Raw genomic sequence first — 72089 nt, 5'->3', positions numbered from 1 at the left:
CATCACCTCCCTTACCTTCGTATGCATCCTGAAGCGTTCGGGCTAGTCGTCTCGCGTGGTCATAAATAACGTTCCTATCGCGATGGGTGGCCAACCATCACACCCATGCTCGTACATCGCGAAACCGCGGGATCCGGGGGATCCTCTGCTCCAGTTTTCCAATTCCGCTTGTTCTCCACCATTGTGGTGAATGATATTTTTTCCCTACTAGCCTTGCAAAATTCGATGCAAACGTGTGGGCACAACAAATACGCACAAAACTTTGCACACCAATATTATGCTGGGTCTTCGTTGGGCTACCGTGACCAGTGATGGTGATGTTACCAAAATATTGGTTACGCACGTGTAAAAATAAGTCAAACCCAAACCCAAACAGCCCGCGGACACCGCACTGCTGTTGCTCGTATCTCGATGAACTACAAACTCTTGTCAATCATTCGGTGGTGACCTGAAGTTTGGATTTTGCCAACGGGGCAGTGAACAGTTCTGCCCATGCTTTCCCGTCAAGGATGTTCAAGGACAGTATCGTGGAGAGAAAGGGAAGAGGGGGGCTTTTCACTAACCATTTTCCCGTTCCACACCGAAGTGGTCTTGTGTGTTTGCTTATTTTGACCATGAAAAATGATCGGTTTGCAAAAGTGACAATTCGACTGTCCGATTTCCATAACCTTCGGGCTACTGGACGGGGCTCGCGTGTATTAGTTATAAAGCCTTGTTATGAAGATTTGCTTCCACACACGGTCGCTGTAATTGAATGATAAGGTTGACGTTTGATTGATTGTGGAAAATTTAATTCGATTCAAAGCTGAAGTAAGCCAGAATGTATGGCCGTTATATATTTTAGTTACTGAAAGGTGCCTTAGATTGCTGTTCTTGACATACGCAAGAGTTTTTATCAAAGAAAACTAACTAGTAATAACGAGAACAAAGATACTTTTTGAAAAATAATTTAACTAAAGTAGAGTTAATCTTCAGATTCTTCGGTGACAAACGTTGATAAAGCATGACTTTTGCATGCGATATGAACTTATTATTGCTCTTATTATTTCCCTCGAACCTTATTGAAAACCTTTCCCCAATGAATGGCATAGCTAATAATTTTCTCGCTACAGCTACCATGTTTATGACTTATCCCACTTACACACACACACGAAAGCATGCATCAAAAGTATCCTCCGAAATCGACCGTTGCGACCGCTTTTCAGCATCAAAACGTCATGTCAATATTTTATGATCGTAATCAACGACAGGAAATTGATCAATTGAAATTATTGAATTCAACTTTAGTGCTTTGATTAAGTTCATCGCGTGTGGTGCGAGGCTGTCAAAGTTCAGCCAGAGCCACACGAACAGAGCCATCCCATCCCACACGCCACTTACGGTGGCACCCCATCCTACCCACGTTGACAGATTTCCCCGTCAGCGTGGAGCGTTTTCCACGATCCACTGCGGCCTGGCACCTAGAATCGAGTCGCGCTAAGGTAATTCAATTTATCGTCACTGCGCGCAGGCGGTTAATTAGTTTGGGAAATTCAATTAAACAGCAATCGCGTTTTTCATCCACTCGCTACTCGCGATGGAGCTGCTGATTTTAGGTGGGTAGCTCGCTGTTTCCGCACTGACGTCTAGCAAATCCAGTACGACCGTCGTCGTCGTCGATTGATTTTGTCACCTTCAACGACGCTGCTGCTGAATGGGAATCGAATCAATCTCGTGTCATCGTGTCATCTCGTCACGGTATCATGCGCAGCAATCGAGTACATTTATCACCTCGCCAAGATCTATCTACCTTTGCCAGGCTTTAAAAGATTGCAAGATAATAGAAACATCTCCGTACGGCAAGCGACTGTGCAGCGGAAGTTCAAGTCTCGGGGCACGGTTATACCGATTCACGAACATTTCATCTTTTTTATCACTCAGAAATGGATGCAGTTCACCCCACCATCAGCATTTAAGTTGCAGCTATTTATAGCCCAATAAGGAATGGACCATTTAGCACCTCGAGTGCTCTATTGCTTTTCAATTGACATCTGAAGCATTCGATGGATACAACATACTGGACCTCAGTGGGCATCAGTTCCACGAGAAGATCTCCGGAGATGAGGCACTTAAGGTGCTTTTCCTCACAGTCAGCATCCGTTGAGTGTTCCCAGCCCCATTGTCAACACAGTTCGAATCTCGTGCATTTATCGCCTTTACCATTCCTTCTGAGCAATTCCTTGAAGGGAATGGTGACAATTCAATGCACATAACAAAGATCTAATCCTCGCTCAACTGGACCGGAAGCTGATCATTCCCAATAAGCTTCCAGACTTACCGAGTCGCAGGAACAATTCTTCTCTATTTTTTGTTTGTTTCAGTGCCAAAACATGTGTCAAATATTTGGAATAGGACAAATGATTAGATCATTTCCAATTTCATCCAATTTTATGATCTTCTACGAGCGATAAGCACCGAAACTGACGTCATTTGTGTTGGGCTCAACGTGCGTGAGGATCAGACATGTCGGATCCCCTCATCTCAACGATGACTCACAACAACTATATCGGTGCGTATGGTAAGTGGAAAGAAAGTGATCCCATTTCTTTATGGTCTCCTTCCTGCTGTAGCCGAACGTTTTTCGGCTCGCTGGTTAATGGCCCAGTCGTTCGTTTGATGATCTCAGAAAGCCTTTTGATGGATGCGAACAGAGAACACACACACAGACACAAGACAAGAATGCTTCCTCATGGTTAGCAAATGTGTGATCTTTCAAAGTTGTTTGCACGATCGGGACAAGGACTTGCAGAAAAATAAATAAACAGCGACCAGTATCTAACACAGCATTCAGCTGTGAATGCAAGAGCGAATGAGTTGCACAGAAACATAGTTAATGGTTTGATAAATAATCAAACAATCTATTATGGTTTGTAAACAGGTATTACCTACCAGCACCACTCAGGAATGAAAAAGAATCTAAATCTAAAAAAGTAAACAATACAATACAATTTGATTTTCAATGTGGATCTTCCGGGCTCACGCTTTGCAGTTTTCGTCTGATTTCTTGTGTCTCATCCTCTCAGACGGCATGCAAATGCAATAAGCTGGCATTATTCTTCCCTAACTCAGCAGACAAACGATCAACGCCTGTACGATGAAAGATACCGGTGTCTTCTGCCTATCGCACGTGCCAGCTTTATCGTAACCACCGAACCAACCTCCAACGGCGGATGAATAAAGATCCAAAAAGAACGCTCCGAAATAAAATAAAACCACCAAAACGACGACGACCGTACGCATATATGGCTCTAAATCACACGCGATCTATTGTATGTGCCTTGGCAAGTCTGACAAGTCTGCCGCCTCTCGCCACAGTGCTGTGTTTTGATGGATTACGCCCGTCTCGACAGGGCAATCCGGTCGAGCCCGTTAACTACCACAACAGCAAAGGGGGGAAGAGCATGAGAGTTTAAACACAGCAAGAAAAATCTCCTCAAACACTGTTACACACACACACACCACGCTGCCGATTCTCGAAACCGAAAATACGCAACAGAATAACAGAAAGATTGTTGACTCGGAAGAAACATTTTGCAGCCACCACCACACGCGCACGCAACCACGAAGAGGATGCTCTTTGGACGGAAATATCCAAACGAGTAGTGTTTGGTTGAGGAGAAGAGGAAAAACAACAAAAAGAGTCTTATGTTTGGCGTTTGTGTTTCTTATCCATGTTGCAAACATGGAATCTGACAGCCAGTATGAATAAAACAGAGTAAATAGGGAAGAGGATATCGTCAACATGCTTTGGTTGTAACATTCGCATTTAATTGAGGATAGCAAAAAAAATTGGGAAGATAATCAAAAAAGTTTCAAATTTGATTAAAATTCAAAAGAGTTACAAATAAAAATAATAAATTAAAAGAATAATCTTGATGACTCTCTCGTCAAAATGGTACAACAATAATGAAAAACGTACGATAAAGACAGGGGAACGCCTAGGAAACAAACCTAAAAGAAACATAAAAGAAAATAATTACACGCACACATATATACGTGCATACAATGAAGAGAAGACCCACTTGTAGGAGGATTCCAATCCATCATTAATTCATTTATGTTTTATGCGTAACATCCGGTCTTGCATCGAGACGTGTACTGTTTTTGGGATGCGCACCACACTACACGCAGAAGAATATTTCCGATTCTGTTTGTTGTCTGCTTCGCCTAACATCCTATATCCATGCCCATCCCCTGCTTCCCGTGCTAGTCCGTTACTAACAAGCAGATTGATTATTATTGTTGGAAAAATGCCTCCAAAAGAAATAATTCATCGTCTCGTATTGTTCCGAGAAGCGCCAACTGACAGATCTGTTCCCGGGAAGCCTGCCATACGATTGGAAGATGAGATGCTCGACATGTTGCTGGTGGCGGAGGACCGGCTTCACATACGGTTACATTTAAAATACATCACAGCCTCCCCCCCTCCCGGGAGCACACTGTCTGCCCATCGTAGGTGTGTCACCGAAGCTGTCGATGTTTCGACTTCGACCGCTCATTTATCTTCGTTCTTTGCAACGAGTGCATCGAAAGGTGACATAACAACCCAACCGATAAAACCCCCAAAGATCCATTCTGGGGAATTGTCTCCCGGGCCTTCGGGTGCGTAGGTGGGTCATTGCTGTCTCGCTTTGTTTCGCTTTCCGCACCCATCGACCACATGACAAGGCGCCAACAAGAGATCAGAGATTATCAACGAACACCATCATCATCGCGCGCACGGGAAAGAAAATCGCGCGCGAGAAACGCGGTTGTTTGACAAGATCGCTGGCTAATTGCTGGCTATTCTGCGGCATCGTGCTGTTGACATGATAATTAAGATAGTGTAGCAGATGGTGTCGTCTAACGGCACGTAACTGATGGATGCAGGGCGTGCAGGAACCACTTTGGGGGTGTCTATTTTTACGAAGTGGCATTTTTTTATTGGATAATAGGGAAGGATTTTTGAGGGTACATAGGAGTAATTATGCTGATGCCTAAGCCTGTCCCTCAGCAAGATCTGTATGCGTGTTAAGTCTAGGAATAAGATATCAATAATTATCATCTTGAAATATTATAACACTGAACACCTGAGAGAGAACTGAGATATTTCGCGTGAAAACTCGAATCAAAAATATATTTAGTCCACAGGTTTGACTTGGGCGAATAAGTTACTTTAGCTATCTTTCTCGAGGAATTCTAAATATATAAAAGAAATGATGAAGAAAGGAATATTCCTTTCTAGTGACCCTAAATCTTCAAATCTTCAAAATTCTCTCTTCAAAGTTTCTAAATCCCATCCGATGTCGTCCCCGTAGACTAGTAAGCTAGATGAGTCTACAAAGCCAGATAAGTGGTATCAATAATTCCAGTAATGGGGAGCATGACCTGAGGGGTCGATCATGAGCCACGTTCGGGAGGGATTCGTGGAAATTTGATTAACCAAAATTAAAACAAAATTTACAAAAAAATTTGCAAGAAGAAATCATTTGCATTTACTTTTACTTCAAATATATTTTGAATCAAATGGCTTGCAGCCACATTTATCTCAGGACTAATTATGCTCAACAGACAGCATATGAACACCACCACCACCGTAAAAAGACTGCGCTGGTGGTCATTTATGCTGGACCACATCCGAAACATTTGTCACTTATTTATGAACACTCCGAACGCGTCTTCGCACTAACATATGAGACGAACACATTGTCTACTATTCACCACCATCAATATTCATTCTCACTGAAAACTCTTCAAAAGGACACGCTTACTCAGCAGTAGACATAAACGACGATAACACTGCTGGAACGATCCGTATGGGGGGCTGCAGTGTCCACAGCAGCATATGCAGCGGTGTGCAACGGGTTCCACAGATGTTTAATGCATGAACCACGCCACATCTCGAACAATATGCAACTAATTCAATACACACCCAGCCCTAACGTGCAGTGTGTTTCCCAAGCTCAGGGAAGATCGGCACAACTGTGCCGATGAATTATGGCGATTGTGCCATTACTTCAGCACCATCCACGATGAGAAAGCGCCCTCGTGTGTGAGAATGTCCAGCTTATGGAGTGTGGGGGGAAGGGGGGGCTCCTTCATCGGTCTACTAACACCTTCCACAAATCATTATGAGCACTTGGACAGCATCGAAGACACATAAATTATGTTGCCCCCGTCCTCCAGATCTCTCGCATCCGAACCACGCGACGCCAGTGGCGTACAATAAACCCAATTTCGAGAATCGCCAACTTTGACGCAAAGTCGCATGGCTTATGGGAAAAGAAAATCATCCCACAACGGAAACGCCCGGAACAACTCCGGACAAAAGTTTGATCCACGGATGATGGATGCCACACCACTACCATATCGAGAGCTAATGCTTTGCGAGCAAATAAATGAGCGAAGGAAATATGAGGCAAACAAAATCGTGCCGCCCATTAGACACCATCTGGAGATGGATCCAGAGACTTCAGACAGGTTTTCGCTGGACCTGGTGGACAAGGACAACAAAACTTTGACTGACGGATGGAAACGACCTTCACCGTTGCTTGGGATGCATTCGCATGCAATTGAGCAGCTGCGATAATTCTCTCCTCACAACAACAATTCAAGGAAACTTTTGCGATATTTGACACCGATTCGAAATAGCGGCAACAGGAATGAGCAAGCCACAAACAAACAAACCCAAACGGAAACCCTTCCGCTGTAACGAGACGTTTACACCCACCGGGAATGCTGGTTCCAGCAAAACTATCCTGAACCCAACATGTGTTCATATGCACAAACACACGTATACTTTTCGCTTTCATGTTTCGCACACAGAAACCGATCGTTTTTCTCGCCAAACCAAACAACGCTCCACGCGTCCGTTGATGAACAACAGCAAAAGAAAAACAATTGCGAGGAGAAATCCAATCTGCAGTTTACGTTTCACGTGTGTCTCGCGTCCTGCGTATATGTGGAGCTTTTATGTTTACGACCGACCATTACGGGAGGGGGCAAAGTGTTAATATGCGAGCCGCTCGTGGGAAGCGTACTGTAAAATGATATCATAAATTACCTACCAATACCTCCCACTATTCGTGCCCCTTTCTTTACAAACCGTCCCACCGGGCATTTGACATTTAGCTAACGATGTCATCTTCACACTATCCCGCGCAGCAGCAATCCATCCGTCCGGATGTGTTCCAGCCCCCCTTTGCCAACCTGCCAAGACATTCGGTTAGCGCTGATAGCGAGAAATCGCACTGGGAAATGGAAAATATCATAAATCTGCGACTCCACCATTCTATCCGTTCCAGCGGGCAAAATAGCAAAAACAAAAGCAAAAACCGGAGAAAATCCCAGTAAGACAGGATAAAAAGATATTGCTCAGTGTCAGTGTGTTATGTTAACAGAGGTTCCTTTCCGTGCACGGGACAATTCCCTTGCGAGAGACCTACCGCAACTCGTGCATGGGGAGCGGGGAGATAAAAATATTGCATTGGTTTTTTGAAGGATGAGCTTTTTCGCTGTGGATCTGATTTACCAAACAGCTCGTGTAACACACACTGATTGTGACAGTAAATTGGTCTTGCGAGATGTACTTCATTACAGTGGTAGAAGAGGAGACATTATTAAGAGCAAAACTTTTGCTGCACTCCTAATTCACTAATTTATTGCTAGTTTGGACACCTGAATTTGGTCTAGCACTAAACTGGAACTACTGAGCTACTGAATGATGGCGTTTACTGGGGTAGAAAATAGATAAATAATAGTTCTTTGTAGAGATGGACAAAATTATCGAAAAAGCGGAAATGTTTCTGGACGACTCCAAAAAACAAAAAAAAAAAACAATTAAGAGCTAGTTCCAGAAGAGAGGTGCAAACGAACCGTCCTTTCAACAAGACCATCAATAAATGACATCTTATTTATGACCTCAAAAGCTTGATAGTAAAAAGAAATGCATTTTTTTTAAATTGCAATATGTCTCAATTGACTTAATTTCCCCGCATTTCAACACGGTTCATACAAAATAAACTCAAAAATATTGTTTCAACACTTTCAACAGTCAAACGTTTCTCACGATAGCAATAAAATCGTCTCCTCCTGAATGAATCGCAAGCTAATCATTTGACTCTCTTCACACTCAAATCGATCTTCATCAAATAACAACCGGGCATTCAACCCAACCCCGCGCTTCACTATTAGCACTTGGACGATTAAATTGAACTTCCGGACGGCTACTGTCCCGCCTGCCATTCGGTCGCAATAAAATGTTAATGACTCTGACCAAACGTCCCAATGACTGGTCGGCAGCATCACCACCGGGCGCATAAACTAAACAACTATCCACACACAAAATGCTACCTAACATCGTGACTGGTTGCGTACGCAAACGAACCGGCCTATATACACCGTAACACGATACGCATGAGTAAGAAACCGTTGTTTTCCTTTTTTCAAATTTTGGTTTCGAAAAGAGACTAACAAACAAAACCGGTGTGACGTGTCTGCTGTATGTAGCGCCAATTCGAGAGAACCATTAAATTAGTATTGCATTCATCAAGTCAACCGTCCGAGCAAATATTGAGATAAATAATGGTTTATTTTCTTCAAACAACACGACCAATAATAGCTTCCTAGTGGCAGTTGGGTGTAACCGGCAGTGACTTAATTGACACAAAGGTAAATCGGTTCGCTTATTCATTGAAGCGCTAAATATACGCAAAGCTACAGTTTACAGACAAAAAAACCATACCTTACGCCAAAGATCTAATTAGAAATACCTTTGTCCCGACGTTTTCCATCACATTTCTTTCCCGGTCGAATGCTGCGGGTAAGCGTGCCCTCAGCTAAATGTCCTTCTACACTCGCTGACAGACAGAGCGCCGTGCTCTTAAACACACGCGGCCGTGTTTTGTCATCCGTGCGTTACCGGAACACATTGCGGTACTGACAGCGGGCGCGTGTACGTCCCCGGGCTGACCACCACCTTGGCGTTGTGACACGAACCATTTTCCCTGTCTATGTCGCGCGACCAGAATTAGCATGACAGGGTAATCCGTTTGGCAATGTTTTCCCTTCGTTCTCATTATACTCCCAGGAATGTGTTATTTCGTGGACTCTCATTTACCAATCTGTCACGTTTGTCACATTTGTCGAATGAATCAACGAAAACATATTTTCTATTTATTATTGACCATGCAATTGCAATGGTTCCAATCCAGTCTTTGAAAGTATTTCGAGTATTTTGGATTCCAATTAAGGTTTATTCAATTGCTTGGTTCAAATCCCATCCGGAGCGTTCCTCCGATGTGAGGACTGACTATCCAACTACATCATATCAAGAGATGAAGAAATAACTCTAAGTAGATATTTAAAATTATACTTCCTTTAATTAGTATATCCTGTCAACTAGTCAGCAACTCCTACTGTGCGAGAGAGATATTACTTTGTTTCTCTCTTTAGTGTCCTCTTTTCGAGGTGTAGGTCAACAGCAATGTTTAGATTGCTGTTTTGTGCAGAATGATATTCGCCTTCATCCTTTTATAGCAAATGGTGGTTTCCATCGGAAACAAAGACTATCCCAACCAAGAACTCACTGTTCACCTCCTCATAACTGCTCAGACACTCGTGACGAGGCGTGACACCGCTAATGATTGCATTGACGCGATGTGATGCAGCAAGATCAGTCACGACCGACGGACGGCACAATGACGACGGTGATGGGCAAAAGATGAAGGGCAGTTCGAAGGTGGCGTGCGAATTGGCCACCCCCAGGAGGCAGTTTCATGGTCAATAATCACCAGACGATTATCCGTGCGACTTGTTAGCATTAACATGCCGAGAAGAGAAGACGTACAGGCAAGCAAGAGATGGCCTAATAATAACCTTGCTCCTACCGAAGGGGTGTCGCTTTCCAACAGCACTGCAAGATAGAAGGTCAGTGTGTAGGTTAATGGATAGCTGCAATTCAGAGGTTTGTTGCTTTGTTCAGTGAAACGCTTCTGGTACAAAGGATCAATCTTTTTTGTTTGTCCCACACGCGTTGGGATTTACCTGTGACAAGACGGACGAGTCTGTCTCCCTGATGCAAACAAATGACGTGTTTGTCATAAATATTTGTGCAACTCGTTCCACATTCTGACTTTCGATTGTACAATGGTGCAACAATACACAAGAAGATGACAGCATGGCACGCAGTTTATTTGGGTGATAAAAGTATGACAAATCGTCTCAGCGAGGAAGTTCATCGATTGATTTATGATATTTGTATAGTGAGTAGGCCGAGCAGCACGCTTTACTGTCCGTAAGAAATTGCAGTAAATTTTTCTAAGAAGTATAATGAAACAATCCAATGATAAGTACCATTGATTCACTGGTGAAAAGTGTAATGACCTCGACCAAACCTCTTTAAGACCATCTATCAGACTGTCGAGAAAGCCGCACCATCCGGAAACGAAGCAAAACAGTATGATAAGGCCTATCAGCTTCTTGGGCGACAACATGCGACCAAATGCGTCTCTGTTGTGCAATCACGCCTCTCGTGAGGTTAAGTCGGTGCGCAGTATGCTCACGCATGGCTCTCGCGAGCATAATCGATTAGAGTGCGGCAGGGCCTGAACGAGCGCCACGCTGCACATGTGGTCCTGTGGCGCAATGGATAACGCGTCTGACTACGGATCAGAAGATTCCAGGTTCGACTCCTGGCAGGATCGTGAGTTACAAATCTTTTTTATTAGTATGCTATGCTAATACATTTTTCATACTATTTACTATTTACAAAATTTAATTTTAGAGCAAAACGTTGTTATTAATTTTTTTAAGTTAATAAGGAATTATTAATTGAAATTATCTTATTTGACTTGAAAACTAAGTACAACACAAATTAAACACAATCATAAGACGGAGAACCTATTTGGATAAGAATTATCATTTAAGGAAAGGAAAATTTTACAACGTTGCGCTATAAAATTAGTATGGTTAAGTTAAGTAATGTATAACACACACACAATCAAATGTTGTTCAAATCTCGATTAAACAGTTCGTTTCAATTACAAACAAGACAACGTATAATTCAAATGGATTAGAACACCTACTTTTTAGAATAAATACTAGAAGAGATAGCTCAAATTGATGTTATAGTAAGTTATAAAGAAAAATTACTCACACATTTTGGAAACAAGAACATAATTTTAAACACAATTTAACGGTGCAGGTTTTTTTGATACATGCAAAATTTCTTTATACAATAAAATCATACGAACGACTACGGAAAACATTTTTCTCCACTCTTGTAATTGCTTCAAAATCTTTAAAAAAACAACCACGTCAAGATAATTCCTATTTAGGTAAATTCATTTTTAAACTATTTTATTAAATGCCTTTTGAGCCGAACCATACACATTTCCCAGAAAAGATAAAGACGTTTACAGAAACTAGGACACCTTATGTAATAGCAAAATGTTTTATTAAAATCTAATGTTATAGCAATATATTTTGCAGAAAGTGGAAATTACAGAATGATAGAAAACTATACCCAAACTAAACCCACTGTTAAAACTGGCTAGATACTCCTCTACAAAATCGCAAACAACCAAAGCCTCTATAAATGAATGATAAGCTCTTCTACAAAGCAGCTAAAGAAGCAAAAGAAGGTGAAAAGTCAATTTCTTGCACTGCTTAAAAGTAGTAACAGCGATCAATGGAGAAAAAAAGCATTAGAATTAGAGCACTTTCTAATAAAATTGCAATAATTTATAACTATTTTATTTTAAACTATCTTGATTGATTTGACCATTCTTTTACGGGATACAAAATCTGAATATGTGTACACAATCAAAGTCCATGTCTAAGTTCAGCCCTAAATGAGGGTAAGAACATGAACAAGGTACGAAAGCAAAAATCTATAATCCGGAAACGTCACACAAAATCTATCTCAAACGATTCGAATCAACAATCCGCTTAGATGAATCTGCTGGCGCCCTCAGCATAAGCAAGTAGCAAAATGCACAATAAAACACAATGACAATGGTTACCGGCGGTTCGGGTGCCATTATGTCTGTATCTGTCTGTTGACCCATGAGTGCATTTTGATTCACTCAAAACTGTTTTATATGCATAAAAACTGCAACAAAAAAAAAACAAACCTCCCGAGCGGTGCACAAGAAAACCAAACACAATGAACGTATCGCGATTGCAGAATAGTTTGTTCCGTTGACCCGGTCCAGACGCCGGTTCCGTCCTTTTGAACTGTATAATTGTACACCTATGGTGCATGGATCGCAAATATATGTCTGCACAGTGGGCACAATCTACCCAAATAAGGCACACAATGGAAAGGCTTTCGGTGTTCTGAGCCCATATATTGACATCCATCTCTTTTTTTCTGTTTCTACGCCAGTTCAAATTCCCAACGGAAATGGCTACCAAACTTTGATGCATCAGTCTTTTCGTTGCCAATGTTGCTGCAATGTTTAGTGACGTCTCTTACCAAACGGCCATCTACGGATTAGGTTCGCTCGGAACGACTTTTTTGTTTTGCAGCTTTGGAGAGGGAATTGATCTGATTTCGTATCCTACCTACCGAAGGTCCGGCCATCAAAAGGAACATGTTGGCACTAGCGAACCACCATGCGAATGAGACACATTAACCGCAGGTGATGTAAAAACCGGATTTCTTCGTGTTGGGGTTTTATATCGCTCTAAAAAAACACACAGATCGGCCAGAAACCAGCTCGGACCAGCGCCGTTTGGTTGTCTGATAATGGAATGTGAACCGGAAAACGTAAACAAAACCGAACTTCACCAAGAAGCGCGTTGAAAAACCAGAAGAGGCGCCGTCATACTACCTATCCTTAGACATTCTACCGACTCTGATTCATTTTCGACCCTAAACCTTACCAAAATGCATTACTTAGGTGATTGATTTCGCTAAAATTTGTTCACGTTTATTTTCGGACCTCGGCTCCGAAAATCTAGACGATTTTGAAGATCGTAAGTCAGATGAATCACCACAAGGTCAGCCGAAGAAGATTGGACTTTGGAAGGCTTGGGACGGAGTGTTGCTCAAAGTTTATTCTTGAAACAAAAATTGCGTACACCACCGACTAACGGTTGGGCGGGGAGCAAGCAAGCGTAGTATGATTTATTATTTTTAACATTTATCTGCACGCTCGATGCAGGAAAAGCGCATCATTCTTGGAAAATCCTCTGACTTTACCCGGAACACGTCTGGCGCAACTGTCGAGCTATGGCTTTGTGTAACTCAATTAGCGTCATGTTTGTATTAGCTGACGAACACCGACGACAGATCCGTCATGCTGGAGAGGTTTTTCGGTAAACACAACACTAGACGCAGAATGATTTCTTTATTACCGTGTCCCTTGTCTGCAGATGGTCAGCAGACATGCACGACATGTTTCGATTGCAAGACCCTGACTTGGGTCCAAGTGCAAAACAAGACAATTCTTGCCCTTCCGTGCGATCGCCAACGTCCTACGTAAGGTCAAAAACCCGACCGACCTGGGATGAATTCTAGCAGAAGCGAGCGCATCCACAGCCCCCCAGCCAGTGTGGACGACAAACACCGAAAGGACATCGACGGGACGCTTCGAACCAGCTGAAAACCTGTTTGCTCAATGGTGGTACGCGTCGCCACCGGTCTCCCCGGGAGAAGCCGCAATTAATGCAAACAGAGGACGACCACGATCAAATAAGGAAACGAAAATGTGTAAACTGCATCCCACGCCAAGTGTGCGTTACGCACATTCTCGCTCTTTCTCTTTGCTCTTCGGCGTGCATGCAGCTGCAGTCAAGATGTTCCCCGGCCGTAACTAGAGTCTGCCCCATGTCAGTCGCTCTGCATTTAGCAGTCAGTTGTTTATACAAACTGAAAACCTGACTGAAAAAACTTCCACCAAAACATCAGTTGAACCTCAAATGTATGAATCGCCGCCCGAGGTAGCTGTGCGCGTGTTTTATTGGTCAGTTAAAATCTCCGTGCAATACACATGCAGTAACAAGAGCATCTCTCCAATGCCTCGGGAGGTGCATACTGATCCGAAGGGGAAGCAGAATTACACATATCCAAACGGTAAAAATCGTCTGCCACAGGAAGTCGATGAACGAGCGTTGAAAAATTCGTAATAAATTTAGGTCAGTAGAACCATTCGTTACTAGTGCCACCACCTTCCTTTCACTTTTTTTACTCTCGCAAACGAGGGAAGCAGTAGAAGGTGGGCCAAACGGTGGAGCAAATAAGTGGCAGACGAAAAATTTTAGACGACAGTGAAAACAGTGTCACAACCGCGCAACTGCGCACCTCAAAACATCGTATGCACCGGAAGGCCAGGTTTTTCCCAAAAATATCAACACTCACTATCCCCAGACGTCAGTTGCAGTACTACCGATAGTATGCACACAACATTTGTTGGCATACATTTCTCCGGACTTTGACCGTTGTAATGGGAGTTAATTCTCGGTAATAAAGTGCTTCAAATTACTCTCATGCAGATGCTTGTAGGCTGGAATGTCTGCAACTGCTCCGATAGACGTGTGTAAACAAAACTGTGGAATAGAATCAGAATGGTACCGACGGTCGACTGAACTAGAACAGCTTCATTGTACTCCCTGGGGAAATGCATATGCAGGGCTTGCACGATGATTTCACGGAACCTGGTGATGATTTTAATTACTTGTAATAACCATTATTTGTAAAAAAAAATCATCAGCATTTAACATGTTGTTGTATATGTAAATCGATTTTTTTAAGTAGCACATACAAAAAATTAAAAAATGTCGTGGAATTTTGAGTTTTTTTTTTATACTAACAGATGAACAATTTTCAAGTTCAACAACAATTTTCAACCCGACCAAAACGTGAATCGATGCCAAATAATTAAAAAAATAGAATGAGAAGATGTACTTGCTTCAAAAAGAAATTGTTCTTTATGATAAGTTTTTCTACATTTTTCCCCCTAGGTAACTGGCAAATTTTGCATTGAAACCCCCTGTATATACATGCAAAAATACATTTTTGAAAAACAAAAAAATTTAAATAAAAATAAAAATAGTAAAACAACATGAAAATTATGGAAATGATTAGATTTTTTATACAAAAATTACAAATTAAACATGACAATTAAAAAAAACTATTACTTGAATTGATACTTCAACATAAAACTGAAAACAAACAAACATGAAATAGGAAACTAAACTACACCAAGAACAAAGAAAACCTACTATAATATATGGTAAACACAATAGAAGCTAGATTTAGTAAAAAACATTTAGTAATCCAACCAGTAGAACCAATAAAAGATAGATCTATGGAAATCTTCTAATAGGAGCAGCAACGCAACACGTGGATTTTCACCACTTATTGTTCCAAAGCCCGGAAAATGAATATGTTTCGAGCTAAACGTCAAAATAAAAACATCACCCTTAGGAGTGATGAGAAGGGTACACACTTCGATCGACCGTAGGGGTGAGTGACCCTGGAGACGTGGAGGACCCTTTCCCATTGAAATGGAAAACCATTCGCCCCTTTTTCAGGATCGATAGAAAATACGCTCGAACAACATTGAAGCGGAAAGCAGATAGAACTATATCAGACTTTGGAAGACCGTTTGCTTTTAAACGTTAGCCTTCTGTGTACTCGCCTCCAAAAGGAAAGCGGTGGTGGTAGGCGAGTTTATTTTTGGAAAAGTGCATTTCTTTGCATGCGGGCCCAGATAGTGCAGTTTTTCCGACCTCCATCTAGCATCACCTCACACCACACCGGCACACATACACATGTTGTACGCACTACACCACCACCCATTTGTTGCCGCATGAAAACCCATTGCTTACACCATTTGGAGTGAAAACGATCCGTCGAGTGCAGGCGACGGCGGCGGCGTTGGCGTGGCATTGCCGTTAAAAACCGATGCTGCTCCTTTTACACCGAAGTTGCTCTTTGAACAACCGAACCCGTGCGCAACAGTCTGTATGCCTTGCACTAATTTTCTCACCATTGCCCTTTTTCCGACCGTGATTTATGGAGCTAACTGCAGTTCTAGGTTCTAGTTCCCCGTAAGCGTAACGCTTCCTCTTTCCATCCGTAACGCTGCTACGCAGTGTGGTGCGGAGGATTACGGAGTTCACTGGGTCGCGACAAAAGAAAAGTCACACCAGGGAGAGAGAGCTCAACCGCCAGTGATGGATAGCAGGTTTTCAAAACATTGATCACTTAACCACGATGCCCGGAAGAACGAGAAGGCCAATGGGAAGGAAGGAGTGATTCGGGATAGATGGATGGAAATGTATGCACTTTATCTCTAGTTTCTGTTAGTTGACGCGATTGATTGAAGGATAGATAGGACATCAATTAAAACTACCCTGCTAATAGTTGTGAAAAGATTCTTGAGCTAACTTAAGCACGTAGCTAATTGGAACTAATTGCTACAGAAATACTTGGTACGATTGACTTTAAATCATTATTATAACAAATAATAGTGGAAAACAACAAAATAAATTGCGAAAAATATCCAATAAACCCAATTATTATTTTAAATATAAACAAAATGCTATGAAACAATACTTTGAATTGACTCCCAACAAAAGTTATACGTCCTACTCAGATCTCCCTAGGACCAAAAGTCATATGAAGCCATTCGATACATTTCATCACCAAATCACAAACGACCAAGCTGACAAAACGACTAATACCACTCTTGAAACAACCATTGCAAATTGCTCTGCTTCATCATAGCGCATAACTCTTGCCACACGTCCCATGGATTAACACCATTAGTCCATGCTAATTTATCCCGGAAAAATATGAGCCGCCCCATGTCCCCGGGGCGTCGATCGAGAACGATTACAACCAGCCTTAATGCACACAGCATTCCTTTGACGCATCTGCATAACCTCTCTCCAATTGGTCGCACGATCAGAAGAAGCGACCAGCGGCGAAACATGCCATAAAATCGGTCGATCTACAACCGCTTTCGACAGCTGTGTTATTGCACTGCGCCGGTTTTGTTGATGCTGCGGAAGACATTTACGACCACCGCGAACCTGCTTTGGAGATAGGCGGCGCCTTCGAACATCGTACCAATATTGGAGGAATTCTACCTTCCAAACAAGTGCCTCATTTCCCTGCCATTCCCGTTTACATTGCTCACCGCTCAGAATGCCTGCGAGGAGTGGATACTGCACCTCGAAGGTGAAAGGAATGGGTAAACTGTCAAGCATACTTTCTACATTCCAAAATTGGCTAACACAGGGCCCCCTCTGAAATGGTCCGCAAGAAGTGTCTTAAATCATCGTTCTAATGTTTGGTACGCACGAGAGCAACGACACTTTCCCCATCAGCACACGCATATGGGGCCGACGTTCTTTTACCCCTTCTTATTATTTTCGAACCAATGAAAATTCAAATGAAAATAAAATAAAATGCACCATCAACAACAACGGTGGATAGATAGGGGCAAACGTTCTCAATCGAGGGCTGTGGTAAGATTTACGACGAGAAGGAACCGGCAGTGATGCTGGAAAGTGGAACATTTATATATATATAAGAGAAAAATAAATTTCTCTCTCACGCGCATCTTGATCTTGTACGGAAATTCACATGCGAAGAAGGCACACGCACGTTGTGGTACGTTGTGCCGGTGTTTTGGTGCATGTGTGTGTGTGTGTGAGAGAGTAAAAGGAAAGTTAATTTGAGGATGGCCCAAAAATAGAAAACCTATGGCTATTGAACCATGGTGCGCGCGTTCTAGGATTAATTTCGAACCGCGATAAAACATGCGATCGTAGGCAAAATTGCACGCTAGACCAGCGAGGGTGTGAGAAGGTGATGTGTGCAAAAAATCGTGCGAAATTCCAAAATACAAACGATAAACATCGGCAATCAACGCCAAGTGCTTCACAGCTGCGATTGCACGAGCGATTATAAACATAAAAATTAAAATTTGTTTTCAAACCTTTTTCACAAATAACAAACATTAAGGGCACTTTCGAACTGTGTTAACACATCTCATCACATTTCATGAAAATCCAGGTTCAGTTTTCCCGAAAACGAGCTATTGTTAATTTCCAAAAATGACATCACTCAATTAATGTTATCGTAACGTAAGTAACGTAATCAAACAACACGTCACACTGTTAACTTCCAATTAAAAACCAAGCATGACTTTCCAGCATGCAACAACCCAAAATATGATGGTTAAAAAAAGTGTGAAGAATGTGTACCAGCCAGCAGCTCCAGCAGCACAGCACAGCGCGCCGTTGTCATTAATTAATTGAACCGTCACGTGTGCACACCGCACGCGAACTGACCTACCACAAACATTTACTCTTCAATCGGGAAGGGCTCGTCTGCTGTGTAGGAAACACCACAGGAGGGAACGAGACGAGATAACTCAATAGTTCATGTGGAAAAGGTCTCTTACCACACGGGTGACGATGATCGTATCTCTGGTGAGCGATCATATCCTCAGGACCTTCCGGGGAAATTCGATTAGCTTAATGCACGGTATCAAGATCGGGATCGGGTGGTAAATTTTCCGATGCGGTGTACGTGCACGTGCATAAAGTTGAATGAGTTTTTCACTTTTGAAATGGATAAATTATTTACCAGAACGGTTAGGCACCGTCGACCGGTTAAACCGTTGACAGCACAGGGGTGTATCGATACCGCTGTCACACCCTGTAATGGATGACTTGCTGCTCAGAAGGTTTAAGCAGGGATACGAGGAATGAATTTACATTTTTTTAATTCGTTATAGACACAGACGTTTCTTGAAAGCAATAATTCTTTCTTGTGTGGAGAATATTTATCAAAGGTTCGTTCCTAAAACTTTTTTTGTTATGAAGGGTCAGTTTCATTTCAGACTTTAAGCATTTTTCCGTAAAGATAAATAATGTTTTCCAAATAGATAAATCCAATACCCAATAATCCTTATACTCATTTCATTGGGAAGAGAACACATTTTTATCTCCCTACAACTTATCTAATGAATCAATTAAACAGTTGTAAAAACATTAATGAAGCCCCCTCGAGAGCATACTATGTACTACTGCCCAGAACCTCATGGAGAGAGTCCAAGATATTAAACAAACTATCATGATCATGAAGCAGAACCGAGTACGAGGAAAATTAGTTTCATTTAGTGTAGCCCCCATCAAAAAACCATGTCTACCTCGTACCGTCGTCTAAATGAAGACAACTTTATCCACCACCAACATTTGGGACCACGGTCCCCAGATCGTCCTCGCAAGCATTTTCCTTCCTAATAAGGTTTCCGTTGGTCAGCAACAAAAAACAAAATACAATCCCCAAACCGAACCGCTCGCTCGGTTGGGTGCCTTCCGAAAAAGCCATGACCGCCCGTCGGTCCGTCGTCTTCATCGACTGCTTAAATTAATAAAAATCAACTGATAAGCAAACACGGCCAAACGACTAACGTGCGCCCCCAGGAGTAATAACAATTAACAGCAACGGGATTCCGAAGCAACTCCATCCAACGGACCCGTTCGATGTGCTGTCAAAGTTCACGTGTTCAGCATAAAGATTGCCGGCGGGTATGTGTGCTGCAAAAACATTCCCGTCCCAATGGGACTCGAAGAACTCTCTCTCTCTCACTCAATATAGCTCCATTAGCTGCTTTAAACGACTTTACACCAGCTTAAATGCAACCGGGTTATATGCACTCTCGTGAAGCTTTGCCTGGGAGCCCTTGGCTGCTTCATTACGAACTTCTTGGAAGGGATTGGCTTCTGGATTTACATATCCTGCTCGTTGTTCACACGTCTGCAGGAAAGCTTCTCGTCGTCGTTTGCAACACATTAGACTACACCGTATCTCTTTAAAAATGCTCCAGCGTCCCGGAAAAACAATTTAACCACGGTGCGTCCCACTAGCAAGCACTAGCAAGAGGAAACACCCGGCGAATGTGGGGGGAGATTGGTGTTGGTCACTGACTTTGTACCGTCGTTCAATGTATCGTCCAGTTCCCTTCCACCAATCCATCCTAAACCACCTTCGCAATCCACAGCTCCTCTCTTCGCAAGTCTGGCCTGAAGGCATGCAAACCGAGGAGGACTCTGGGTCCGCCGGGAAGGGACCTGAAATTAATTAAACTACACACTAGAATAATTAAAAGTCAGTGAAACGTGGCTCCAGTGCCAAGCACTTGGAAGGAATTACCAAATGAAACCAAACACAGAGGCTAACCGGGGGTGGGGGGTGGGTTTCCGAGAGCAGGCGGCCACGAATCGACGGCTGAAGAAATCCCTCCGTGGGGCTGCAGAAACAAAAAAGGAAGACACAAAAATCGCCCGCTTCTCGAGGACTCCACTGTGTGCCACGAATATGGACGTGCGCACACAGACGAAAGGATTCCATGGATTCCCGCGAGGAGCAAAAATCGTGTCGTGCACATTTATCGCTAACCTCCATCCCTGCGCGCCTGTGAACAATTAAATATGCAACAATGCAATGGAGCGCACTTGCCCGGCGTACGAATCGACAACCGTTGCCGTCTGGAGCGGCATCTGAAAGAAGTCTCGCCCTCCCCGATGGTACAAGATTATGGACGAAGAATCATAATAATTTAAATAAGTATGCGCAAGTGATCGTCCTAAGGGTGCCCTTCGTGTCCACAACTATCGGACACAACGGGCCATCAACCTACCCTCTCTAAACCATTTAACGGCCGGCGGAAAACGCCGGCGCCATCCCATCCTGCCTTCGCGCAAAACCCCACATTCGGGCAACATTCCTGCCCTCCGAAATGGTCAGTTGTCCTCGAGGGAGAGGAGCTGGGAGACCATAGTAGCACCCTCCCCCGGTAGGTACATTTCGGACGATGCATCGTTGCCAAAGGCATCACCACCACTTCGCACATTTATTCGAATTCATTCCAGACATTCGCAACGGACTTGGCTTCCCGTCGTTTGGGTTTTTGCATCTGATTTACATGCAATTGAAGAAACCACCGGCCGTTCGTGCATCGCGATGCACTTGCAATTTGAAATACACTCGCGGTTGATCCATTTCCGCTCGTGAAAAACGCTTCGCGCTGACAATGAATTGGGGTGAATGATGTTAATGGACAAGACAATGCGCCGAAGAGGTGAACTAAGACGAACAACTTACCCGCACGGTTGATTTATCCGGACGGTTTATCGCCCGGAAGGTGGATAACGAGTTTCGGATGCGGGTCAATTTATGCACTACCTGATCGGTGGATCATCTAAAACTTTCCAGCGGCCGAGAAGTTCCTGGGAAGGTGACATTTGTCAGCGAGCTTCTGGGAAAGAACCGAGAAACTGGGCTTATCCACTGTTTTATTTAATAGTTAATGAGCTCAACGTTCTGCACGATGCAGCTGCAGAATAATTTGTGTCATATTCGAAATTTTCCCATCATTTTCTATTATTAAACACAATATTCCTGTCTGAAAAACGTGAAGTGGGTGCCAGGTGCTTCGTTAATTACTCTGATTCATTTTGAACAAACACTTCATTCAAGATAGAAGGAAAACAAACAGCACGGTGATGATTCATTCACAACTACAAATCACGACAAATGAATTAAGGTGTCAAGTCACCATTTATTGTGTAACTGCAAGCAAACACTAATCGTTTCCTATTTGATAAAAATCAAAAACACTTCAAGCCTTAACAACAGCCTTATCCAACAGCAAACACCGCTTTACGATCAATTGTTCCAGCCTACAGCCTGTACATAACTTTACCCTTCCTACTAAAAACCATCTCAATGCCCTATCACCCTTCGATGCGTCAATATTGACCTTTATTTTCAGTCCTTGACAGTTCAGATACGCTCTCTATCACCAGCGCTTCTTCCCTCGTACCATGGCGCTCCGGGCCTACCTTCTTCTAGACAAGATTGAACCTCATAAATCAATATTGGTAACTCGCGGGAGACAACAACGACGTCTACAACGACTCGCGTAATAGACGTCGCCTCTGGCAAGCAGACAACACACACACACCCGACACTACCCCACGACACAGTAGCAAGTGGTGTTTTCATTCCTGATTTATGAGACCATTGACTTTATGCTCTAGTAGTGGCATCATGCTGGCTAAAGCGATGCGGACAACCGATCACACGGAATCCCTTTCTGTCGCCCGAGTGTGACAAGAGTAAAAGCTCCACCGATTAGCTGATTGAATAGAGGTGACTGACTTGGCGACTCGTGTGATTGAGTAATCTACCGAGCCAACAAGTGCGATTTACCACTTTAAAGACGAATCCGGTACGCACGTAAGGGGCGTGTTGGTTGGTGGTTCACGGGAAAAGAAATTTAACCAAATTAATTTAAACCCTTCGCACGCACATAATTCAAATATGTCACTCTCCGTGTGGCAGTGGCTCTCGGTGTGTGAAGCACCCGCGAAGGTGTTGGTGAAATTGGTCGTTCAGGTGAAAACGTTACTGATGTCACTGCAATCAATATAAGCGGGCAAGGAAGTAAGGCTGTTTAAATCAACTAACACGTTCGGGTCGTTACCGAAGCAATGTCACCAGCGTTCGCAGCTTGGATTTAAGAATGAATACCGAATATTCACCGACAACCGAAAGCCCGTAAGGTAGGTATCGTTCTTAACAATCATGTACGTGGTTGATCCCTGCTTTACAAAAGGAAGCCGGACGGAAATGGCAATGCAATGGATACGATAATGTTACCTTAATGTCTTTCGCATAACAACAACATGGAAACAAAAGCGGTCAAACAGGAGGCCGGCCGCCTCCTAACCTATCGGAGCTTCTAACCTTCCACATCCGCTTCGCTGCATACGCATTGGGCTTCGGTTGTTTGTCGGTTACAGTGACTGGGACAGTGGAATGACACAACATAACCCAGCTGGTTCTCATTGCGGGTTGTATGAAACCAAGTCGCTTAATATTTCAGACTGGAATGGAAAAGAACGGTATCCGTAAAGCATGATTCATGCTGTCCGATGACAGATACAAACCCTATACTTTAAACGTCCTTTTATTGTATCCGAACACTATATAATAAAACAAAATTGGAAACTGAAATTATTATAATTTTTTTTTTACATAAAACAAGCTCATCCCAAGCTTACAAAGCTCAAGAATTCCTATCGTGATAAGTTACGTTTGTCTCATGAAGTGTAACAAGTTCAGGATTTTGCAGCACTTCCATAAAGCCGACCCATGGGCTCATGGTTTGGTGATCAGTCTTAAGCACAGGAGATCGTGGATCAAACCAATTCAAGATCATCTTGTGACCGACGCCCCAGAACTGGGGATTATATAGTTATTAGGGATCATCGTGATCAGAGAGAGTAGACATGGATAGTATAAGTCTTATTGCACCTTTTATCACAGACTGCAACATTCAAAATCATCACATTTATGCAAAAATCAGACGAGAGAGAGAGTCAACAACAACGAAACAAACCTCCCGAATCGCTGTGCAATAATTTGAAGTTTTCACGCTCGGCGAACCAGCATGGAAAAACGCGCCGAAGCGGCACTCAAACACCAGCCGAGCATATAGAGTACCAACCAACCGGTCGTCTCGTTGTCGTTGAAGTATAACATTTTTATTTCAGCCTATGCTTTCCAACACACGCACACACACACTTCGCTCTTTGTGCCTTTTTACCGATTTCCATCTCACTATGCACACACACACACATTTCCCATACACACCTATAGACAAAAACATAAAACACAACAACAAAAAACAGTCTTTTCCGTCTTGCCACACGCAACATGCTGGCTATGATGCGGCCGGGCTAAAAAAATACCCAGTAAAAACACACCCGAAGAAAAGTCGACCGGGTTCAAACGCGGTGTCGAGAACTCACCCGCAAAAGAGCTTCACTCAAGTGGAAAAGTTATTAAATTACACACGCGCAAAAACAAAAAATGGAAGAAAAATCGCCCAGTTGCCATCCTTTCCAGGCATACTAGCTACCGTGAATAGCTACCGTTGGTGAAGTGACCTGTCTCTCAAGTGGCTTTACTTTAGCACCAATCGACCGACCTACCCAGCAAGCCCATCTTCCTGCAAACAGTAGGGAAATAGCACACTCACTCGCGAGCGTACCGCGCGGGTTATAAAGGGCGACCTCAAACTTGATCAATTGTGATTGACTTTGACGGGCCCGTGAAGCTAGTCAGTGTGCCAAAAATCACTTTCGATGATCGCCTGCTGAAAAGTGGCACCACTTCCGACAGCACTATCTCTCGATGGGTGAACAATCCATTAGGTTGACTCGGTTCGGCTGTCTGCTGAAGAGATCGATCGGTGCTGGTCAAGCATCGGGGTGAAACGTTATTTTTATAGTAATTTGTGTTCTTCATCATAAGCTAATATTTACTTTCCGTTTAGTGATTGGTTGCTTTTTGTTTACTTTTTTTTCTGTAATTTACATTTCGACCCAACGACTCGACATTCGTTATGGCGAGGGACATATAAGCATGGCGTCGCGACGGGTGCTATGTTCTAAAAAATAATCAGAGCGCTGCCCTTGAATTGGGCCAGCGTAGATGGGAAAAAGTTAATTAGAAAATTGCGTGTCCACACGTAAAGCGAACGTGCTGACCTAATGATGAATCGGGTTCTATGCGATGCGAGCAACATTCTTGTCAAACGCAACCGGTGCCACAAAGTAAATCACATGAATATTCAAATCAACTTGCCACCTGCAGCAACCCAGGATCATCGAGCGTTAAAATGCATAAGTTACAAATATTTTAACAATTAGCCTAGCATCACTTATGCTATGAATGGATAAAGAAATGAAATTTCAGATTCCCCTCATTGAATGACTTCTAGTGGGTTTATGTCTACGAGGCATGGTCTAAACACTCCCAGCACAGTGTCTCAATGCTCAGCATGCAGCTGGTGAGCTCACCCGCGCTCTCGTCAATCAACTCTCATAACGATGGCATTTGAATTCATTAAATGCTTTCGCTTCGTTAAATTCAGCTGACATTCACAAGCGTCTAGAGTCTGTCGGTGGTCAGCAACTCCCGCGCGTATGGCGAGGTCGTTAGTCCGGCCAAACGACCACTCCTTCTCAGTTGGAGTCAAGATCGGAGCGCATTAATTTGTACCTTTACACTCCTTTTAAAAGCGGTAGCAATCGAATCGTTTTTTTTTTTTTAATGGCAAAAACGGGGGAAAGGGTTTCCGAAACATTCGAAATTCTTCGCTTCATTGGGTTAGCGGCTGAGGGGAACTGTTCCTTCCGTGCACAGCGTCCACAGCATATGACATTGCACGCGCTGAATGATTCATTTATATTTCCATTTCCTGACCCTTCGCCGATCAGCATGGCGGCCGTGGCGTATACAACCGCCAGCATAGAAAGAGCTACGACTACTCATCGTCATAGCGGCGTCCTCTCAGCTGAGCAAACGGAAGCAAACCGAAACCAAACTCCCACAAGAATCGGCCTACTCCAATAACACCGCATGAACGCAGCGCAGCGCGAGTGCATATTCCTACATACTCGAACATAAGGCACATGATTCTTATTACAACTTCTACCCTTTTTGCCGTCTCGAGTTGCGCACAGGAAGCCGTCCGATGCAGCGGCAGCACCACGATGATGTTTATGATGAGCATAATAATATCGGACCCGTGGTGCAAAAGGTCTGGTAGGAACTGCAGCCAGCCAGCCTGTAGGAAAGTGAAATAATGCAGAAGAGGAAGTAGAAGGGAAAGAACGAGAGAGAGAGAGAGAGAGAGAACTGTTGGGAGAAGGAATTGTCTTGCAATGGATGTTATCTTGATGAAAGAAGGAGCGAGGAAAAGAAAATGATGCGAGCATCAAACAACTTCACTGTTGTTCAACAGATGGAAACTATTCGATGTGGAGTCGGAAAGTGAGTGAGACGATTGGCTAGAACTCGAATACTTCTTGCTGAACAGATTTTTTGACTTTTAACAATTTATCTCTGCACTCTTTCTGAAATTAAGTTTTAAAGCACTCGTAGAATGTGAAGCCTTTCAAAATTAATCAGAGAAATTGTTATAGCATAAGTTAGTTGTTAATATTCTCATGGACAGAATTATTTGACAAGTTACAAAGACGTGTTCAAAGCGTATAGTTCATTGATATAAAAATGCAAATAAATGCGTTCTTGGTGAGCAGATTGAATAAAACCAGAAGAGAAAATGTAAGAGGAATATGGTATTCGTAATAGGGGCTTATGCTGCGAGAACCCGCTTGATGAAGCCTAACCGAGCAGCCGTTGAGCATCTTTCCCGGAGAGCTCAAGAGCACAAGCATTCCCCTTTTGCCAGTGGTGGTGTTGCATCGTTCGGTATGCGTATACATCACAAGCACATTCCCATGCTCATATCACTTCGTACTGATAGGTAACCACTAAAAACATAAGAAGCATTCTCTACCCCCGATTACCACGAGTCGGCGGACGGAACTGGTGACATATAAAAACGAAAGAATGATGAACACTTCCTACCATGCAGCCGACCTCATGGTTTAATTCAATTAAATTCGAAGCAAACATTTTTTCTTCCCGCCACACACAATTGGGGCGACTTAAGGTCAATATAATTTAAACGGCGCCTTTGAAGAGTATTTGCATATTTTACAAAACGGATGCACTTGTTTTACGCACGAGTTGCAGTTCCGCTGCAAACGCTTTGTTCGATCGTGATGCAGCTGCCCACCAGCAGAACTCAACGATGCAATGCCCACTGCGGCATTGTGACCCGTAATGGGCATGTGGTATGATGTAAGACTAACTATCGGCCAAGGGAAGTAATTTGCGACAATCGATGAGTTATCACCTGAACGTGATTTCAAGTGCAACGCTTTGCTTTCCATTTCACACTTAGCGACTTGGCGGCCAAACACATGAGACACAGTGTAACTTGACAAACATGAGTTATTCAAGAACAATAACCATAGCTTAATTTCCCCTCAAAACACAAGACAACTGTTCTAAAGTGTTTAAGTCCTGCTTCTCAAAAGAAATGCATAGGATAGAGATTAACGTCGAATGGCCTGGTTGTAGTGGTCCAGGTCTTTCAAACAATAGGTTCGGGTATCGAATCCCAATAAGGACCGTTCTCTCACTATAAGACAGACATGACTAACAGGCTTTCTAGTACATCAATAAGAACAATAACCCAGTGTTTTATGACCAGCAAGACGTATAACAAGTCGCAGTGCCATAAAAAAGAAGAAGAAGAACAAGAGAAGGCCTATGATTGATTAGGATTAATGTGCGAGCATTACATCGCCCAGCGTTCTCCCGACACCTAATGATTACTGTTTTCAAAGCATCATTTGGCGTCAGTGGAAGATTGCGAGTTGAAATGTTTTCTATGAGTTCTCCCTACAATGTGGAAACGCGGAAGGACGCGCGCATAGAGTAGTACATGTGCTCGTGCGAGATTTAATAGCCATGATGTTGTTTTCTCGTGCCGTACAGCATCACCAATGGTACATTTAACATTTCAGATGGTTTGTGACTAGATGATAATACTCCAGCACGGTTCTGAACTTCAGATGCAAGAGTAATAGAACAGTGCGAAACCTATTTCTCATACATCACACTGATGTGTGGCATCTAATGGTATAAGGGCAATGGGTAATTATTGTGATGCAATAAATTATTTACGACACATGTGCTACGGTTGGAGATTGTTAAAAAAAATTATCCAGAAATTGATGGAAAAAGTTTTTCAAAACCATTAATTTGAACAGCATAAATGTTAAAAATAGTTTCAAGAAGAACTAACTTGCTTCCATGTATTAAAATAAAATTAAATCACATTAGAAAAATGCTTTACACAAGAAAACTACGGAAACGTGTTTTCTCATGCACAAAAAATGAAACATAAATGTAATCAAGACACCAAATTCCTGAGAAGAATGTGTCACAATACATAAATGTTGGTTGAAACAATCTTTTAAACTTCTAATCGAACTGTTCGATTGCGTATTCCCAATCCTCGGAAGACCTTTGAAAGTTTGCTTTTCCATAATTGTGATCAGATGTCTCAAGAACACGACTTGAAAGGCATATTAATCCTCGCTGATAAGAATACATTCTGTAACCATGCTCATCCATGCTCGTTTCATTCTGTTATCAAATGACGCCATGTTCCTGCATCTAAACGTAGACTCTTCATAACAAACTCAGCTATAAATACGTCCATATGGAGGAGAATCAAGGATCGCTTGTTTCGCAGCTTACGACTGAGCTCGTTGAGAGCCTATCAACAGGTCGAAGGTGCTCTCCGCTCAACCGGGATGCTTGTTGCTTGCTTACCACTTCATCGTTGTAGTCCCAGAATTTAGCGTCGTTTCGTTGCTCCACGCCCACCGGTTTACCTACGATGACTAGGACCATGACATTCCATAGATTTAGCAGCAATAGACACTTGGTAGAATATTTCGGACCTGATGGCCGAACTGTCCTGTATTTCCTCATTTGTGATGTATGGAAGGACCGGTGCAGCAGCAGGCTGGCGGTTTGCACCTGTGTATAACACTTGCTTTTATTTTTATTCTTTTATGGAAAAAAGCACTTGTGAACTGCCTTTTTTATCAATGGCCACACTATATAATTATTCACTATAAACTTTCTTGGTATTATTGCACTATGACACGCCGTTTAAAAACACTATTCCAATACTGCTAGCGCATCAGCTGATTGGCGCCAAACACTTCGTTTGTGTGAGTGTCACCTTACTTCCTGGCAAACAAACAACACTCTTCTTTACGCACGCACTCACACTCACACAAGTACCCTTTGAAGCTCACGATCACTCACAGCCTAACACTCGCGAAAGGATATTCTTTCACACACGATGACTCACGCACTGCACCTGGGGGATTCCTTAGCCCTTTTCCGGCTACTTACAATACTTGCAAGCCTTTGGGCACACTTCCACTCACTTCTTGCACGAACGAGGAAACAACGGCAGTGAGAGACACACTTCAATAATTGCACCACATAATAACCATTTGAAATGCTCACAGAACCACCACACAACACATTTGGATATTGAAACACTTTTACAAAAACATTTCAACGAAACCGCCGCTTGAATTGTGGATAATATTAACTATGCCTCCGAACCTGTACCGTTAAACCATGCCCTTTTTAATCACACCGACGAAATATCACAACAAAACTGGTAATAACGAGCACGAGGATATTATGGGACAAAACGGGCCAAAGACCGGCAGGCGTCAGACCGACCGACCGCACGTATAATCCGTGGACATTAGGGAACGAGGACAAAACCGTGCGCTTGCGTAGAATGTCCTTTGCTGCGTGTGGTATATTCCCTTGGCTTCCCTTTGTTTTGGTACGCTTTTCTCCGTGGTCGATTTGTTTTCCCCTCGTTGTTGTTACTTTCTTTCGCTTTCTTTCGATTTCGCAGCAATAGAGGGTGATTTCCTTGCTTGTACTTGCTACACGAGGGGGCGGCAACAGGCGGGCTTCAGACACGGCGAGGGCAGCACACACTATGCCGAACACTGTAGAACCGGCGAATAATCGATCGACTGACTATGGTAGTACAGGTAACAGTCATTATTAAACTTTCCGTTTCCGTTAATTCTGTCGCGTTTTGGTAATCGCCCGCCCGCTTGCCGCACACAGGAGCTGCGCAACCGAACCTTAGTGCAACGCGTGCAGATCCGAACTAACGGCCAACATCTGCAACCATCAACCAGCAACCATCAAAGAACCAGTGTGGGATCGTGCGTGATCGTGAGTAAAGCAGAAGTCAAGAGAGCGAGAATCGAGCGAGTCGCTCGTATTGCTCGAGAGTCTCCAGAGAGAGAGAGAGAGAGAGTCTTAGTCTGGGATGAATGCGTCGCTGAATATCGAAATCTGGATGGCAGGTATTTCGCTGGATTCGGAAATTCCCACGATCAGTCACGATCAGACTTTTTGGGGTATTCACGTGCACTGCTACGTCACTATTGTTAATCTGCTTCGCGAATGAACCACGTCATACATATACGAAGGAATCACACAGAGATTATCCTGATCATTTGACAATCTTGATCACAATATTACTCTTTATTTTGGGTCTTCTTGAATCTTCAAAGGATAAAATTTACTTCAAAAAATTAAACCAGAAATAATAATCTTATTTTCTCTATAATTAATAAACCAAAAGTTACAAAATAGCTGCATTTGTTTCAAATGAAATCAAGAAAATCCTTACAACCAATGCAAGCATCCTTCACCGACCATAAAATATTCTTGTTTGATGAGTAAACATTTACAAGTTCTATTAAACCATTAACTTTGAAAACACGCGCAACATGATCTCTTTGATGTGAACTGCAAACGAGCAGTAGGTTAACAAGCGTTCCAAACAATCTCATCCTACGCACTTCAGCACAAGTCCTCCACCAGTGATGTCGTGCTATCAGTGGGACAATGCATATGCAGTTCCATGGTCTTCAACATCGTGTGTGATGTGGTCTGCCCGGAACAGGCCACGCCACAACTCTTGTTGATAACCCCACTTCTTCCCGTTCGAAGCGAGATTCGCCCTATTTTTCCCCACAAAAATCTTATCACTCACGCACCCAAGGAATAGTTCCTGAAACTTTCTTTCTACAGGCCTTTCGGACGGTTCATGATTTCCATTACATTTTTTATAGCAACTATTTATCACTAGTTGGCAGCAGTTGTGCTAGACCGCATAACGACAATTGCGTACTACAAACCAATATTTTGTTTGAAAAGACAGCTCAAATTTTATGTCTATATCAATGGAGGATAAATGCCAACAGATAACTGACATAAAATACCTTGCAGTACCATTGAAATAGAAAAAATATTATATTATTTATTGAAAGAAAAGTATCACACTTATAAGAAAAAGTAGAACTTAACTTATTTTCAAAACATTAAATAACATCGCTCCAGTATCTCGGGTCACATCCGTCCATTTTTTAATTTAAATAAAATACGCCCGAAAGTATGCAATTTCAGCATTCAAAAGATCGATCGCCAAAATTCAAAGCGAATCGTTTTTCCTTCAGTTTTCTTAACTGATTGATGAACGTGAAAAAGATTCGATTAAATAGCATTCATCAACGAATCATGCACTGTTACTCATCAGTGACTGACTTGTCAGTTAGCGTTTAAACGTATACCTAGATCGTATCGTTTTTTTTTAAATCTTAATCCCTATTGGACACCTTACCAAAACCTCCTCCTATCAAGTTTTCTTCCATTTCCTCCAAAGTATGACCCGTTAAAGGTATTATCAATCTGTCCGCTACCAATACTACTTAATGTACTTTATCTTGCTTACTTACAAAGGGGACGTGGCTATTCTCACCTGTTGTCAGATCCGACCTGTCATCGTACAAGTTACTTTATCATGCGCAACAACAGCTTTTGCGAACCTTTAAATCGTTTGTGCGTCCATCTTTCTGGCGGGTACATTAACTCTAAATCACTCCAAGTAAATCAGGATCCACCGCGCCTCCTTAACCCATGTAAAGGGCTGGGTAGTTTGGTGCCATTCTTATGACACATAGATCCTGTCACTAGCGGTTTCTCCATTATTCCACACGTACGGACCCAAAATATCCTTTTGAGCGTCTTCATCTCGTGATCAATCTCAAGATATGTACAACACGACAATAATAATTGCGTAGTACTGTATATAACAAGTAGTTAACGTTACCAGCTGTATCCACTAAGAACAGCTAAACTATTTACAAAATCTATAGTTTCTCATCATTTTCCTTAAAAAAATACAAATTCTCGCTCAACATGCATCAACAACACGAGCACCGCATCTTTGCTAGCGGTGGAGCTTGTTAAATGAGGCGTAGCTCCTGCTCGCGTGAACCTCACACTGGGGAAGAAGGTTTATCCATATAAGGTGACAGTGTCCTTCGCGAAGTAGCACGATCGGTAAGTCCCTTGTCCAGAAAAAGTTGCAACTACATGATACTTACACATAAAGGCGCGTGTTTGGAGGCTGTTGTCACACTGCCGTTTCATCATACCACTTTTAATGCATCTCCGGTTCTAAGGCCTTCATGCCTCCCATCAAACAAAGCACGTGAGATGAGAGTCATCGTCGCGCCCGTTTACTTTCAAAAACAATAGCAACTAGACCACCCAACGTGCGCACCCGGATCAATAACGGACGGAGATGTTGATGATTGATTATTCGTAAATAATGTCACGAATGAAAACAGCTAACGGGTTTACAATTGTCACTACCGTATTTCTTTGTGACAGCTGTTTCAGAGAATATTTTTTACAAAGTACTGCACACGCAAAAACGAATCCCTTCCTAACCTTGTCGAATGTTGTAATGCGTTATACATTGTGATGGCAAGTTGAGAGCACAACAGCAAAAATATTGATTATTGTGATTAAAAAAATTTAGTTCAAGTGTTAAACAACTGATAACATGTATTATTTTCTCAATACTATAAAGATTTGATGCAAGTATAAAACACATTAATTGAGTATTCAGAAAACTAGTGTGATATGTTTGCATGCGGCTCGCAAAAACGGGGTTTGTTTTTAATGTAACCCTTGAGCCAAATGTTTTTAAAAACATGACTTTAAAATTAAAAATAAAAGGTTTCTTAACGCCTAATTAGTAATCTTTACACCAAAACACAAGTAATTTCTTCATGTTATGAATAGTTTTCTGCTGATTATTCATTACATTTCTTAATACTATCATTATTCATTATTTTTGAGAACTCCGCATCAACAAAGGAAAGAACGTGACCATACCTTACAAAATCATAACACATGACTTTTTGAATTATTTATAATCATCACGTACTATTTTCGCATTTTAGAATCGGTATCAATTAGTTGATGATTAATCCAATAATATAACTTCTCTTAAAATCCCTTAACGTTTTTTTTTTCATATCGCAATGGCCTGGCCGTATTACTAAATATGTTTGTTAATATATGTTGTTTGATGTTAAGATAGAACAAATTAATAGAAACTAAAACAAAAAACAAACTGCGGTGAAGCCTTATGCCGAGCGGCATCTTTTACTTTCAACTTCGCCATCCGATAAAAAAAAGGTCACGAGTCTCCAGCGGACAAGTTGCGACCATACGAGATACGTTGCCTTATTCGGCAAAGAATTCACAACAACCAAACTCCATACACAACGAAAAACCAGTTATGCAGCTGGATTTCGAAATAACGTTTACGACATTCTTTCAGTTTCAATTTCATTGAAGAAAGGTGAGCCTTTTTGATTTAAAAATGAGTCTGTAGGAAAATGCATGAGATAAATTTGAAATGGTTTCACGAATTATTGTAAAGGGACAACACTATGAGCAAATAGTATAAATTGACGCAAACGAACGAACTAAGAAATGAATTAAGGGGAAAATGAATTGACGAATGGATGAACTTTGTAACCGGACCGGTGAATAAACAGTATGAAATTGTAAGTCGAGCGCGCAACACAAAAAATAAATAACGATCCGTTTGATATCACGAAGGTCGCTCCCAACCAGTGAAAATCTCTACAGAGTCTTATATTAATTATTTTCCTTATATTCAAAGAGTCTCTGCTAAAACGATCATTTAAAAATTAGGAATTTATACTACGAGGATTTGGCCATATGAGACCGAAGAAATGTGTGTAACAATGATTCTCTCTAGTAAATACAGAACACAATCGAACACCCACCCCAACACCGAGCAGTCGTGGCCGAGTGGTTAAGGCGTCTGACTCGAAATCAGATTCCCTCTGGGAGCGTAGGTTCGAATCCTACCGGCTGCGCATCCGCAACACATCAACTTTTTTTCACTGTTGTGTTCTTTTTTACCAACTCGGTTTGTTGAAAGCTGCAGCCGTAGCGTAGCTTCTTTTATACACCATTGATGAATGAGCTTTCAAAGCTCTCTGCAAAACGACGCGCTAAACTGTTATACAAAAAGCATCATGCTCTCAAACGAAAAAGCTTCACCTCCAGCTGATTGTCAAAAACGACAACCCTCCATCATTGCGCACTTCAATCGTAAACAATCATTCGTCGGCGATAGACCTTCCACCGTGAGTGAACGATTGTGTCGTGGTGTTTCTTTTAACTACAATTTTCGGTGTTTCCAGTACGATCTTCTGCTCTGAATGTTAACAATCAGTTCTAAATCAGTGGCTATCGTATCATCCTCCGTGTCGTCCACTACCAACAGCAACCAATGGCGCCTAGCAAGACAATTTCGCGCCAGTTTGTGGGCACTCCTTAAAGGTACGTGTATGTTTTCCTATTTCACACACCGGCTGATGTCATGGTTCGGACGGGTCGTTGTAACGGTAAGTAACGCTCGCATCAACGTGCCAATGAGCAAGTACCGAGTAGACAGCATGCCGGTGAGAATTTAAATGCCACATCAACATCAACTCTGCTACTGCTATCCCTTGGCGTTACTTCGTGTTAAACGCGTTCGTTCGATACTTGACCGTAACGTGCCTTTATCTCTTTTTTGCCACTTATCTGCTGCTCATCTTAATTTTTTTCACACTGGCCCTTATCGGCCACTTTTATCACGCTATGATTCCGACGAACTACTGTGGCAAGCGTGCCCTTTGTGAGAGTGTTCTACATTAACTTCACTTACGTTAACGATGTTGTGGGACCTCTGTTTCTCTTAATATAATGCACGGAATTGCTGTCCAGTCGTTCTCTTCCTTTTTCATATTGTTCTGTGTAATGCGTAGGGAAACATATCGTGTACATCTCCTACTCTCTACCAGCAATGGGACGTTCAGATAAGATAAGCGTGCATGTTTGAATCTCTTGCCACACTTGTAAGTGTTCAGAAGTTGTTGTAGAATAGAGACAGCAAACCAAAAGGAATAAAATAAATCGATAATTTGAAAATTAAATTTGACAACAAACACATACAAGAGATAGCCACGACAGTTACAGCCGTTTTTGCGGGCGTAGCTTCTATTAGGACACGAAAGGATGAGGCGCTATCACGGTTATACTAGTCGAGATTGTGCGGTAGTTCTGGTTGTATAGCTGAAATTTTATAGCATGTACAACTTGGAAAATATGTTCATATCTAGAAACAAATATTAATACTTTTATTTATGCTGCTTACCCAAAATAATTATATCTAGTGTATCTGAAAAATAAAAACCCTAACCATTGTGGCCTTTAGAGATAAGTGCGGCTTTACTGAACACCAACAGCAAAAGCAAAGCTACGAAGAACGACGATAATCGCAATTATGCGTGTGCTATGGGGATCGATACGGTGTCGAGAGGTGGCGTACAGCAGAGGGCGAGTCGACACACGCCTCACGAGCCGACCTTTGCATACAAGTAGCGTCTCACTACGGACCCGGCACGCCAGTTCGTGTTGACGTTTCGAACTGATCGGAACAGAACGTGTATCTCGCGGGAGCGCTCGCGAGTGATCTTCCTTCTTACACACAGGCCCGCACAACGCAGTTATAGGGCAGGATCCATCATCATCGTCGGCGGATGTTAATACGGATTGCATTAGGCATCGTGAAGAGCAAAACGAGACAAGTGCATATCGGAGGATCGGCTTTGATTAGCGCTCCGTTGACTACGCGCGTGTGTCATGGTTCATTCCCCTTTTCGGGCGGACTTAGCTGATACTGTCACCTTCCGTTCCATTGTGCGCGCGCCTCTTTCGGTTAAAGTGTGTCCACAAACAATCGGACGTAAATTTGATAATTGCTTCTGTGATCTTGTGTAAACTTTACGCGTTCTGACTGTTGGTTGGTTGGTTGGTTGGTAGGCTGGTTGGAAGCAAGCTGATCATCGTCGTGAGTTTTGAGCTCGATCGTAAACATGGGCACCCGCTGCAGAAACGTGTTCCGTAATGTGTATGGTGGCGGCGTTCGTCGAAGCAGTGATCCTAAATTGGGTAAATAATGTGGATTACATTTTCTTCCTATTTGAAAAATTATCATCTTACCTTCACCGCGTTTGTTTTACTTACCGCTATTGATCATCCAACAGAACGAGTTTATTTTTTTCCTCAATGGCATTTCTCATTGGCAGTAGCGTTTAGAGAACAGTACGAAAGAACCTGTTCAGCTCTGTGCTGTTAATCGGTTTTCAGTAATTAAGTGTGCATAATCGGTGACAGTGTGACAGTGACAAAAACATGCGTAAGGTCATGCGAAGGAGTTTTGCCAATACATTATACATTGCCAGATAGATTGTCAGAACAACAAATGCTAAATTGCACTAACGCTGGCAGTTAAAATAACCTTGCTATGAACGGTGATGAAATTAAAAATTCAACAGATTACTCAGTATGTTAAACGTTATTCGAATCCTACGTTCAACGAACATGATTGTGTTATACATTGTCACCGTAATAACGTAATAACCTGGTCCTAAGCGGGCTTTTGCCAATTTTTTCTGCCAGCTCGTTCTGAGCCTTAGCGGTCAGATTCTTCTCCCTCTTGGATACAGGATGATCATAAAAGTTGCTTTGATAGATGTTAGCCCAAAACATTCTATTGTTTCAACATACCACAAGGTTAGTGTGCAGTTTCTTTCATCAATGACGCACCTATCGTCGCCAAGATTTTACCAGTTTTTACAAGTTCTATCAGCCGTTCGAAGTTATTGTCACATAGACGCAAATTCGAGCAATATCTCAAACATTGGATTTGAGCTGGAATAAGCAAACTCAAACATCGTTTGTTTTAGTCATTTTTCAAGCATCTTTGCAAGGTAGGCTCATATGTCACCGACGCTCTGAAATGTAAACAAAAGATTTTTAATAAATTGATATTATAAACATTTTTATATCATCTCTTTATGCATTTTAATCAGTTATAAAGCTTTATACTGTAATTTATTAAAGTTTTAATAAATTTATCCTAACAAAAATGATACAAGCATGCTTCACAAACGAACTGTCTAAATGATATACAGAGATGGACAATAGAATAAGACCATTTGATTTTTTTAAATCGTAAAATTGAAGTAATTATGCCAATTTACAACAAACAGATTGTTTTGTTTCACATCATTGAATCAATCAAGAGATCGATTCTGAGTATCATTTTATCATTGTCATAAAAATATGAAAAAACGCATTAAACAATAAAATAAGACTATTCATGGAATTAGATATTCTCACAAAAATTATTTTAAACTTTATTCAATTATTTCATTATTTTCAAATTTAACAGAGTCTAGATTTGTTATTTAAAAACTTAGTGTTATGTACGTCTATTTTTGTTTTTCTTCATTTATATTTTTTATAATTATTATTATAGGTCTGAATAAAGAGTAGGGGAGGCACTCACGGGCACTCACTTTTCGCAACTGAAAATTGAAGTATAGATAAAATTATAATGTGAATAAGAGTAATATTAAATAATGTTTATGCATTTGCCGATGAGTTACCAATTCACAAAAATCTACAAAGACATGTTCTCCCTGTTATTTTCCTTATCTCGAACAAATTTGATTAAGTATTAAATAATAATAGTAAGAAATATTTATTGGTGTAATTTCTTGGGCGAAATATGAGAGCCCGTAAGTAGGGGGAGGATCGTTATTAAGACTTTAGCCGCATTGAAAGCAATAGTTTGAAAATCGGATATAATCTCGGTGATCTTATTGTAATGCCCATCACTGTATGAAACAACAAACATCCCGGTTCGTTTGTTTAGCTGAAAAAATATTAGATCACAATATTGTAGAATTGAAAGCAGTTTTAATCGATGGTCACAATGTATCTTCCTATGGCCGATTGTTTTTTTTTTGTTGAGGGTTAAATTTCCGATTTAAATTTGTTGAGGGATCACTTTTGAGGGGAGGTCCGGAGGCCGAGGCGACAGCGGCGCCGGTCTTCACACGGCGGCACCGGGGTTCAAATGCCATCGGCGTTCTGCCTCCCCGTACGTAAGGCTGACTACTTTACTATGGGTAAAATTAAGTCACAGAAAGCCAGAAATGGCCTGCCGAGATCTCCAGACGTTGTAGTGCCAATGAAAAAGAAGAAAAAAAAACATAGTTACTATCACTTTGACACACCTACACTTAAAAAATTAAATTTGTTTTGAATACAATTAACTCTCAACCATTAAGTTGCAAAAAAAAACTTTTTTTTTGAAAAACAGAAAACCTGAACATAGCCGTAGAATAGAATAATCTATTGGATTGCAATCTTAAAGAACGTGGAAGAATTGATTGAAATTATTCACTGACATAAAATTTATATTAAATTATACAGTTTACCTAAAGTGCATTGCATCTTAACCTTATCTCTCCCTCTATAGTAAGTTTCATTTTACACTAGATAACACTTTGCCAACATACACAAACATTTATTTATTGAAATCCTCTCCATCATGGATGATACCTGCGCCACAGATCACAAAAGCGATTAACGATTCATTGGAAATCGCAAACCATGCCCTCCATCCAAAGGCTCGCCTCGTCATGATCTTGATCTCCTTGAGGGTGATATGTATGTGAAGCCTTCACAGCAAACACTTTAGTCATTAGTCAGTACCAGCTGAATTCTATGTCAATTCAACTAATGGAACCAATTATGTCAACAGATCGATCGCTTGATTGCATTGATCTGATGGATATCGACACCGCAAGAATTACCATTCCCAGAATCTTCATTAGAGTAATATAATTAAGAACACGGCTACCAGTCCTTTCCCAGCGAACTACCTTCAAGAGCACAGTAAAACAAACAGTTTCAAAATTCGGTCAAGACGCGTTATCACCACTCCAGGTGGTGCAACTTTACAGTTGGGTTCAATGATTTCTTCACTGTGCTGGGTCGTTAAGCATGCAGCCGATTGTCAGAATGCAATGTAGGTCAACATATGAATAGCGGGGTAGCACGCTGTGACACAATAATATATCTGATGATAACGCCGCCGTATGCAATACCTCTATGCTGCAGATAACACTGCGCTAAAGGTGTAAACATTAGCAACCTTTCCCTTTAGTCTTCAAACAAAAGCGGTTTACATTGGGGCAGCTAGAACAGAGATTAAATATTGCATACAACATCAGCACCGTGCGACTTGCGTGCGACCTGTTGATTCCATCGATTAATCAAAGAGTTCCTCGTTATCATTGCTCCAGTTGGACGCGAGCAAATGCGAGCAAATGTGTGAAGTAATAGGAATGGCGGTAACACTTTGCTCGATAAGGCCACCAAAAACATCAACCACAGAACCGGGAAGCACCAATCCTTGTGCGCCCAAACGTTCATATCTCGCGCGAGACTATCTTTGCTCTTGACGAAGTCACCCGATAATGGCCTGAAAGCTTTGAGCGTGTGTGTTGGTTTAAGAGAACAAAACACACAGCACATCCTATCGAACAATTTCAAACACCAAATTCAGTCGTTCGATGAATCGTCCGCGGGTTGGTTACGACCGGTTCCTCCCTTTCCTCGGTTAGTACGCGAGCCAGCATCTAATTCGGTTCGGTTACGGAAGTGTGTAATAAGGCATCGCAAAGCACGTGATTTGTGTGAATTGAAGCTACCACCGTCGGGATTATGAAGAATCTCGTGTTTACCAGCGTACACCAGCTCCGGTGAATTTGTAGCATAGTGTGCAGTAGTAGAGTAGAGTGTGAATGCTGTGAGTCTTATTGCTGTGATTGAAGCAAGTGGTTGTTCGTAGCCAACAGTTTAGCGTAACGGCGTGGAAAGAACGAAACGCATCACAACGCTAGCTATGGTGGCGCCACCTAGTGATGGGGCCCGTAAGCTACTGTTGCTTCGGGATTCGGACCGAAGAAAACGAAGGATAGATAAGTTGCGCCGCATTCAGCATGATCATCGAATGCGATTGGTTGTAATTGCGTTAATAGGTAAGAAGAAAAACTTACACCAGAAATTCGACACCCTAAATTATCAACCGCGTAAACACCGCAATGTTATTCGAACGCCACCAGCTGGGCAGAATTAGTTATCTCGTACGAATCTCCTGCACACGGGGCTTGATACACGAACGTATACTTGATAACGTCCAGGGAGACCTTCGCCAATCGTATTACCTATTATCATTCGAAGCACCAATTACAAATTACCTGAGGGAAGATATTGTGAGGTATTTGGTGATGTTTCAATTTAAGTTGGGACCGAGTATAAGCAGTTCTTATTGAACCGTTCGAAGCGAGCTTATTAATTTTAACCACCGAGAGAATAGCAGCACATTCTTCCACTTTATATTTTTACACAGTTAATTTGCAAAAGACACTTCCATCGATCGCTACATCTGGAAAATATTTCGTTTTCGCCAATTCGTGTGAGTATACAGTATTGAGACACTAACTGATATGTGTCGCCAAAACAATGACCAAATTCGTCACTCTTGCCTGGTAAGATTACCCCTTGCCTGTTAAAATTTGACTGCATTCAGTAAAGCTGATCATTTCTCGTACGGTATGCATTGTGGGATCATCAATACTTTGGAGTTTAAGAAGCTATGATGTGATGCACCATGTGATAATAATTAAAAAAAAAAAACATGATCGCAGCATTACTAGACGATACTGGAGTCTTTGCATTATAACCAAAATCACGTTTCATAGGGAATCTATTGAACCTTCGACCACGTGCGTTCTCGCGCTCACATAAACATAACGCCCCGGCCTCTGTTCTCTGCTCTTGTGTTGCGTAGCAGAGAAGTTTCTGTCGATCGCTACAACGCGATTTGTTTTTTTATGCTCGCCCTTTATCAGTTCGCTTTCGTTAAGTTTGGTTCGTCGCTCAGAGCGCAGCGCGTCAGTAGTAATTCCGCAGTCGTCAAAGCCGGTTGTGTTTAAATGCGTTCAGTAACTACTACCGTGAAGTGTCATAGTTAGAACGACATACGGGGACCACAACCCCCACAAATAGAGCGATGTCTTTGCTCTGTGGCAAAAGGGAAGCCCCACACAATTCTTTAGCCACCGCGGCTGTTGGATCCTTACGGTGGAGAAGCGCAGCAAAAGGACGCCGTGACAGTGGTTCGACGATCCTTTTACAAACCGCAAAGCAAGTGATAGTGATACTGTAGAGTGGGGTGCAATATTTTAAAAAGGGTTGTTCTGTGCGTGTATGGGTGTTGGAGAGGTGGATAACTCCTTCCACTCGCCACACATCCATTCCCCCGCAAACGCGACCGAAGTTCACTGTCCGTAACCGTACCCCGCCGTCATAGGGCTTCGCGTCATTGACGGATGCATTTTCCGACCGCAACAAACGCCGGCGATCAATCTTTCGTGCCGAGTTTTCCAACACATTCGCGCACGAGTCCCTCACTCACGCACGTGTTTTCTCGTCCTGTCGTTAATGTGAAACGCATTCGGTCCGGCGAAGTGGTGTGTGTGTGTGTGTTAGTTGACCGTAATATTCGGTCGGCTTCGTTGATGTAATGGCTGAGGAAGAAGGATTCAGTAGCGTAATGCGATTAGTTTGGTGCAGTCGCGGTTCCGCTGGTGGTGGTGCTAATGAAACGCGAGATAATGAGGCCGGCAGTGAAAGTGAGAACGTGGTGGTGGTTGCAGAACGGCAAAAGAAATCGAAACGCATGTTGATAACAGGTGATTGCATACATTCGAGCAGAGGTACGCTGGGCAGAAACAGGAGCGCTAGCATTTATGAATCGCTATTCTGCTACTAGTGTTAGTTCTATGTTGCTAGAGAAGTGATTCTGCAGTGATGTCTGTCAATAGAATCGCGTTATATTATCGCAAGGGGCGTCGAAGCGTGCCATCACACAAAAAATACACATAACTCTATGGTCAACTTCGTGCTGTTGCATCCCAAACACATGACTGACAACGGTCTACATTATCAATGAACCTTCGAATCTCGTCCCGGACAAAAAAACACACACACACATAGCAATAAACAGGCACAGAGTAGGAAAAAAACAAACGTTTTTTCGTTTCTTCCCAATTAACTCCTTTCTAGTGATAAACAGAACCATCACTGCGTGTGGTAGTAGTAGCTTCCGGCAATCAATTCTCTTGCCACACGCCACATATCCCTAACAATCACAGTAACAAAATCTTTTTCCCTAATTCGATCGAGCATCATCCAGCGCAAGCTGTGTGTTGAACTGCTGATTCAACGGAAAGATCAGCTTCAGTTTTTCAAAACACTCTCTCAGTGCCTCACACTCCATTTTGGCTTGCTTGGTAACGTGAGATTTGTTTACAAGAATCCGTCCCATGTTCAAAATCCAAGGCAGGCAAGGAACAACAATTCTTACATTGTTGATTGTTGCTCGTTTACGGACCGCAACACATAGCTCAATCAATACGATTCTTCAATTGCGTAAACGGAAGCGATCGGAAAATTTGGCTAAGATCGTGCCGCGCCAAGCCAAGCGTTTGTTTAGATATGATGGAAATCCCTGAAAAAGAATCGTAAAAACTTTCAGCCGTTGAATAATGCATAGATTCATGGGTAGTTCGTGGTGTGAGATATGGTGTAACCTTCTACCCAACATATATTTGTTGATATACTCATTGATAGCTTCACATTGCTGAGATAAGAATCATAAATGCAAAGGGTTCTATGGGCTACAAGGTATTGCTCCGAAGTTAGAAGTCTCAATATGTGCTTCTGTATTCTTCTTGCTTCAAATTGATAGCGTAGCACAGTGGTTTAATGGTGGCGTAATCTGCCACAAACCGAACTGTTCAAGTGGACGCTTCTATTGAAGTGTTTTCCGATACGTCATCTGTGTTCGGGAGTTCGTTCTTTGACTTCAAACTAATTTCCTAAAACCTTGTATTGCATTATTAATCATGAAAAATTACGAACGCTGTTAATTTACTAGTTCAGTTATCGTAGAGTATAGGATAAAAAAAATCTCCTCCAATTCCAACGCTAAATATGACACATTCACGCATAGATTGCATGGAAGTATATCGTTTTAGCATACAAATCAGGTGTGTATCACTTGCTACCTTCATACCATGACCAGCCTTCAAACAAGCAAATAGCGCCTCCAGTTAACAAACCTAAAGCTACTTTTAGAAACTAATGCCTACACATTCATTTTTTGCTCGAAATCCAGTGCGGCACACCCCTGGATATGGGACGCCGCCGCTTATGTGATTTTTTAACGTACCGTAAAGGGAGTGCCCAAAGGTTCCCCCAAGCGTTAATCAAGGGGAAGAATGTGCTAATATTTCCAGAATTGCACGCGAAACTTATTATTCGATGAGCAATGATGTAATTGAGCTTCTATTTCTGTACTAAATAATATTTTCTATTAATAAATGCTGAGTGACACCAGCATGCACCGTGAACGTCATATTGAAATGGATAAAAAACCTAACCTACTGCCAATGTCAAATCAATAGCAGTAATGATATTCAAACTATTAGCTTGCCATTACCAGTGGTTTACTTACCTTCACTGACTTGTACAGTCAGCTCGATATGTAGTTTAGTAATTTGCAAAATCGGTTCTAATTAAGTGATAGACATATTAAATTCTTACCCCGTTGTGTGGACCTGCAATTATCGTAATTAAACAAGTTCAGTTAAATCTTCCATCAATGATTTCCATAATTTTAGCTCAAACTCTTAAAACGAACGCTCACTCACGTTTTGTTTCACTGTTGACGCAGATTTACATCAGGTTTCATACGTAGGGTTGGTCGCGAAAACTCCATTTAACGCAAATGACCGTCTGGAAATCTGAAATGAAAGATCATATTTTTTATGTGCATCAGTATCTTAGTTTACACTAGATCGTACTAAAATGGTATATTGTGTGGTAAATTTCAATATCAATCACACACACACTTGAGACTATGCTTGAAAATTCCCCCTCGACGTGATCAATTATAAGCAGAAGTACTCGATCAAGATCACGATCGTCGAACCACTGTAAAACATGTACCAAAAATAACAATAAATAATGCTAAGCCCGTGACTAATGGCTTCTTTTCTCCTGCCATTCCTTCCAGTGGTGACGTTTGCTGTTATGGGCATGATCGGTTGTTTCGTGAACGTAGTTTTTGGAGCAATGTACACCTCAGGCAACGAATCCTCAACCGAGGGTCTTCTCTATCCGATGTAAGTGATACACTAGGGAACAAATCGAGGTGCTAGCTAACTCCATATTTAATTCCGTTCCTACCGGCCTTCCTCCAGTGAATCGGAAACGCGCGAACTGAAGAAACTGGACGGTATGTGGAACTTTGTGCGCTCGAACAGCAACAGTCCGTCGCAGGGTATTCGCGAGAAGTGGTATATGGATGATTTGGCACGGTTTCGCAAAACGATCGGCATGCCAGTACCGAGCAGCTACAATGATATCACGGAGGATGCAGCACTTCGCGATCACGTCGGAACGGTGTGGTACGATCGCAAGTTCTTCGTCCCGAAGGCCTGGTCGAAGGGAGATGATCGAGTGTTCATACGCTTCGGTTCTGTACACTACGATACAATTGTGGTATGTTCAAGTTTGAGTTTTGGTGTCAAGAAGCGCGTTGATTTAATATGTTTCATCGATTTTCAGTGGATTAACGGAGTACAGGTTACGAAGCACGAGATAGGTCACCTTCCCTTTGAGGCGGACGTAACGAACGTCCTCAAGTACGGTGCCGAGAACCGTATAACCGTGCTATGTGACAATGTGTTGCTGCAGGTGACAATTCCTCAAGGCAAAGTGGATAATCAACCGATGTAAGTTGAAGCGGCTTGTCAGGAAGCATTTAACAAGCATCATTCAAATTACTATCGTTTACTACTCCCAACAGAGACAACGGCGTTGAATTGGTCCAATCGTACACGTTCGATTTCTTCAACTACGCTGGAATTCATCGCTCGGTAGTCCTGTACACGGTACCGCAGATCTACATCAAGGACGTTGCGATTCATACCAGCTACGAAGGAGATGAAGGCCGAATCGACTATCAGGTCACTATCAGTACGAACGAAACTGAGAATCTGCAGCTGACGGTGAAGCTGTACGATCGCAACGGAACACACGTCAGCACGGACGTATCGGAAGCGAAGCTGCAGGGCACGGTTGTCATTCCACAGGTGAAACTCTGGTGGCCATACCTGATGGATCCCGAACCGGGCTATCTCTACACGATGGAGATCACACTGGGCAAAGCCCAATCAAACGAGGCACCTACCGAAACCAAAGAGGACACGGTGCTCGATGTGTACCGCATGAAAGTTGGCATCCGTACCTTGCGATGGAACAATAGTTCGTTCCTTATTAACGAAAAGCCTATTTACTTCAGAGGATTTGGACGCCACGAAGATTCTGATGTGAGTGTATGCTCCAATGCAAGAAAAGACATTCGCTGCAACGTTTGCTCCCTTTTCGTCTGTAGATACGTGGCAAGGGATTAGATTTAGCGCTTCTCACCAAAGATTTCAACCTGCTCAAATGGGTCGGTGCCAACGCCTATCGGACATCACACTATCCCTACTCGGAGGAAAGCATGCAGTTTGCGGACGAACACGGTATCATGATCATTGACGAATGTCCCAGCGTCGATACAGAGTAAGTTTCGGGGCGTGTTGCCGACCAAGACGATAGTGATCCACTTTTAACCTTTGCTTCGTTCCCGTGGCGCTCAGGAATTATTCGCAGATACTGCTTGTAAAACATAAATCCAGCATTGAGCAGCTAATTCACCGAGACCGAAACCATCCCAGTGTAGTGATGTGGTCGATCGCAAACGAGCCTCGCACTGGTAAGCTGGGCGCGGACGCTTACTTTGCAGCCGTGGCACAATATACAAAAAAGCTGGACCCGACGCGCCCCATAACTGCCGCTATTGCCGTGAACGTCAATGATGATCTTGCTGTAAGTATCGTAGCAAATAAGATTTAAGAAAATATTAACTCACAGAGCAAAATCTGCATTGCAACAATTGGGTTTATACAATGGCGGAATGCAATTTGGGGACATCGATTCTGCTGATGGAAATCGAGGTCTTGGTGCGTTCGGGGCACTTGCGACACGAGGCCCCTGCGGCCGCTTGGTCCACAAACCGTTAAAACCCGCCATTAGATCTATCATGACCTGAGTCAGCTTTTGTTCAGTATTTTGCCGTTGTGCGAATAAAATACTTTGTTTTCTATACAAACTAACAGCCACAACTAGGCTGCACCAAATGATTTGAATTCGAGCAAAATCCTAATCGTTGAATTAGAGAAAATGCTCGAAAATCGTTTGTTTTGATTATTTTTCATTCATCGTTGGCAAGCTCTCTGAGAGATGCAAGATGCTCTGAAATGTAAACAATTTTTTTTAAGAATCTATAAAGGTATATAAAAAGATTGCATCTAACATATAACTTATAACGTATAATTAATTTTATACTTTAAGTACTAGCACTTAAATTTCGAAAAAAATTGTTGCAGGTTGGTGTCGTGTTTTTATGCTTAAATTAAACGGTTCGGGATGACTGACTTGACAGAAGCAGTTTAAAATTTTCTCAATTTTAGATTTAGATCATATAGACCCCCCACAATGTTGGACTTTTCGCATCCAAGTTACAAAAAAAGTTTTCGGCTCGCAGCCGGTAGGATTCGAACCTACGCTCCCAGAGGGAATCTGATTTCGAGTCAGACGCCTTAACCACTCGGCCACGACTGCTTCTTCGAATGCCCCACTCCGCAACGCCCATTTCAACCTGCGCTCTCAGCGCATGTGTTACTTTTCAATGTTATTGTTCTGTCTCCTTCTTACACTCGCAGGCCCAGCATTTGGACATCGTCAGCTTCAACCGGTACAATGCGTGGTATGCTAACGCTGGCAAACTCAACATGATCACGAACCGCGTTATTGAGGAAGCTGAAGCATGGAACAAGAAACACAATAAGCCAGTTCTAATGTCAGAATATGGCGCTGATACGCAGGAAGGACTACATACGGTACAAACATAGCTCTAAGGCTCTGAATACTTCCCTTTTCGAGCCAACAGTAAACCCTCGTTTTGCTTCTTCTCCACAGCTTCCAGCCTACATCTGGTCGGAGGATTACCAAACGCGTGTCTTCAGTCAGCACTTTAAGGCGTTCGATGCACTTCGAAAGCAGAACTTCTTCATCGGGGAGTTTGTTTGGAACTTTGCGGACTTTAAGACAGCGCAAAGTAAAGATAAATTCCATCACAATGCCGGTGATGCCGATAACGAGGCTAACGATTTTCCCTATCTTACAGCGTACACCCGAGTTGGTGGTAACAAAAAAGGTATCTTTACCCGCAACCGGCAACCGAAGGCAGCCGCCTACCTGTTGCGCCAACGGTACCACGCGTTGGGTGAGCTAGGCAAGAGTTTCCTACCGGAAGATCTGTTCCTCTACACAGCTCCGGACACCAACCAGCTAGTCAACGAGCGCACCGAACTGTAGAACTGCTTAACTCCAACCCACTTACATCGTAAGAGTGTAAAAACACAAAGTATTCGACAATCTTTTGTATGTTCTTTATCTATCGTATAAGTGTTGAAAAGTAATTACGTCTGGACTGATAATACAAAGAAATCTGTCTTGTTTTATGAACAATATCACATTTTAACATCGCATCGAGCTCTACCTCCGATGTTGCCGGTTTGTAAACACAAGCTCGTTCAGATTGTCTTGCGACGCATCTTCCTCCGGTTCCACTAGCCGAAGACATTCGTCGGCAAACTCTACGAAGAGCGGCTCCATCATTGCGACCTTCACAGCATTCATTCCATCCCGAGCATTATCGATCTCTGTCAGCAGCTGCCTTAAATGTGGGTTGTACAGCATATTTTTCAGATGCTCACTTTGACCTAGGAAAGCGTACTTTTGATTAAACTAATGCAACCCGACGGATACAAATCCAGACATTTACCGAGAAGCTCTAACTTTTCCACCGGAACGGTGTCTATTGTGCTGAATAGTATGATTTTTTTGGGTACACGGTCTTCTCGAATCAGTGCTTCAGGTCCTCCTGGTACTGCGTCTGCTGGTGCTGGAGGTTCACATGGTTGTTCTTGGTGTTTTTTGTAACAAACCACCGAACAGCTACGAAGAACGTGAACAAAGGAAATGTTTTACAATGTTACAGTTGGGTGGGTTCACAGACATCGCTTCAAGCATACTTACTAATGTAAAGAACACGTTTTACACTTGTATTTTCGTTCCTTTTCGTTACAAATTTCACATGCTGCAAACATTTTGAACAACTATTTTCACGCGTGCTAATTGTAAACAAACCGCGATTGACAGCTGCTTTGACAGTTTGGTTCAATTTTCGCCCCTACGTTTTTCTATGCTATAAAAACACCAACAATGAACCATAAAGTCACGGTTTCCTAAAATGTCCACCAGAGGTCCACTGTAGATGGCATTTACAGGGCGATAAATAAAATATAGCACTGGTTTGCATACGACTTTTACGCTTTTAAAATCATATTTTTTTAGATATTTGTTTGAAAAAAAATTTCGGAACGCAACAAAGAAAATGCAATCAATTTAATTAGAACGTTACTTACTTCAGAAGGACCGTTTTGGCGGGTAAAAATGGCCGAAAGCTTAAAACATTCTACTGGCACGCACCATAACACCGCCCCAGTGGCCTAATGGACAAGGCACCGGCCTCCTAAGCCGGGGATTGTGGGTTCGAGTCCCATCTGGGGTAACTTTCCATCAAATCTTCTTTTTTCACTTTTTCTTTTGCCACTGCTCTTCACTTTAGGACTTTGCATCATCCGGATCCGCCACATTCAATGGTGAGCTAGCTTCCGGTTTCATATGAACACAAACACAACACTAAATACTTCTACCACAGTTCATGCCAATGCTTAATTACATCACACAGTGGGAAAATACGCGTAAGAAGGCTTTAATCAACTGAATAACACTATCACCATGAACAGGATTATCTTAAACAGTACTAGAACACTAAATTGGCAAGTATTTTGCTTATTTTACAACTATTTTCGGCTAATTCGTAAGCGACTCAATGGCACGCGCCACTAGCCAGCAGCGCGGTGCAACCAACTTAAAATGGCGCAAGTTCATTCTTGTCATTAGCTTATTTGACAATTAGCAAGGCCTGCTGTGTGGACCTGTACAGTATTCCAATACAGTCACACCTATCCATCAAACGTCTCGAGTGTTCCCACAGGACCGATGCACTCGTGTTTTGTTCTCATCCTAATATGAGTAATTAGATAGAAGCCAGAGTGATGCATACATTCACACAAGCACCTAGTTCCCGGACGAAGAAGAGCCAGCGAAAGTTGCTCCTCACAAGTGGCCATATTTTTGCAGGCATCATAAATACTCATTTCAGTGATCTTATCGTTAATCGCACGCCTCTTCTATTATAGGATGCTTTCGTAATGCACCGTTTCCAGAGGATTCAGAAAATAAATGCAACGAAACCTATCCCATGTCGTGTTGGTGTTGGAACCGGCCGGTAAGTAAAACTTATGAATAAGCAAACGCAAATAAGCCGGGCACGTTCACGGATCTGATCAACCAGTCGCCGAGTACCAACGAATTAGGTGCCAAATCTTCCCTCGACGGTCGAAATCTTGTACGCTCCGCCATGGAACCAGTTTCACTTGGGTCAGATCGTTCAGCACCTGGATGCTGCTCGATTTTGGCAACCAGGACGACCGACCGCGCATATCATTCGCATCCGCCTCATCGGAGTGCCGGTGACATTTTGCTGCTGCCGGATCGGCTTCGTGACCATTCGTCACCAACGGTACACCGATTGACTCGTTGGCCAAGCGGCCCAAAAGCTTGTCGCAGACACGGACCGAATGAATTTAAACCACCCCCGGAACCGGATCGTGTGCTCGTGTCGCACACGCAATGGGTCACGCAATCTGACGCGGACAGGTATGTCGCACCGCCTGCCTGCCTGCATTACACACTTAAGGTGTTATTGGCCGGCTCAGTCACCATTGCGGTCGCGCGTGTCACACCGTTTTGCGTCACGGCGCAAATCGTTTGACAAATTGAGATATTTGGAGAGAGTTACAGCCGCAGCCCCCCTTCCACCTGTCCTGCCTCTGTTCGACGACTTGTTCCCACTGTCGTGCGGGGTCCAATTTATGACGAACGTCCGAGAAATCCTCCGCTGCTGATCGTACACAAACGCGCGGTTTGTTGGCGCTTTCGATCGATGCTTTCGCTTTCGTTCGCCAACGCATGATGAACGCACTATGCACTTGGCTATCCCCGGTGGCTATCCGTCCATCGGAGTTTATGGAAGGGCCATTCAGCCATTGAGCACTTAACTTTTATAGCGTGAAGGCCAACAAAAACCTTCATGCCACGTGCGTCGCTTGAAAATTGCCATTATTTGCAATGTTGTGCCTGCCGGCCGATGGTTTATAGTGATGCGTGGTGCTGCTGGCGTGTGTTGTTGATTTACCACCGGAGACCAATTAATTTCGGTTAGGCGCAAAACGCCCACCCACCCAACCAATGTTGGCCGATGGTGGCAGCCACGTGGGATTAATCGAGTGTGAAAATAATTGCCCTATTTTCATTTTTTGTTGTTGTTAAATCAACGCCGGTGTTAATGTATCACTCCAAGTGGCGAAATGTGTTTTAGATTGTACAAAGGGAAAACATTTTTCACAAAAAGTGCTCGCTCTTGTGCAATAGCATGGGGGGGACGTTCGTTCGCTTCGTTTGAAGTTTCGCTTCCCCTAAAGCACGTGTGTGTGTATGTACTCACGTGTGGGGCCTCTGGGAGTTACCAAGGCAGTGTCCAACCATCTGCAACCATCGTATGCAAATGGGCTTACCATCCATCGATGGGTTTCTACCCTAGGGAGATAGTGCACAATCCTTTGCCCATCAACGGATTAGCTGTGTCGGATAATCAATCCCGTTGATCCGTCCCTTGTCCCTCGAGGGGACAACACAAGAGCATTTTTCAGTCGATCAAAACCTGGCGGACACTGGTCAACACTTCCGCTTTGCATTACCATTTAGGAATATTGAATGTACTCTATAGTGAGAGGAAAAAAGGCCACACCACAAAGAACTAGATCCTTTCCGAGGTCAATCAACCTCGGTGGGACGACGCTTTCTGGCTCAACAGTTTAGGCGGATCCCGTGCCATCATTAATCTTTACAGCCGTACACTTTTTGTCCCCGATGGCAAGTGCACTTCAAAAGGATGTTATCCGAGCGTGGTGTGAAAAAGTGGTGTAAGCGGGTCATCTCGTTGTAGAGATAGGGCAAATTGAAACAGTTTTGAGGTTATTGATTACATGGATCAGCCTATTTTGCACTTAATATGTACATCGTGGGGTTCTTATGATGTACTCCGTATTCCCGGACTTGTACAGTTTTCGGGTTCCTTGCCCCGATAATGTGTCTCTACTGTGCATTTAGGGCCTTATTAAGCACTCTTTTCTTAGGATGTTGCCACTTTACCTCTTAGGATGTTACCCAAGTCCTGATTTGATGTAGCAGATTTGATGTTTTTTTAACCGCGACATACGACTAATTTTGTAGGGAAAGGAAATGTTCCTGCATAGCGGAAAATTGAAGCCATGCGGTGTGGCAGCGTTAATGCGACCTACTCTCGGTAGATGGCGGTACAAGTATTACGGAGTGTAGTGGTGAGCTCTACAAGCGGCTCGTTGGTCTAGGGGTATGATTCTCGCTTCGGGTGCGAGAGGTCCCGGGTTCAATTCCCGGACGAGCCCGTTTCGGTGGAACTTTTTTATTGGCGAATGGTCTAGCCGCTTTATCGTTCCTAATGTTTATTTCATGTCCCACGAACAGGCCCCCGAAATGCTGCTTGTGAACTTTTACTTTCTGTTAAGCATCCGGTTATGCTTACTGTAGAGAATTTACTGGATGTGATATCGTGATTGTCTTGCGATAGATGTAACACGTCTGGTTTCTTTGCGAGTGTGAATTCAATTGTCCTTTATTCTTATGCATTAATTAGAGTTCATTACAAATTCATCATGATTCATTTCTACCCTATAAACATTTTCGTAATTCGAACATTCCGGCCACCAAGAATGAAATTCTTTAGAGTAATTAATAAACAAACGTGTTCGAATTATTATTCAGGTGAGGTAGTAGGTAACAATGCTAGTCGTGCTGTCGGTCGCACGATGTACTTGTCAGGTGCCGTTCGTAAAGTGACGACACGGATGACGTCGTCCTTGCCGGGATGGAGTTTAACAATGCGCCCCTTTGGCCACTCGGTGGGATGAGCATTATCTTCTCGTATAAGGACTAACTGATTTTCTTTAAGCTCAACTACTGACCTGCTACCGAACGACGATCGTGCTTGTAATTGTTGTGTATATTCCCTTTGCCATCGTTGCCAAATAGATCGTACATAGCGTTGCACTAACTGATACTCGTTTAAACGATTAGACGCAATGTTAGTGTAATCAATATCGGGAACAGATTGCATGTTACCTCCGATGAGGAAATGGCCTGGTGTGAGCACTTCAAGATCACACGGATCTTCTGACATTGGAACTAAGGGTCGCGAGTTTAAACAGGATTCGATCTGTGTTAACAATGTAAGCATATTTTCGTAGGTTATACTTGTTGTCCCTATGGTTCGCAGTAAATGATGTTTCGCTGACTTGACCGCTGCTTCCCAGAGCCCGCCGAAGTGGGGAGCTCGCGGTGGTATGAAACGCCATATCATGCCGTTCTCCGCACACCAATTGAAGATGGATTTACGATCTTCCTCATTCTGCTTCAGCATTTTGTAGATACGATGTAGTTCATTTGCTGCTCCTTTAAACGTTGTAGCGTTATCTGAGTGCAGCTCCTTCACCATTCCTCTGCGTGCTACGAAGCGACGAAGTGCTGATAGAAATGCGGTTGTTGTCAAATCGCTCACCAATTCAATATGTACAGCTCTGGTTGAGAAACAGACGAAAATTGCAATATACGCCTTGCTTGGACCGCGATTCCGAACATTTGATTTGATGAATAATGGCCCACAGTAGTCAACGCCGCAAACGGAGAATGCTCTGGTTGGGGTCACTCTTGACTCCGGTAGATCTGCAACACTTTGTTGGATTAATGTTGGTTTGGCCTTGAAGCATTGAAGACAGCGATGGTAGATTGATTTCACTAGACTTCTTCTTCCTATCACCCAAAATCGTTGTCGGAGCGTTGCTAGCAAAAGTTGCGGTCCGGCATGTAATAACCGGAGGTGATATGCTGTTGCTAAGAGAACTGCCATAGGATGGGCGGCAGTTAGCACGATGGGATGTTTAACCGAATGCGATGCTGTCATGTTGCCTAGCCGGCCACCAACCCGAAGCACTCCTGTTTCGTCCAAATATGGTCTCAGCCACTTCAGTCTTGATGCTCGGGATACCTGTCTTCCTGTTGTTAAGGCGTGGATTTCGTCGTCGAACGTATCTTGTTGGGCGAGTTTACATAGGGCGATTTCGGCTTGATGAAGATCTTCAGTTGTGATGGTTGCTTGGACGATATCTGTATCAGCTACATCTCGTTTGTTTTCGGCACGACACCCCTTTGGATGTTGTGAAGAATATGCCTTGGTTCTCAGGCACCGCACGTATTTGAATATGTATGCTACCACACGGCGAAGTTTGTGGTAACTTGAATACCTAGCGAAGAGTGTGTTGGAGAAGGCTCGTGCGATAGTGGTGCAAGTGATGGGTTGAGCAGCCTTCCGCTCTTCATCTGCTAATTCACCTTCATCGTTAGACGGAATAAACGTTGGCCAATTGCTTTCATTTTGTGCCAACCAATGTGGCCCGTTCCACCACCGGTGTCGATTGATCAGATCCTCAGCTTTTACACCACGTGAGATATCGTCTGCAGGATTGTCCCTTCCAGGGACGTGCTTCCAGCTCATACCGTCGGTGTCCCGTTGAATCTGTGCAACACGATTAGCCACGAACGGTTTCCAGCGACTCGGCAGTGATTGCAACCAGTATAGTACCGTGGTGGAATCAGTCCAGAAATACACCTTGATGTTGAATCTCGTTGCGTTGATGATCTTCTTGTAGAGTTGTGTGGCTAACCTTGCGGCACAAAGTTCCAATCTTGCTATTGAATGCGTATTTGTCAACGATACGACTTTAGATTTTGCCGTTATTAGTTGTACTGAAACATACTCCTTCGTTTCTGCACGAATGTACCCGCATGTTCCATAAGCTGACTGTGATGCGTCTGCAAACATGTGTAGTTGAACGCTACGTGCTTGCACCAGTGAGACGAATCGAGGTACTCGGACCTCTCGCAATCGGAATATTCCTTGATGGTATTGATTCCACTCCTCCTGAAGCTGTGGTGGCAGCGTGCTATCCCAATCTAACGCCGTTCCGTTCCTCTTCAGAGTCCATAGACGTTGCATAAACATTTTTGAAATGATTATGGTGGGCCCCAGTAGCCCGAGTGGATCGAAGATCTTCGCGATGAATGATAATGCTTGGCGCTTGGTTAACGACATTGGTGGAGGTGGTAAATCTACTTGAAACCGAAATGCGTCGTTTCTTGGCTCCCAAACCAAGCCTAATGTTGAGACGGAGTGATCTTCTAGCTCGTGAACGGATTGTATTGCTATATTTTCTGCAGGAATGCCTTCTAATGCTTCTGGACAGTTTGATACCCATTTTCTAAGCACCATTCCTGCTGAATTCAGCATTGCAGTTATCTGAGTTACTTTTTTTACCACATCTGCGATATTGCTTGCTCCAGATAGAAGATCATCGACATAGAAATCGTGCAGAACAGGATCGACCGCATCAGGAAAGCTCTGCTGATGATCACGTGCAATTTGTTGAAGTGTTCTGGTGGCTAAAAAGGGTGCTGATGCTGTACCATACGTTACTGTAGCCAGTTCATAAGTAGAGATTGGGTCTGTGGTGGATTTTCTGTATCGTATGCGTAGCAAACTTCGATCTTCGGGGTGATGTAGTATTTGGCGATACATTTTTTCGATATCAGCGGCTATAGCTATGGCATGTGTACGGAATCTCAGGATGATGGAAAACAGATCTTCTTGGACAATCGGGCCTACTAGTAATGTGTCATTGAGGGAGTAGCCGGACGAGGTCTTGCATGATGCATCAAACACTACCCTAACCTTGGTAGTGGTACTGGAATCTTTGACGACAGCGTGGTGCGGTATGTAACAATGTTCGATTGTATCATCTACAGGCTCGGGAAGCTTCTTCATGTGACCGAGGTTTTCGTATGCTTCCATGAATGCACTGTAAGCTTTCGCCATTTCAGGATTGGATCTCAATCGACGTTCTACGCTCAGCAAGCGCCGATCCGCAATTTCTCGTGAAGCACCCAGGGTTGCACCGTTAGTAACATTTCGGGGGAGTCTGACCACGTACCTGCCCGAAGGTTCTCGATTTACTGTTGATGTGTAGTATTCCTCACAGTAATTTTCCTGTACTGAGAATGCTGGTCCGTCATCAACAGTTTCTAGCTCCCAAAAACGTTGTATCATGGCTTCGAGTGGTTCTGATACGATGGCGGCACTCAATAACGCAGTCTTATTGGATGGTGTTTTCTTGTGCGTTGCATTTCCGGCAACCACCCAGCCAAACGGTGTTTCCATAAGCCATGGTTTGCCTGGACCAAGTGCTCGTTTGCGGCCTGTATGCAGTTCCCAGAAGGCCTCCCCACCAATTACCACATCGATCTGGCTTGGAGTGTGGTAATTTGGATCAGCCAGTGTAACGTCAGGAACCTGCCATGAAGAAACATCAATTGGAGCCGAAGGAATGTCTGATGTGGGTGCCCTTAAAATAAAGAATTCCATTTTAGTGCTGAATTCTTGATTTTGAGATTCAATAGTAGCCACGATAGAGTTTTTAACTTGCTGTACTGCTTGCCCAATGCCAGTGATGACGATGTTGACCCTTTTCTGCGGCGTTTGCAGACGTTTAGCCAATGACTCCGTGATGAAGTTTGAAGTAGATCCGGAGTCTAGCAGCGCTCGTGCTTTGATTTGCTGGCCATGGTCGTCTACAATGGTGATTATGGCGGTTTCTAGTAATACCATGTCGCCTTCCTGGACCTCATCTGATTGTGCTGACATGCTGATTTTTGCCGGAAAATTCGGTTGACCGAAAGGTGTGGTTGTTGGTGCTGGTGATGTAATATGCAGCAGTGTATGGTGACGCGCGTTGCAAAACCGACACGAATATTTTGAATTGCACTCAGGAACCTGATGATCCATTGACAGGCAGTTGAAACACAACTGCAGCTTTGCCACGATGTCCCGACGATCCTTCACCGACTTTCTATCGAATGCTGGGCACGTGCGCAGTGGGTGTCGGTCCGAGCAACCCAATGAACACGATGTTGGTTTCACTGCGACTGTCTTCTCACGCCCTGTGGTCACAGCATAGGATTGCGAACGACGATGTGATGGGGATGATGTAGTTCCTTTGACCACGGCACTCGACTTGTGTTTCACCCCGGCCACCGTGATCGCAACCAGCTCCTTGCTCCTTTCCAGGTTGAGTGTTGATCGTAGAATGCGAACTCTGGCCTGTAAAAAACTGATTAGTTCCGAATACTTATCTTGAGGCGACGTTGACGAGTGTCGTTCCCAAGCCAATAGTGATTCGGAGTCCAGTTTTAAGAACAGGATGTTTATCAGCGGCACGTCCCAAGAATCCACGGGTTGATCCAGTTTCCGAAGTCCATTCACGTTTCTCGTGAATTCGTCCACGAGTGAGGCCAGGTCATCCACGTTGGTTCCGTCCACCGATGGAAGGAAATGTAGTCTCCGGTAGTACTCGCGACACAACATGCGTTTGTTGTCGTATCGTTTCAGAAGCATCTTCCACGTTACGGCATAGTTGTCAGCCGTCAACGATGTGTGCTCGAACGGCCGAGCAGCATCACCTTTCAAGGTACCGAGCAAGTACTGCAGCTTCATGATCGGTGGGATTTCGGGCGAAGAATCGATCATAGCAACAAATCGATCTCTGAAAGTCAACCACTTTGTATCATCACCGTCGAAAGTCGGTAGCTCGACTTTGGGAAGACGAATGTTCACTGTGCTTGAGCTGTTTAGAGCTGCGGTGCTCGAAAGCAGCAATGAATTGTTCACTGTATGGTTCTCCATTGGTTTATGTTTGAGGAAGAAACCACGCAACTTTCTATAACGTTCGTCCATATCACACCTATCGTTGATGCACGCTTCAATAGTATCTTCTTTGTCATCTAGTTCCTCTAGTTTCCCGATCGCGTTTATGAAACTATTATGATGTGAGTCCAACTGTTCTAGGCATGTGGACAACTCATCGACTTGATTTTCATCGTACCTCGACATAAAATCCTCTAATCGCGCAATATATGCTTCGGATTGCCTTTTCTTCAACAGCACATTTTTAATTTTTTTATCCATAGTGAAATATGAAATATTTCGCACTCGATACGCACTGAAAGCTTTGTTGTATGCAAAATTGTACGCAAGTCCAAGTACGCGATTCACTTAGCACGGTTGCAGTAGTAACAACACCTTTACTTTACAAGATGGTGGTGAGATGACGCTATGAAATAGGCGCGCGATGGTGATGAGGTTGTCGACCGAAGCTTGGATAAAGCGACGCTTCCACTAACACAATTATCGAAATATAAAGCGGATGAGAAGGACGATTGTTCACGGAAGTCTGGGTTGACGGAACGCGGTTCACTTTCACACGCGAGCACGGATGACACAAAAACACACTAGTAATCGGCTGGCAGGAAGGTCCGTGATAATGATTGTTCACAATATTGTTCTATCACTGAGCACAGCACTAACGATGTACGAAAGTTACACTCACACGCATATACATACATGCACACTCCGTGGGAATGTTTCGATCTCTTGATGCAGAGTGACCACACACGGATGTTGAAACGAACAGACGCGATGATTCGAAAGGAATTCACGATGGATGGGTATCGTGAATTTTACAGTAGAGTAGGATACTCAATGTTCGTGCCCTTGATAGCGGGGCGATGATTGTACTACACCGTAAGCCTAGTACAACCGGAACTGGCTTGCACAAAACTGGATGAGAATTGGTAACACGTAGTGCCCTAATTCACTATTGTACAAGGATACAAGTCACGACACACGATCCGGTTCGAAGGACCAAAATGTAGAGAATTTACTGGATGTGATATCGTGATTGTCTTGCGATAGATGTAACACGTCTGGTTTCTTTGCGAGTGTGAATTCAATTGTCCTTTATTCTTATGCATTAATTAGAGTTCATTACAAATTCATCATGATTCATTTCTACCCTATAAACATTTTCGTAATTCGAACACTTACTGCTGTTCGTCGCGTGAAGCCGATGGTGACACACTTTTTTTTCGAGTCCCCGTCCCGCTATCTTTGGCGGCTCGTGCGGCTCAATGACCATCGCAAGGTCGTCGCACGCAGGGGACAAAAGACACGAAAGAGAAAGACCGATTATGTACGCACCACCACCTACCCACACACGCACTTACGCACGCCCGTTACATTCACTGCCTGTCCACCCCGCGGTGAAATTCCCACTGCCAATGTGGATACCGGATGAACATTTTTAGGGCCATACTTTGCATACCTGGTCTTTGCGCACTTTCTTCGCACGATTCGCAGCTCGTGTGCTGGCTGTGCGTCATCTCGTGAAACGATTTTCATAGGGATGCTTATCAGAAGGAAGCGGATTAACGACGGTCTGCTTGGCGATCGTTTCCTCACGTGACGGGCTGGGGATTGGGAATGATTTATAAACGCGATCGCAACCAAGCCGGCGAGTTGTGTGTGTAATAATATTCCCGGGGTATGCGTTTCATCATTTTTACTGCCGCGACTTTCAATTGCGGTTACGCGTGTTTGTGTATCATTCATGATTTCCGTCATCGCTTTCTTTCACGTTTGCGGTGGATGCCTTTTTTCGATTTTTGTCAAGTGGGTGTAGTGCGGACATGAGGAGACCATCCCGGATGTGGCGGTTTTGGTCCGGTTGTCGGTGCTGTAATCGCTCGTTGTGGCAGGGGTACAGTTCAAGTGATTGTCGATGGCATGAATGATGTCAAATGGAGGTATTTAGGCGTTTTATCTGACATTTTTGTAAATAATTGCTCGCTAATTCGACAACCTGGGGGACAATCTGATCCAGGCTGAGTTAATCCTGGTTCATAGCACGGAATTGAGTTAACCGTGAAAACGGCACCTTATCCCGGGTTTGCTCGGTTAAGGTAGATTTTTTTTATGTGAGAAAATGTTTTAACTTTATTTAGTGAGTTTTTATTCTTCCTCAGTGATTTGAAATTTGAAATTTTGTGTTAAAAATATGATGTCAAGGATGCTTTTGCCAAATTTTGGTTTGATTACACCTCGTAGAAGTATCAAAGGCAGTGCTTTAACAATCGGATATAAAAGTGGTGTTATTCTATTGTCCATTACTATCTTTGAGCCAATCTAGCAAAGATGTTTTTTTTTGGATTGATGTTACCTCTTTTCTGTTGAGACTAATTCATGAAGTTCTGAATTGAAGTTGAAGAAGAAACCACAAAATAAAGACGTCTTCTTTTTAATCTGGCGCTAGAGAGGGCCATCCGTGACTCGGAGGTGGAAAGTCCATCTTCTATAAGTCAATCCAGATCCTGACATACGCCGATGCCTGTCGATATCATTGGTTTGAGGCTCTCCTTTGTAGCAGAAGCTTACCAAAGGATCGAGCGCGTGGCACTAAACCTCGGGTTGAAGATTAACGAGGCGAAAACCAAAATGATGGTGGCACCACTAGCGGCCCTGCTAACAAACTCTGATCCACGCAGAGGTGATGTACAGATTGGTGATCGCAGCTTTGAAGTCGTCCAAAAGTTCACCTATCTGGGGTCAAAAGTAATCACCGACAACAACATTGTATTTGAGTTACGCGCAATGATGTTGTGTGTTAACAAAACATTTATAGTCCCATTGCGCGCATAAGCCTCTGAGATATGTACTCTGTCCAAAACTGACTAAACCCTTTTAGCCGTTGCCCCGTATACATTGAAGGATTAAGGATTTTTTAAGGATTTTTTGCCCCGTATACATAGAAGGTCAATGGAGTAGCTGCTATAATGACGAGCTCTACGAGCTGTACGATGATCTCGATGATCGTGCAGCTAATAAGGCTCGTCAGGCTCCGGTGGGCTGGTCATGTCATGAGAATAACAACGGATGACCTAGCCCTTGTAGTCCTATTAGGTCGTTCCGCAGACAGAGAATTACTGTGTTGTTTCGATAAATACTACTTATTGTTATTGCCTATTGGATTGTTTGCCACAAAGGCTGTACAATATTTTTCTTACGACCTGGCGGTATTGCTGCTTTACAAATTATATCAAAACTGAAAAAAAAAAGATTAGCTCTAGGATAACTGTAGGATGAGAGGAGACATACAAGTTTCTGATCAGGACATGGCGACACAAAAAAAAAAACATTAAAGATGGAAAAGGGTTTTGTAAAACCAGGAAAAGCGAGGAAACAAATCAATTAAAAATAGAGAATACAAGTCGGGAACGGAAAGATGTCAAGGACATGGAGAAGTCAACAGAGCAGAGCAGAGCAGAGCAGGTCTATCGTTCAGTTTAGGTTCGTCGCTTTCATCCTATCCTCAAAAAAATGTGGGCTGGATAAAAGTTATCATTCTCTTCGTATAAATCAACATTGAAACTTCAAAATTACATATTGTTGTGTAGGCAGTCAGTATGTATAACCGCCACTCAATGCTGTAATGTAACTGTCAGCATTTGAGGTCAAAAGGGACTTTGGCTAATCCTGCGACTTTGGATTAGGCTGCGAACTAAGCCATTAGATGTTAATATATGTGACCTTTTAGTTTTTTTTAAATTCATAAAGAACGGCATGGCTCGACCTTTTAGTTTTTATATATGTTTTTTTTTTATACAAAAAAAAACTATGTTTACTATTCCCATATAGGTGTGCTTCCCGTCTCGAACCACAACACATATAAAACCACCCATGAAGATTGAATTAGAGGGCATCAGAGTATTCAGACTATATATGCGTAGCGGCTTTACGCTAATTGAAAAGGATTTTTTTATTCGTGTAGGACGGCCGTATTGCTTTGAAAAGGATTTTACCAGATCTGAAAATTTAATGAAAATGCCGCTAGATTGTTCCGACAGTTATTAAAATCCGCTTTTTACTTTATCTCTTAAAGAATGCCAAATCGTATAAAATCGATCATACTAAACATATTCATGGTCTTGTAAAGATCGTTTGGCGATTATTAATCACCACCTAATTAGTGATCTGCTAAATTCTTCCTGTTTTTGTATATGTATTCCAAAATGTCTAGAGGAGCAGGGCAGAAGTTCACATATAATAAGTTTAAAGGATGTGCTGTGTAGTAGTTGATGCCCGTTTCTGCGAATCAATAAGTGCACGGCGAACCGGAGGCAGCCGGCTCGCCGATATAATATCGCTGTCTGGGTCGCAAAATAACTACGAAGATCTTTTTAACATCCTAAGCAACACTCCAGATCTTGCTAGATTCCAAAAATAATTTTTGTTATATAGTAAGTATGTCAAGTTGTGAAAACCCTTTTTTCTAGTTTCATATAGCATCAGTAGGATCACATAGGAACTTAGGTATTCGTCACTCTTGTACAGTAAATATCAGAAAACATTCTCCCACAGGTGCTTAACTTTACATATAAGCCATTAGAAAGCGACGTTAGGCTTCCCCAAAGAATTCAGTCATGCTTTCTTGGTGGCAAATGGCATGAGTGATTGAAAGATTTCTCATGATTTCGATTTCTTTTTTATTAATGCATTTCAAACTAAAAAGTCAGATAAATAAAAAATCCCTGGAAATGTGTCATCGTTTATTCTTTTCATTTCAATCCTTACTTTTGACACCGTAAACATTCACATTAAATGGAGAGAATGATAAACTATCTCCTTCGCAACGTTGGCAGACACCGATTGTAGTTTGGGGACAATTTCTTTATTACTACAACATGTGCTAAAGTACGGAGCAAAATCCCAGTGTAGCAGTGCCAACTGCAACGGATGGCTTGGCCGGTTACAGCAACCCATAAGCCATCCGTTGTAATTATTTAAATCCACTCCATAAACTTACACGAACGCACAGCTAACCTTAAAAAGCCGAAGCAACTCCGCAAGATCGGTATCGGTCACGAAAGCGGCTGTTAGTAAAAAGTGTGCCGTGTCGCTAGTTTCGTTGTACGGCGGAAGCCCGACCCAAGATACGTGCCTTGGGTTGTTCCTGTTCCGGACCAACTTCCTCACGCCCAGCCATCATTTTACATGCCATGACGTGCCCGTGTGGTTCCAGGATGAACCCTTTAGATGCATCTCTCCCCAACGATCGGTGACGATAAAATTGCAGTAAATCTGCTACCACCATACAAACGGTACGGAACGGTACCGACCGGTCGGCTTCTGCAAGCAACCGATTTGATTTGTGAATGCGTAACTTGCACAAAATGTACGGCTTCCGGTTTGCCGGGAACTTTCTTTCCCGGGAGAGTGCAACGCTGTCAAAAGTTGGATCGGCCGGTAGGCTTGCAGCGGATGAAAGCGCGAAAGCTTGCGCTCCTTCCCATGGGATGGTGGATGCAGGGTTTGGTGGTGTTTGTCCCTGAGGAAGCCGACTTTCGGTACGCAGTTGGCATCGTTCCACGAGAGGGCTTGGTTTCGGGTCCCACTGGTGGAGAAACACCGGGATACGGTGTGGCCTACGAAAAGAATGCCAACCATTCTGGTTGGGAAGGGAGATTTATCGTGTATTATCACAAACCCGAGAAGAGATTCCCACAGGAGAATATCATCGAGCAGCAAAAACCACCATCAGCCCTTGGAAGAGGACGGAAGGAACAGCCCCATCGTTAGCGAGATTGGTTGGCGAGACCGAGCAGCAGGGAGAAAAGAAATGACGCACAAAGCCAAACAAGCGAGCGTGTGTAAGTGTAGTTCGGGAGTGCATAAACGCAATTTTGGGTTTGTTTGCATCGAGCACTAATGTTTATCTTTTATTTTACCTTCGTACTTGTTCTTGGTTGCGGTGACCCAAAATTTAAAATTGCATCCAACGGAGTGCAATTCAAGAGGAAGGACGATAGCAAACACACCCAAGCAAGGGCTCGAGAACTGAGGAATGGGGAGGGGGGTTTTTCTTTTTTTTGCGCTAACAGAGAAAACAGTCGAAAAGCGTGTGAGTTTAACTACTCCAAGCCCCTGACTTATCGTGCTGTACTACTTCATTGCCCGTCATCCATAAAGAAACCAGGAAGACACCGGATGTATATGGCGCTCCTGACGCTCGCTCGCTTCGTTTCGGGGGGTTACCACAGGCGACAAGGCGACCTGTTTACGACTTACTGCAGCGCTTTTCTTCTGGCCAACCATCCAAATCCGACCGAAAAAGGGGATCGTCCACTCCCGAACTGGTGGACCCCCTCTACCAATTATCCCTCATTGCGTGATGGTTTTTGTTTTGCCACTGCAGATTTTCAATTTTCCCAATGCAGATAAGGCGCAAAACACATCGGTGGCCAAATGGGGTGGTGTGTTTTTGGGAGGGATGGTGGGGAGGGGGTATGTTTTTATCCGGCCGTTATATTTTTTGGGAGTCGTTTAATATTTCTGCATCACTGTACCGTTCAAAAGCTGTGGTAAGCTTAGGTAACAAAACCAAATCTGAGGATGATATGTCCAGTGAGCGAATGTGGAGTAAATATTGACCTATATCGTGCGCTCGGTTATGCGCTATATCTTTACCCCCCGACCAGATAGGACCACCACAATCTGTGGGGAGCGGACAGTGTTCCTTTATTTTTGCGTTGATTGCTCCCAAACAAAATTTGATATCCTCCGTGGGACCGAGAATATGGCATTTTTTTGTACATCAATTTCTGCACCCATCAATGGGCGTACACGGTGGTGGTGCAGAGTGTTAGCGGATTATTTTATTCGTCTCGGGGCGCCGTTTGGTGTTCGGAGTGGGGGAGATTTTTTTGTTGGTTCTCCACCATCAGTTTTATGCACCGTACGCCGATGCAGCTATAAATTTATCTGGTTGATGTTGTAAATAAATCTGTGGTGGTGGATGAACGCAACGGCAGCGTGATCGAGGCATTGTGGTCATGTGCTTATAGTTGGCCAGATTTTTGTTGTTCGTGTAAGCTAATTTCTATTTTCACACCGAGTTGCTTACACGTTAGGCTTTGTATGGAGTAGGTATCTAGTAAAAAATCACAAACGCACATCCTTTCTATCGTACCTATCGTAGAGAGGTTACCGACAGGTTAAGGGTGGTCGGATCGCGAATCTCACCATTGAAGCGTGAAGCCTCTTTTTCTATGGAGTGTCCCGGGTAACGGCACTTCGACGGGCAGATGTTTGGCTAGGCCGTTTTTCCATTTTCCATCCCCCGATATACGGAAAAAGGTCTTCTGTGTGGGACGTTGAAAGCGTGGGGCGAGCGTCATGAAATATTGGGAAAAAATGATAACCACACAACAGCAGCTGGTTGTGTGGTGGTGTGCGGTGACAACACGGTCGGCTCTATGGACAATGTGTTGCCACTGACTGGTCCAGTTTTTTTTTGAAGTCCTTGTTTTCACCCCTCATACAGGGACACCTGTTTGGTAAGGGAGCATCAATTTTGCTTCACATCGCTAGCCCTGTATTCGGATGTGTCCGCTGCTTTGCGCAACCTAGTGTAATGCTGCGGCATTTCAATCGCTCTATCGGGGTGACGGCGTGTCCTGCTGTCGGCGCGAGATTTGGGCTGCGTTAGCAAATAAATTATAAACCCAATGCAACAGGAACATTGACCCCTCCCCCGTCGGGTCACCGATCTGGCCGGCAGGTTGCAGGTCTACGCAATTGATATGGGATTTTTCACACATTTTTTCCGTTTTCTTTTTTGTTTTTATCGCGCTCGGAAGGATTATTTTTATGATTTTTGTGCTATCCCCAACAGGGATACGGGGAGGAGTTTTAGATAAAAGCTGTCCGAGCTTATGCCGCGACACTATGCCACTCGTAAAAAAAGGTTACGTTTACACTTTTGTAATCCTCCATCGGTGGTGGACAGAGTTTTTAAACAAATAGGTGTCTCTTCTCATCTTCCATTGAATTGTGGCACGGTGTGGTTGTGGTTAATTTTTGCGTGCCATGTCTGCATGTGCATGTGTCAAAAAGTGCACCGCATTTCAAGCGTGGCAGTTAAAAAAAAATGGCCGCTTGTCTGATTGTGCACGATTCTTAACGCCTGGAAGCTGTTTGATAAATGACCATTTAGATTATTCTCTGCTTTCTACAACACCACCAACACCATCACCAGCGTATGTTGTTATCACGGGTGGACGGGTGATGGGTTTGGTGTGCGATGCACACCGACCGATAGTATTATTTATGGGTTCGACGAAAAGCGACCGTGAATCGGGTAATACCTATTGACGTGTGATAAGTGAGATCGGCTTAATAAAATTTGTCAAGTATTTAGATCCGCCGTTCTACTGAAACTAACCAAAATCCTGAATAAGTCAAAAACTCAGATGATCTTCATAGTAAAAATGGATTTGTTCCTTTAATATATTTTAATTTTCAAACCCAACTCCTCATATTCATAGACCTTTGAACTGGAAGCCAAATGTATCATAACAGCGCGATTACATTGAATCAGGCCTGTACACGGTCGACGATAATTCATTGAACGGAATAAATCAACAGCAAATGTTTTAATTCCCCAGCACGCGTTGCACTTTCTTATCAGCAGCGTTTGATCGTGTAAATTGGCACTGAAAGCCTATCAATCTACTAAAGGATGAGTGGAAAGTCACACGCGCACAGCTGAATGATATTATTTATGAGACTGTTGAAAGAGGAGTAAAATCCATTTGTAGAATATTATTATACCAAAGCACTGGACTAGAGGCACTCTACTGCATCCTATATAACGATTTATTTTTATTATATTTTTTGTGAGTCGAGAGTCCGCATCGGGTTGAGTGGATTGAAAATGTCCGAAATTAAGAATTCTAAGTGTGACGTGACCCACCCGATACCGTCAAATATCCGCAATTTCCACGACAGAAAGAGCAACGATTGATGCAAAGCTCCGGCCAAAGTTATTCTTCCGTGGTAGTTTGACATAATTATAGACGTGCTTCGGGAACAAGAGATACGCGATTAGCGTAGAAATTTAGCACACTAGTCAAAGAATAGCTACTAGACCAATGTCTGTCCTAACTAGCACCAGGTCTTGAATGCGGCACGCGTTTTCACATCGAGGATAAGGCGCGTCGAGCAGGCAGGACAAGAGGTAAGTTATGCTTGACGTACGGACCGGACCAGAATGGTGATAAGCAAATGTACTCCAACGTTTTGGAAGGTCCACCATCGGAATGTGGAGAATGTTCTGGTGACGAGTTTTTGTCCGCTTTCATTTCATTGTAGCATGTAGCAGCAGCAACACATAAAATCTGATATGTGACCTACCCGTCCATTTCCCCGCACATTCTTACAGCAGAGAAAACGGACGCTCTCTCGCACTCCAATTCGATAGCTTCCTCGAGCTACCGGACTGCTTCCGATGATTGGAATTTTTATCATCTTCACAACTTACTCACAGACACAGTCCCGGCGGTTTGCTCCTTGGAGAGTTTGCATAGGCCGTTTGTCTTTGGATTTCTTACCGTTTCCACTTGTACCCGCCGCAAGAAAGTCGAAGAGAATGGCAAATTTTCCGCTTGAAAAATGATTCGAATAAAAGGAAAAAGAGCATGCCCTGCATCGGAAGGCCAACAACAGCCGTGTGGTGGTAGTATGGGCACGTTAAACCGGAAACAAGGCACGTAGCGTCGGCCCGTTGGCGACAGTTTTTCCCCTGCGTGATTCTTCGACGTGCCGAACACAGCAACAGGAGAGTGGAGAGAGCGGGCGGGCGGAAGGAGACATGGGATTTTCGAACGGGGAACTTTCCCTCCTTTTCGCTGTTCCGGGGATAGAGATTTTGCATCAATTTTCTTTTGCACTCGGACGGAGCCGACCGTCAACGTCCTGTCGAGTTTGGGGCCGATGATTGGACCACCCCATGCCCAGATGCCGGTGGTGCATCAGGGTGCTGAAGAGATAAATTGATTGTTGTAAAGTTCGGACCGGGACTGCTACCATTCTGCCGAGGGCCAACGGAAGACGTTTCTTGCCTGGTATTGGAGGCGAGTTCGATTCGAGCAGACTTACTGTCGTCGGGCGGTTTTTTTTGTCCTCTTCTCTGATTATGTTAGAAGAATGAACAAATAGCAGCAGCATCGGATGGGTCGCACTCGAATAAGACAAAGCCTCCCGAGGTTGTTGCTACTGTTGCCATCGGATCGGCCACCAGTTCGAACGAATTTTTAATATCCCAAAAACCTACTGAACTCTCTCGCTCGCTTCGGGAGGGACTCTTTTTTTTTGTGCAGCCTTCCATTCAATCCCACAGCTCGTACGCAATGCGTTTCTGCATGAATTGTGTGGCAACACAAAGCGAATGGACGGACTGTGGCCCAATGGCCCGCTTTGCCCTGGAGGACACGCAAAGGACACTTACACGATCGACGCGCTATCGACATAAAATAAAGTTTTCCCTTTTTTTTGCGCGCAAAATCGTTCCGAATGGGGCACGAAATAATTTATGGGTTCGCGATTTTCGGTTGCACGCAAATTTTCTTATGTCCCTTTCGAATTGAACTTTTCTCTTGGTTCGAATGCTTTCGAGTGCTAGTAGTTTTTTTAGTACTGCTAGGTTATTCCGTGACTGACCAACGCGAATCCAAAGAATCTCTTTCGGGTTTGGTGGAAGTTTTGACATGCGAACAGCGTCCGTGGCGGAAGCTACGCACCATCAAATGTTGCAATCTTAGGGCGATTGCTCGAGGCGCAGAAGTGTCGCCTTCCCTGCTCTGGTTTTCAGCCCCCGGAAACCGAAAACTGCAACGGATCAGCAGATTTTTATGACAATTTTGTCGAAATTAGATTTCAACACTCGAAGCTCTCGCTTCCAAAATTTACGACCAACTTTACCGGCCCCCTTTCCCTGGCCGGCTCCCATGGCGTAAAGTTGTTTGCGCTTCACGCGCCCCATGCTGGTCGATGGTTCCCAGTGGCTGCACGGGGGGAAACTATTTCCACAATTTAGGCTTTCTTATTTTACGATTTGCTTGCTCCAGCGAATGGGCGATACCCGTTTGGGGCACGGCGCTCGTTGAAGTTAATCACTGAATGGTGAGCGTTCGTTGTTTTGGTCGTCATTTGACATCACTTTACGATTGGTCCGAGAGGACTGGGGCTGACCTACAGCTACATGGGTGGAAATTGATTCTCTAGCCGGATGCTGCTCGGATTGTTTAATTTTCAACCGATTTGTATGGAATGGTGGAAGTCGATGGGTAGCTGAACTGTTGCGGAGGGGGGGGGGGGGGTTTGCACTAGGAATGGTGACAGTAAGGCTCGTGAAATTCATTAAATTGGATGCAAATTATCAAATGCATTTGGCAGAAGTTATGTTATACACAGTTATACACAAATGTAAAAGTTTCTATAACCGCACTTTTTTAGTCTAAAAATTCAATCGCCTTTTTTAAACACTTTTGAAATTTAAAAATTATTTTAAATTTTGGAGCAAACGCAACTGTTAATGTTTAAGGAAAAACTCGATGTTTTCATTTTAACGATCCTGATATTAGCACATTTTGGGATTCATTTATCAACAAATCCTACAAAAACGTGCAACATTTTTACTTAAACGCTCATGAACATAATAATCAGTGTTTTCATTGGCATGGACTCTTGGCACAATCCTGTTTTTGATATTTTAAACATGGTTAGCAGCCAATTAACATATATACCTACTTATTATTAGCCCATTGTTTCAAATTATTTTAGAACTTTCTAGTTTTTGCTACTCCATCTTAGCTACAGAATGATCAAACAAGAACCTCCGATAGAGATTTGTCCACAATGCTGTGATGGTTGCTGTTGAGTTCAGGGGGGAGTCAGCAGCTCATTCAGGGTTTTTGTTTTGATATCAAATTTCATCTCAGACATAGACACCGAGACTTGGATAACAATAACCATCATGTGTAGGTTATTATCTACTGTTTCACCACTTGGATGCACTAAGAACTGAATCAAAGTATCTAAGATATCTTACAACTGTCACAAATAAAAATCTTTTCATTCTCACCCAAAGGAACAATTCACTTTTCGAAGTGAGCTGGCGTTCACTTCAGCATGGGAATTATCTAACGATAAAAATGCGATGGTCACATGCGCTGCACGACAAAGCTTTGTCGTGTGGAATCCGGTAATGTGTGTCCGCTTTTGAGTTGTGTTAACTTGTAGCTCATGATTTGTTCTAACTAAGTCTCTTAATGATAAAGCCTCAGTTTTTCGTATCAATTTCGGCTTTATCTGAAAATCATAAAACATTTATGGCTACAATCTGCCCTTCGATATACGTTTAGGTCTCATTCGTTTCATCTCAGGGCCAGACTGTAGGAACTTTTTCAATGTTGGACCAAATAATGTTCGTATTATATGCTCTCTATTTTATATTTTTTATTATGAAAGTTAAGCCCAAGACAACTATTTTTTTTTCAATTACGTTGTATAAGGGGTTACAAGCGTTGTATAAGGGGTCCGTTTTAGTTTTCTTCATTAAAACCATTGCGTTTGGAATTATTCAATAAGAGAGATAATTCACAACTGTTTTCTCTAATATTCATTCTTACAAAGTGTTTAGGTAACGCATGAGCATTAGCTGAGTATACATTGTCCCAGTTGTTATTTTTTCATCTTAAACAAGTTCCTGACAATACTCTGACCGTAATAATGATACTGATCTGACCGTAATAATGAATAAATTTAAAAAAGCGAGTTCTTTTTTGTGGCAATTCTTAAAAAAACTACATCCAAATTACCAACACAACTTTCTTCTCCTTCTTGATGGTGGTCGCTAGTAGGTCATCAATGTTGTTCTTTTTTATTTCATATTTTAACCGTTTTTTGTTTTGGTTTTAGCAAACCGATTGAATGAAAATTGCTTTCGGGAAGTGATATACCAAATATTTGCTCCCATGTAGGGTTGCAAGGTTATATGATTTGTGCATCAAATTGAAATGTTATGGAATTTAAAAAAATATTAGTTTTACTTCTACGGACAAACAAACGAACATAACCTATGAGTGGAAGTATTATACAAGACGACGAATTCGCGTGTGTCCCTGGCTCGATTATTAGATGAATTGATTCGATAAAATGGTGAAGTTTAAAATAAATCAAATCTATAATAAATTATCTTGATTATTAGTGCAGCATTTAATGAAAATTCCCAATCCCTTCCCGAAAAGACAAACAATTGTTTCTCAAAAAATAAATCTTCTTCTCATTAATCCGCCATAAATTCAGTTTCGTCGTGATTCGCGGAACCATATTGCACTATTGGACGACTGTACACCATTTTCGCACCCAGACTCTGTTTTTTTTTGTTGTATCGAGTCCATCATGCGCACAGAAAAAGAGAAACAAAACCCCACCTCCCCCCTTTTTCAATGCATTCATCTTGCTGCAATCGTTAATCCAATAAAAATCACCACAATATCAATCAGACCGCGAGGATAGGAATTGATGGTGCGCTTATTTCGTGCCGCGCAAACGAAAAAAAAGAAGCAAAATAAAACAAACGGTGGCCATCCTCGCGAAAAACCACAAATCAGCAGCATAACATATTGAATTACTTGCAGCATCATTGTCGCAACTCGTCGCAAACCATAAAAAAAACACTCCTGGCCGCCTTCCCTTACCGGCCGAGCGAATGTTAAATAATGCATGTCGAAAACGAAACCTTCCCGCTCGCGTATTCGTTTTTTTTGTGGTTCTTTATTTTGCGTAATGCAATATTTCGGTTAGGAGCGTGCGTGGTGGATGGTGGGTGACGTGTATTGATCGAACTTTTCTCGAACATATACAAAAAAACCAAATTGGCGAACAAAAAGAAGAAGGGTAACTTGCTTTAATAAAGAAACAAAGGGTAACCGCGAACGGAACAGGGAAGAAAAGTTGTGCAATGGAATTAAAACCCACACAATCGTATGCAGGATGCCACGCCGTAGCCACAGACGAGGGCGTCCGCACGAACACGTGACAATTCACGTCCATGGCCACCCACCCGCACCCCGAACTGCTGGGGATGAGGGTGTGTGTGCACACATGTGCAACAGTTTCCCAGTTGTCGCCGTTCAACGATTCAATAAAAATCGTCTCACTTACCAGCGGGCGGGCAAAGAAGCGAAAGGGGGACGTACAGTAATGTGGATGTGGTTGGAAAATTCGGTGGAAAAACTCCCACCAACCCGTGGGACAGTTTTTTGTTTGTTTTGGCTGGCACTCTTCACCACCAGCCGCCCGTACGTACGAAGCGTACGGGGGACCGTATTTACTTTCGACATTTTGGCTAAGTAACATTTAAAACAAAACCAAAAAAAAAAAAAACACCGGCGTGGTGTGGAAAGCTCTCCGCCCTGGAACGGTGGAAATGGTGGCGGATGGCTTTACATAGCGATTGGGTGCGCGCGTGCAGACCAAAATTTGTACCGCCACCGGAAAAGCCAAACCCGGCAGTGAAACCAAAAGACGGAAAATGGTATCCATCGTCACCGAAAAAAAAAATCCCCCAGCGGCGCTTCTTACCGGGCACGGGCACAGATTGTTTGAAATTTATTAGAAGGAATAAAAATCACGTCCTTGTCATAATTTGTCACACAGCTTAAACATCACAGATTTGCCAAGTGTGCGCGCTGCGCCGCGTTTTGCGGTTTTTTCTTTGGAAACACTTTCTCGGCTAAGTGACTCTCCCGGTTTACAGTTTTTCTGTCCCGCAGGAAATGAGCAAAAAAAAAAACCTCTTTTGTTCCCATCCCCCGTTTTTGCTGTTAGAATGATGGAGCGCGTGGTGTGTGGCGGAAGGGAGGTGTGAGCCTAAAATTTATGATTGCATTTATGGTAATGCTGTAAAAATGTGGAAAGAATCCTCTCTGCGGTTGTTGT

The 72089-nt window shown here is 43.1% G+C and overlaps 2 protein-coding genes, 1 long non-coding RNA gene and 5 other non-coding genes across 14 annotated transcripts; 5 read left to right on the top strand and 3 right to left on the bottom strand.

Annotated features, from left to right (window-relative positions):
- The first annotated feature begins 10648 nt into the window (after positions 1–10648).
- Positions 10649–10721, top strand: Trnar-acg. The gene has a single exon. It is a non-coding gene; the product is annotated as a tRNA-Arg (tRNA).
- A 23004-nt stretch (positions 10722–33725) lies between these two features.
- Trnas-cga lies at positions 33726–33807 on the top strand. The gene has a single exon. It is a non-coding gene; the product is annotated as a tRNA-Ser (tRNA).
- Positions 33808–34027: 220 nt separating this feature from the next.
- Positions 34028–47523, top strand: LOC118517218 (beta-glucuronidase-like). Of its 7 annotated transcripts, XM_036063204.1 has the most exons (11): positions 34028–34080; positions 34138–34276; positions 43983–44091; positions 44170–44470; positions 44537–44703; positions 44778–45300; positions 45366–45538; positions 45616–45844; positions 46741–46917; positions 46997–47135; positions 47205–47517. In XM_036063204.1, the coding sequence occupies exons 2-11, from the start codon at positions 34156–34158 to the stop codon at positions 47393–47395; spliced, it is 2130 nt and encodes a 709-aa protein (XP_035919097.1). In that variant the 5' UTR covers positions 34028–34080; positions 34138–34155; the 3' UTR covers positions 47396–47517. The 7 variants fall into 7 exon arrangements, with proteins under 7 accessions (XP_035919097.1, XP_035919096.1, XP_035919099.1 ...); XM_036063203.1 differs by having other exon boundaries at positions 34042–34276; positions 47205–47520; XM_036063206.1 differs by lacking the exons at positions 34028–34080; positions 34138–34276 and adding an exon at positions 34302–34341 and having other exon boundaries at positions 47205–47460.
- LOC118517222 lies at positions 35939–49050 on the bottom strand. The gene is made up of 4 exons (XR_004908273.1): positions 48508–49050; positions 43618–43710; positions 43511–43524; positions 35939–36777 (listed from the first exon to the last, which is right to left on the bottom strand). It is a non-coding gene; the product is annotated as an uncharacterized LOC118517222 (long non-coding RNA).
- On the bottom strand, positions 46558–46639 carry Trnas-cga. The gene has a single exon. It is a non-coding gene; the product is annotated as a tRNA-Ser (tRNA).
- Positions 47448–48230, bottom strand: LOC118517221 (zinc finger HIT domain-containing protein 3-like). The gene is made up of 3 exons (XM_036063207.1): positions 48119–48230; positions 47865–48037; positions 47448–47802 (listed from the first exon to the last, which is right to left on the bottom strand). The coding sequence occupies exons 1-3, from the start codon at positions 48187–48189 to the stop codon at positions 47576–47578; spliced, it is 471 nt and encodes a 156-aa protein (XP_035919100.1). The 5' UTR covers positions 48190–48230; the 3' UTR covers positions 47448–47575.
- Positions 48581–48653, top strand: Trnar-ccu. Its single transcript has one exon. It is a non-coding gene; the product is annotated as a tRNA-Arg (tRNA).
- A 2574-nt stretch (positions 49051–51624) lies between the features above and the next one.
- On the top strand, positions 51625–51696 carry Trnap-cgg. Its single transcript has one exon. It is a non-coding gene; the product is annotated as a tRNA-Pro (tRNA).
- Positions 51697–72089: the final 20393 nt, after the last annotated feature.

The sequence above is a fragment of the Anopheles stephensi genome, unplaced genomic scaffold, assembly GCF_013141755.1.
Source record: "Anopheles stephensi strain Indian unplaced genomic scaffold, UCI_ANSTEP_V1.0 ucontig70, whole genome shotgun sequence".
Classification (NCBI taxonomy): domain Eukaryota; kingdom Metazoa; phylum Arthropoda; class Insecta; order Diptera; family Culicidae; genus Anopheles; species Anopheles stephensi.
The sequence above is the reverse complement of the archived record's forward strand: the minus strand, read 5'-3'. Positions and strand labels throughout refer to the sequence as shown.

What these genes read in the sequence shown, in the direction of transcription:
- LOC118517218 (XM_036063200.1), top strand. Translation starts at nt 41,427, where the DNA reads ATGGCTGAGGAAGAAGGATTCAGTAGCGTAATGCGATTAGTTTGGTGC. An exon ending in GACGCCACGAAGATTCTGAT is followed by an intron (nt 45,301 to 45,365) that starts GTGAGTGTATGC and finishes TTTCGTCTGTAG; the next exon opens with ATACGTGGCAAGGGATTAGA. An exon ending in CGCAGGAAGGACTACATACG is followed by an intron (nt 46,918 to 46,996) that starts GTACAAACATAG and finishes TCTTCTCCACAG; the next exon opens with CTTCCAGCCTACATCTGGTC.
- LOC118517221 (XM_036063207.1), bottom strand. Translation starts at nt 48,189, where the DNA reads ATGTTTGCAGCATGTGAAATTTGTAACGAAAAGGAACGAAAATACAAG. An exon ending in AAAACGTGTTCTTTACATTA is followed by an intron (nt 48,038 to 48,118) that starts GTAAGTATGCTT and finishes CGTTCTTCGTAG; the next exon opens with CTGTTCGGTGGTTTGTTACA. An exon ending in GGAAAAGTTAGAGCTTCTCG is followed by an intron (nt 47,803 to 47,864) that starts GTAAATGTCTGG and finishes ACGCTTTCCTAG; the next exon opens with GTCAAAGTGAGCATCTGAAA.